This window comes from Oncorhynchus nerka, linkage group LG11 (genome assembly GCF_034236695.1).
Source record: "Oncorhynchus nerka isolate Pitt River linkage group LG11, Oner_Uvic_2.0, whole genome shotgun sequence".
In the NCBI taxonomy this organism is placed as follows: domain Eukaryota; kingdom Metazoa; phylum Chordata; class Actinopteri; order Salmoniformes; family Salmonidae; genus Oncorhynchus; species Oncorhynchus nerka.
This window is the reverse complement of record NC_088406.1, coordinates 12005028-12076420: the sequence shown is the minus strand read 5'-3', so window position 1 is coordinate 12076420 and position 71393 is coordinate 12005028. Positions and strand designations below refer to the sequence as shown.

Genomic DNA, 71393 nt, shown 5'->3' with positions numbered 1-71393 from the left:
CAGTGAGGCCCCGGAGGACCCGGTCTGGCTCTCGACCCCAAACCTGCCCCTCCGCCTGCCCTGCCGGAAGCTGTGTCAGCGGTTTGTGGGGCCATTTAAAGTTCTGAGGAGACTGAACGAGGTGAGTTACAGTTTACATCTTCCCCCCGATTACCATATTAACCCCTCGTATCATGTGTCTCTCCTCAGGATGGTGGTGACTGATTCACCATAGTGAAGGCGTAAACTCTGATTTTCTAGGTCTCTATGTTTTTAGTTAGATAGGTATCTCCATTTCTTCTGACGAAGAGGAGTTCGGAGGACCAATGCGCAGCGTAGTAAGTGTTCACAGTTTTTTAAATAAATAATGAACACTGAACAAAACAATAAATGTGAAGTAATCAAAACCGAAACAGTCCCGTGTGGCACAAACACTAACACGGAAAAATAAACACCCTCAAAAGTGAAACCAGGCTACCTAAGTATGATTCTCAATCAGGGACAACGATTGACAGCTGCCTCTGATTGAGAACCATACCAGGCCAAACACAGAAAATCCCTAATTATAGAAAAAAAGAATATTGACAACCCACCCATCTCACGCCCTGACCATACTAAAACAAAGACATAATAAAAACAAAGACATAATAAAATAACTAAGGTCAGAACGTGACAAGATCAAATATATTGTTTAGGTTTTCTATTGGTAAGTTTGCACCTTCACTATTACAGTGCAACATTTTGTCCAGGAGGGATTTAATTTGTTGTTGCCTCTTTGGTTTTGGTAGGTTTCTACACTACTTTCCTTCCTTCTACAGCATTTCTTAATATATTCAGTTCCTTGGGCTTTGATGCCTCATGATTGAGTATTGCTCTGTTCAAGTAGACTGTGATTTTGCTGTGATCTGATAGGGGTGTCAGTGGACTGACTGACAGAATGCTCTAAGATACACTGGGTTGAGGTCAGTGATAAAGTTGTCTACAGTGCTACTGCCAAGAGATGAGCTATAGGTGTACCTACCAAAGGAGTCCCCTTAAAGCCTACCATTGACAATGTACTTACCCACTGTCCAACAGAGCTGCAGGACTTTTTGTTGGCGTAGTTGTGTCTAGGGGGAAACATGTGTTAGGGAATACTGTCAACTCTGTCACGCCCTGACCTTAGAAGTCCTTTTATGTCTCTATTTTGGGTTTGGTCAGGGCGTGAGTTGGGGTGGACATTCATTCTATTGTGGGTTCTATGTTTTATTCTCTGTGTGTTTGGCCGGGTGTGGGTCTCAATCAGAGGCAGCTGTCTATCATTGTCTCTGATTGAGAACCATACTTAGGTAGCCTTTTCTTAGGTAGATTTAGGTAGACCATACTTAGGTAGACCATACTTAGGTAGACCACCAAGAATGGTGGTCCCAAGCTCCAGCGATGGGGGTGAGCCAGTTCTTTAAGGGTTTTACCGTGAGTAACGTCATCAGCAGGATTGTTTATGCTATCAACATACCTCCAGTCCTGGACTTCGGTTAGGTCTTGGATTTCCGCAATGCGAGTTCCGACAAAGACCGTATACCTGCAGGACTCCGACTTGTGTGGCCCTCGGAGTGTGGTGTCAGGAAAATAACCTCACACTCAACGTCAACAAAACTAAGGAGATGATTGTGAACTTCAGGAAACAGCAGAGGGAACACCCCCATATCCACATCGATAGAACAGTAGTGGAGAGGGTAGTAAGTTTTAAGTTCCTCGGCGTACACATCACAGACAAACTGAATTGGTCCACCCACACAGACAGCATCGTGAAGAAGAGGCTCAGGAGGCTGAAGAAATTCGGCTTGTCACCAAAAGCTCTCACAAACTTCTACAGATGCACAATCGAGAGACTCCTGTCGGGCTGTATCACCACATGGTACGGCAACTGCTCCGCCCACAACCGTAAGGCTCTCCAGAGGGTTGTGAGGTCTGCACAACGCATCACCGGGGGCAAACTACCTGCCCTCCAGGACACCTACACCACCCGATGTCACAGGAAGGCCATAAAGATCATCAAGGACAACAACCACCCGAGCCACTGCCTGTTCACCCCTCTATCATCCAGAAGGCGAGCTCAGTACAGGTGTATCAAAGCTGGGACCGAGAGACTGAAAAACAGCTTCTATCTCAATGCCATCAGACTGTTAAACAGCCACCACTAATATTGAGTGGCTGCTGCCAACACACTGACTCAACTCCAGCCACTTTAATAATGAGAATTGATGGGAAATTATGTAAAATATATCACTAGCCACTTTAAACAATGCTACCTAATATAATGTTTACATACCCTACATTATTCATCTCATATGTATACGTATATACTGTACTCTATATCATCTACTGCATCTTTATGTAATACATGTATCACTAGCCACTTTAACTATGCCACTTTGTTTACATACTCATCTCATATGTATATACTGTACTCAATACCATCTACTGTATCTTGCCTATGCCGCTCTCTACCATCACTCATTCATATATCTTTATGTACATATTCTTTATCCCCTTACACTTGTGTCTATAAGGTAGTAGTTTTGGAATTGTTAGCTAGATTACTTGTTGGTTATTACTGCATTGTCGGAACTAGAAGCACAAGCATTTCGCTACACTCGCATTAACATCTGCTAACCATGTGTATGTGACAAATAACATTTGATTGGATTTGATTTGACTTGAGCCAAGTCAATACAGTGGTCAAATCACTCCTGTAGATGACCCTTTGGATTGGCAAGGTGAGCTCGGCTCGCAAGGTAGAGGCCAACTGGGCTCCGGAAAGGGCGGCACTGAGTTCCAGCCTAGGCATTGACAACTGCTTCTTGGTTACGACCCTGGACCTGGCCATGACAAAGGAGACATGGGTGTGGCCTGCCTTATCCTCCACTCTTAGATAGGAAACCGCCCCATAAGCTCGCTCCGAAGCGTCACAGAACACATGCAGTTTGTTAGGGAAATTATGATTAAATGACTGAACAAATCATTTTAAATGGAACTGTAACTAAGGAAACTTATACTCTGTTTTATTATATTTACATTTAACATTTAAGTCATTTAGCAGACGCTCTTATCCAGAGCGACTTATCTGATTAACAATATGAATTCATAAGAAGGGATTGTGTGACATGGACAAGGAGTAATTAAAGTTAATGAACACCATTCCAACTAGGCAGAAACGAATGGGTTGTGGGTTAAGTAAGCAGATAAGGTAGTTAACCTATGGTTGAACTGACAAAACTTAGCTCTGGGGTGTTTTAGATAAGACAGTGAGTACATTCTTAGGTTTTCTGTTAATTAGAACTGTCAGCTAAGTGGTGATCGATAATGTTGAGGGGTCAAAAGTTAATTCAGTTGTGTTGTGTGTCCTGTGTATGTGCTAGGGGTCAGAATGAACTCAGAATGAACCTTTAAAACAGGTTTTAAAGTTCCCTTTGACCCGGTCTGGAGGAGGGGATTCTATTAAGCAATGAAATTACGTCATGTTATTGTATATAAACTGTTGCTCATGGTAACGTGGCAGCGAGCTCCGAGAATACATTCTGTTACCTATTATTGATAAGACTGGTCTCCGTCTATTTTATGCAAACAAGAATCTTACAAATTCTCATGAAATTTATTAAGGGAATTCAATTAATGAAAACACATTGGTATATTTAAATTACAGTAACAAGTTCCAGGCATGATCCCAGTTGGTCAGCACAGGGTGGTACATAACATCTTGGCATGTGGACTTCAGAGAGCTCCGACAATTCTGTTTCCCAACTGATCCATCATTCCACTAGGTCAGCCGGGTGGATCGGTTCATCCCAGTCCCTCTTGGTCTGCCACAGGTCCTGGACTAAGACTTTGGCCTGGGTTGTGTATGGCAGGATATACCCAAGGGGATTGTATTGACAGGCCAGGGTCTGATAGATGGTGCGCAGAGTGGGAGTTTCGGTACTCAGGGATGAGCGGTGCTTATACCCCAGGGTATCCGGTATGCAGCTCCACCTCAGTCCTAGAGTGGGCTCTTCTGGGTTAGCACCAGACTGCGATAGCCATAGTTCACTGCTACTGGACCTGGCTTGTGGCAGGAGCTGCTGGATAACCTCCGCTCTGTAACTCGCCCACTGTCGGACCTCAAATCCCCCTTTGGACAGGAGATTCCATACTTTATCAAGGAGTGCTTTCGCTTCAGCCGTGGATGGGATGCTCTGTAAGCAGTTATCCACATAGAAGGCATTTTCCACTAAATCCCATACCTCTGGGTCACTGTCCGGGTGCTCCAATGCGTGTCTCTGCAGAGCGTATATAGTATATATAGACAGTCATTCAGGCTTTGACCAGCAACTTGGAATGAACAGTTGAAGACAAGTCGGTACTTCCCACCGTGTTGCTGGCTAACATGGTGAGGGATATGCCAGGATTCACGGAGTGCGCTTCCCTCTTCATGAGCTGTCGCTTTAGTGACATAGCCTGCCTTCACAAGGTTATGAATCTCTAGGTTATGAACTTCTGCAAGCTCAGGATTCTTCACCAGGCGTCACTCCGTTCCACGCCGTAGTGGGAGTACAGCCCCTGTTGTGGTTGCCAGAGGAAGATGGTTGGGCACCCGTAGCAGTGGGTTCGCATACCTGTGAACGCCATCCATTTCAGTGGTGGTGGTGCTCTTCTCCAGGAGATCTAATGCATAGTAGTCATGTTTCGAGCGAGTGACCTCCTGTAGCTTCCAGTTTGAGAAGGTGTCCATCTTCCAGAGCATCTCAACATTCCGAAGGAGGTCTGTGGCTGCACAGGGGGATGGGATCTGGATTGCTTCTGGTGAAGAGGACTTGCTGTGACTGTACAGCTTGGGTGGAGAGAAGTAGATAGGCTGGACCTTGCACAGCCCAACCCAAGGATGTATGTAAAATAGTAAAAAATAGTAAAAATAGTAAAATAAAGGTAAAAAAAAAAATAAAAAAAAACATTTTTGCATCACGAAAATGACGACATATAGAAATGTCCCAGAGTCGTAAGACTAGGTGCATTGCGACCGTCTCGGCCCATAGAGACGGAACCCAACGTTTCTGTCCGATAGCTCATTCAAGGACCCCGTAGCAAGTCATGGAAAAAAGTGGATTTTCAGCACCAATTAGGGTTTTGCTCGGACACCAAATGACCTATCGAGCCGAAACTTGGGATTCGGGGTCGCCTCAGCTAGGCCTACACATAACATAAGAAATGGACCCGCAGCTAGAACGTAACTACGTGTTTTATGTTTTTTTTATGGTTTGAACCGAAGGCGTTGAGAATTTTGGGCCAGTTCTGAAGTATGTGATAGTTGGCTACTAAACGAGTTGGAAAAAGTGGGTTTGGTGTCAGTTTGTATCAGTTTGGTGTCAGAATGATATCTAATTGACTGATGGACGGTGACTTGCTGGTGACTCTTGTCCATTTGCAATATGTTTAAACAGTGAGGTACCATCACCAAAGTGACATTCTGAAATCAACCCTAACGAGCGATTGAGATGAACCAGAATCACTGCCCAGCCATCCCGAGTTCATCGGGCCAGTCAATTTCGCATTCCTGCAGGATTTTTATAGCATGACACATTCGTGATGGTAAATGCCCATTGAACCATATTGCAAATGCACAGTGACTTAGCAAAAGTGAGAAAACATAAACAAATGGACATAATGAAATCAACACAACGAGCGATGGAGAAGACTCACTATCAATGCCCGGCCATCCTGTGTTCATCAGGCCAGTCAATTTTGCATTTTTGAGCATGTCAAATTTCATATGGTAAATGCCCATTGAACCATATTGCAAATGCACGTGCACTTGCAATATGATTGTATAGTGAAAAAACATCACCAAATGGACATGATGAAATCAACACAACGAGTGATGGAAAGGTACAACTATCACTGCTCGGCCATCCTGTGTTCATCAGGCCAGTCAATTTTGCATTTTTGAGCATGTCAAATTTCATATGGTAAATGCCCATTGAACCATATTGCAAATGCACGTGCACTTGCAATATGATTCAACAGTGAAAAAACATCACAAAATGGACATGATGAAGTCAACACAACGAGCGATGGAAAGGAGCAACTATCACTGCCAGGCCATCCCGAGTTCATCGGTCCAGTCAATTTTGCATTTCTGCAGGATTTTTGAGCATGTCAAATTTCATATGGTAAATGCCAATTGAACCATATTGCAAATACACGTGCACTTGCAATATGATTGTATAGTGAAAAAACATCACCAAATGGACATGATGAAATCAACACAACGAGTGATGGAAAGGTACAACTATCACTGCTCGGCCATCCTGTGTTCATCAGGCCAGTCAATTTAGCATTTTTGAGCATGTCAAATTTCATATGGTAAATGCCCATTGAAACATATTGCAAATGCACGTGCATTTGCAATATGATTGTATAGTGAAAAAACATCACAAAATGGACATGATGAAGTCAACACAACGAGCGATGGAAAGGAGCAACTATCACTGCCCGGCCATCCCGAGTTCATCAGGCCAGTCAATTTTACATTTCTGCAGGATTTTTGAGCATGTCAAATTTCTTATGGCATTTGGCCCCCAAAAAAGTGACTTTTGACTTTGACTTTTGACTTCCTATGAAATCATATTGCAAATGGACAAAACATATGCCTTATGCACAAGTAAAAAAGAAAAAAAAATGATTATAATAAAATACGACTAAAGTATGTTGATACATTTCTTATACGTGTGTAATTGACACAAAATTTGAAATAATTTCGAAAAACGGTCCAGAAAGCACTTTTTCAAGGGTGTGTGAAGTTGATAAGTTTTTGACAAAAAAATAATTTTTTCAAAATTTTGCTTTTGGATGTTGACTTGGGTTACATTTCCAATATGAAACACCAAGGTGGAGCGCACTCGCCACCTGTTGGATTTTTAAAGTGTTTACAACTGGCATTTGCCATATGGCATTTGCAATCAACTTTGCATGAATCAATGCCGAATTGGGTGGTATTGGACATCGTGTATATGGTTTGTCCAATGCCAATGACTTCCCATTCATTTTTGTCCATTTCAGGGGGGTATTCCCTTACATAATTAGGGAAGTCAACAATCCAATTCATTAAGAAGTCAATAGTAATCATCCGTGAGTCATTTAGGCAAACAATGACGTTTCTCATTTCACCCTTTCCATTTTCTTCATGTGTACATGTAATCAATTTCATTACATATTAATAACCTCTTAGCGTCCCCTGAGACGTCTGCGTCCCACCCAGCCATCTGGAAAAGCAAATGCGCTACGCTAAATGCTAATAGCACTCGTTAAAACTCAAACGTTCATTAAAACACACATGCAGGGTAATGAATTAAAGCTACACTCGTTGTGAATCTAGCCAACAAGTCAGATTTTTAAAATGCTTTTCGGCGAAAGCATGAGAAGCTATTATCTGATAGCATGCAACACCCCGAAATACCTGAAGGGGACGTAAACAAAATAATTAGCATAGCTGGTGCTACACAAAATGCAGAAATAAAATATAAAACATTCATTACCTTTGACGAGCTTCTTTGTTGGCACTCCTATATGTCCCATAAACATCACTATTGGGTCTTTTTTTTCTTCGATTAAATCGGTCCATATATGCCCAAAATATCCATCTATGAAAAGTGTGTGATCCAGAAAAAAACACTGTTTTAAAACGCAACGTCATTTTTTTTTATTAAAAAAATTGCCTATAAACTTTCACAAAACACTTCAAAATGCTTTTGTAATCCAACTTTAGGTATTAGTAAACGTTAATAATCTATCAAATTGATCACGGGGCGATGTGTATTCAATAGCTCCACGTCTTCAAATCATGGTCGGAAATCTCTCTTCCAAAACATCCTGTCGGAGACCGGATGGAATGGGGTCGCTCTTCTTCGTTTGACAAAGAAACAACCCCCAGGCAATTGACAAGACTGGCGACGTCGTGTGGAAGCTGTAGGACTTGTAATCTCGGAGCCATGTATTTTGCTGTACCATAGACAATACATGCAAGTGGCGCATTGATATTTTTTCCACTTTTTGGTGATCAGTTTTCCTTGGGCTTTTCGACGAAACACACGTTCTGTTATAGTCACAGCTGTGATTTAACCGGTTTTAGAAACGTCAGAGTGTTTTCTATCCACACATACTAATCATATGCATATACTATATTCCTGGCATAAGTAGCAGGACGCTGAAATGTTGCGCGATTTTTAACAAAATGTTCGAAAAAGTAAGCCCTAAGCTTAAGTGGTTTCATAATTGTCCTATGAGGATCCGTAGGGCCGTGATCATTGACCATTCACATTACACAATATGTTTGAAGCGTGCACTCCAAGTCGCGCTCCACGGTAATAACTATAAACAATAACTGATGGCCCACTCTCCAGATCGAACAGATAGTTCAGATGAAAGGTAACAGAGTCGGTGGACTTACGTGGATTCATGGACGCACAGAACTTCTGGATCAGACGGAGTTAAAAACTTGTTATGCCAAGGAGTGCCCTAAAGGGAACACCCCCTCCCATTCAGCTGAAAAGGTGGCGCGGGAAATTCTCAAAATATTCTTTAGAAATATTTAACTTTCACACATTAACAAGTCCAATACAGCAAATGAAAGATAAACATCTTGTTAAACCTCTTAGGGATAGTGAGACGCTGGCGTCTCAAGTGGCCAATAGCCTCGGGAAATGCAGAGCGCCAAATTCAAATAAAACGCGTTAAAACTCAAACTTTCATTAAATCACACATGCAGGGTACTCAATTAAAGCTACACTCGTTGTGAATCCAGACAACGTGTCAGATTTTAAAAATGCTTTTCGGCGAAAGCATGAGAAGCTATTATCTGATAGCATGCACCCCTCCTGAACCACCTGAACGAGTTGTAAACAAAAGAATTAGCGTAGCCGGCGCTACACAAAACGCTGAAATAAAATATAAAACATGCATTACCTTTGACGAGCTTCTTTGTTGGCACTCCAATATGTCCCATAAACATCACAATTGGTCCTTTTTTTCGATTAATTCCGTCCATGTATACCCAAAACTTCCATTTATAAAGCAGGTTTGATCCGGAAAAAAACAGCTTTCCAAAACACAACGTCACTACAAAACATTTCAAAAGTTGCCTATAAACTTTGCCAAAATATTTCAAACTACTTTTGTAATACAACTTTAGGTATTTTTAAACGTTAATAATCGATCAAATTGTAGACGGGGCAATCTGTATTCGATAGAGAAAGTAATCAAAACATGCACCATTTTCCCTCTTGCATAACTATCAACAGTGTAACGTTGTTCCAGGATGTGCCTCTTCTTCGTTTCACCAATGATTAACTTCAACCTCATTCCAAAGACTGGTGACATCCTGTGGAAGTCGTAGGAACTGTAAAATGGCCGCTATCTAATTTCCTTTGGCAAAGACAACTGAGAGAACTGTCAGAGGAAAACATTTTTTTAAAATTCTGAACAGTTTTTCCTTGGGGTTTTGCCTGCTACATAAGTTCTGTTATAGTCACAGACATGATTGAACCAGTTTTAGAAACGTCAGAGTGTTTTCTATCCACACCTACTAATCATATGCATGTAATATATTCCTGGCATGAGTAGCAGAAAGTTGAAATTGTGCACGCTATTTATCCAAAAGTTAATCTACCCATCGTGTCCGATTTTTAAAATATTTTACAGCGAAAACATAACATATATTTATGTTAGATCACCACCAAATTCAAAAACACACACAGACATTTTTCACAGCCAAGGATAGAGTCACAAAAGCAGAAATATAGATAAAATGAATCACTAACCTTTGACACTCATAGGACATCATGTTAAACATGTATTGTGTGTTTTGTTCGATAATGTGAATATATATAAAAAATCTCAGTTTACATTGGCGCGTTACGTGCAGTAATGTTTTGTTTCCAAAACATCCGGTGGTTTTGCAGAAACACTCACATTAAACATTGATAAAAGATGCAAGTGTTATTCACAGAATTAAAGATAAACGTATCCTCTATGCAACCGCTGTGTCAGATTTTTAAAAAAGGAATAATCTGAGAACGACACTCAGTACCCAAAGAAATAGCCGACATTTTGGCGTCAGCAGAAGCTACAAAAATCACTATAAATATTCACTTACCTTTGAATATCTTCATCAGAAGGCAGTTCCAGGAATCCCAGTTCGACAATAAATGACTGATTTGTTCCATAAAGTTCCATAAAGGCAATAATTTAGCCACTTGTTGCTAGCTTGTTCAGCCCAGCATTCAACCCTTAAAAAGCACAAGCAATTCCTCCAGACAAAAACTCAAAAAGTTCCGTTACAGGTCGTAGAAACAAGTCAAATGATGTATGCAATCCATATTTAGGATGTTTTAAACATTAATCAGCAATAAGGTTCCAACCGGAGAATTTCATTGTCTGAAGAAACGCATTGGAACGGAAGAACACTCTCTCGTGACCTCGCACAATGAGACCGAGGCTTTCTGCCAGACCACCCACTCAAAGAGCTATTATGAGCCCCTCCTTTATAGTAGAATCATACAACCAGAATCTAAAGACGATGACATCTTGTGGAAGCCCTAGGAAGTGCATGCACATCCATATCTAAGCTGAACTTCAAATGGCACTGTTTTGAAAATCGAGTTCTCACTTCCTATTTGGATTTCTTATCAGGTTTTTGTCTACCATTTGAGTTCTGTTATACTCACAGACATAATTCAAACAGTTTTAGAAACCTCTGTGTGTTTTCTATCCACCAGTAATAATAATATGCATATATTCCCATCTGGGAAAGAGTAGGAGGCAGTTTACTCTGGGCAGGCCTTTCATCCAAAAGTGAAAATGTTGCCCCCTAACCCCAACAGGTTTTAAGGAAGAGAAAGCAGCGAGATCAGGCGATGGCAATTTCCTCCTTTTATGGAGTTGAGAGCTGTCGGACATTTCCGCCTGACCTAATTAAATCGCCCCTGGCCCAGCTGAATAAGTGGCAATGAATTAAAGGATTATTCCACCAACTCCATGGGCCTTTTCTACACAGGTAGTCATAGACGTAACCCCTTCCTGCTGCCTGGGGTTCGGCTGGGCTACCGTATCCTGGACAGCTGTAGTCAGCACCCCTGGAGCCTGCGAGGGGCACTGTCCCTGGTGTCAGGGGGGAACATCAGATGTGAAACTACAGAGATTTATAACCTCAAATGTGATTTTAACCACTAACCTCAACCTCATCTTTACCTAAAATTAAAATCTAATGAAATGTATTTGCCAAATAGCCAATAATATTGTGAAGACCCTACACTAAATGAATATCAAATATTGTAGTTCATGTACTTGGTATCATGTGGTTCTGATTAAACATCCATGTTATGGGTATTCTGTCCTGTCCAGCACGGCCATCTAGTGACTGCCCTGTTTCTCGGGTCATTGGTGATGCATCGTCCACTCAGACCATCATCCTGGCCAGGACCCTGGGGCCTCTCTCTGTGCCTGTGGTCAGTCTCTCTCCACACAACCAGAAAGTGCAATGGCTAGAACAATTGCCATAATACTTTAATTCATCATATTTCAGATAGTCTAGAATTTACTGAGATATTGTTTGAGGGTATTTGGTGTTTCATAAAAACATATTGATGTGATTGTGTCCTTAGTCTCTCTCTCAACAACCAGGTTATATACTGAGTAGACACAACTTTAGGAACACCTGCTCTTCTATGACATAGACTGACCCAGTGAATCCAAGTGAAAGCTAAGATCCCTTATTGATGTTACTTGTTAAATCCACTTCAATCAGTGTAGATGAAGGGGAGGAGACAAGTTAAAGAAGGATTTCAAATATGTTTTTTAAGCCTTGAGAAAATTGAGACATGGATTGTGTATATTGGCCATTCAGAGGGTGAATGTGCAAGACAAAAGATTGTGAACGTGGTATGGTAGTAGGTGCCAAGCACACAGGTTTGTGTCAAGAACTGCAATGCCGTGTGTACCAAGAATGATTCACCACATCCAGCCAACTTGAAACAACTGTGGGAAGCATTGGAGTCAACATGGACCAGCATCCCTATGGAACGCTTTCGACACCTTGTAGAGTCCATGCCCCAACGAATTGAGGCTCTTTTGAGGGCAAATGGGAGGGCAACTCAAGGTGTTCTTAATGTCTTGTACACTCAGCTAGAAAGATTGCGATAATGCTTTAATTAATTATAATTCATCTGGTCTGGTATTTAGTGAGAAATGATTGATTCAATGGTGTTGTCCTCAGATCAGTTACCAGGCCAGCTGTGGCTGTCTCAGTGACAGACATGAGTTCCCTAACTTCTTCAGGACCATCCCCAGTGATGTCTACCAGGCCCTCACCATGGCCTGGCTCACCTGGCTCTTGGGATGGACCTGGGTCGGGGCTATTGCTGTAGACAATGACTACGGTCGTCTGGCCATACAGGTGTTTCCTTTTTTTACTTCCAATTTTGTTTACCACTTTATAAATTCTTACTCAGTTTACAGAAAAAGAAATGCAGAATTGAATTTACATAATAAAACAATTGTATAGAAAACTGTATTTTGTTTATTTACATTATATGTAATACTGGATACTTAAAAAAAAATATTTTCATCAACTTAGTATCAGTATTGTGACAATTTGATCCCCAGGTGTTTGAGGAAGAGATTCGGGGGACGGGGGTGTGCCTGGCGTTCTTTGAGACCCTCAACCGGGCGAACCTGGTGAGTGATGTGGAGCGAGCAGCAGACACGGTCCAGGCCTCGACAGCACGGGTCATCCTAGTCTTCCTCTGGTACACTGACATGGGGGCGTTACTCCTGGTGCTGGGGAGGAGAAACGTGACGGACAGGCAGTTTCTGGCCAGTGAGGCATGGAGCACCAGCGGACAGCTCCTGAGAAACCCCGCCCTCTTTAAAGTCGCTCAGGGCGTCGTGGGTGTGGCTATCCGCAGTGCACCTATTCCTGGCTTTGAGGCCCACCTTCGAAGTCTCAACCCCTCTCGTCGTCCCGGAGATGTCCTGTTGAAGGAACTCTGGGAAACGGTGTTTGGGTGTAGCCCTGTGATAGAGGAAAATATGGTTGAAATGACTAATTATGTATACATTCCAATCAGAAACTGACTAGTCCAAATGCTATAATGTACGGTACATGTGAGTTTTCCCTCTTGCTCCCTTTCCCAATTGTATATAATGTAGTCAGGAGTTAGTAACCATATAGGTCTGTTCCTTAGTTCATTCAGTTGTACAAATCTCCAGGTGGTGGGAACGGGCCATCTCCAAATGGTCAGGAATGTTGATTTATGCTGACTGGCCTTGACTTCGTGCTGATAACGTGGAGGCTTGAGAGTTAAGAGGGGCCCTCTGTTTGTGAAACGGAACGTTTGGAAAACGCTGACATCATTTTCAGTTTATAACCTGTGGAAATGTGTGTAAGCATTCAGTACTCTCTCGTAATAAACACTCTTTACCTGGCTTTTAAGACTGGTCTCGATCTACTTCATGCATAATTAATGAACTTACAATTCATTAATGAATTAGAAATGAGTGCTAATTGATTTTGGCAATTAAAGCATAAAGGAATTTAGAATTCCTCTATCAATTTGGTCCTTCGAAGAGCCGGATCTAAAATTTCCCTCTCTGTGCCTGTAGGTAGTACGCTGGAAAATCGTGCACGGACGAGTTTTGACTCGTTTTACTAAAGACCTGACCTCTGAATTGAGGTTAAAATTGAAACAGGCCTGCGTATTATCACAGAGGACAGAGAGGGTGACTAGATTCAAACGAACAATGTTTTCCCAGCCGGCAGCAGGTAAAGTAGCCTTTATTCTTGATTTTGGGGGGATTTGAGTTCTTTAATTGATGTTCTGAGAATTCATCAATAGTGAGAACTTTGCTATCCCCACAAGGGTGTATGATCATCATACAATGGGTTTTGTAGAACCGATATACACGGAAGCAGAAAAACTTAAACGGAAACTTAAATCTAAAGAAATGAGATAAAAGCCATATTTGTAGACATGATGTTTCCAGGCGAGAGGGAAAATCTAACAATTAGTGGCGTGAGATAACGATTATTAGAGTTATTTACTGACACAACCGGAAAATAAGATTTTAACTAGGGCCTTACAAACCCTGGGCTTATAGTTGTTAGGTTAGACCTAAAAGTCTGATTCAAAAGTCAAAACTATTGGTAAGATTTCCATAAAAGAGCTAAACTTAATCATGAGAGATTAAGACAGAAAAGGAAGGATTGTTTAGCCGAATAAGGAGGAGAGTGTAACTTAAATCTAATGCGAGAGGGAAATCTAACAATTAGCGGCGTGAGATAACGATTATTAGAGTTCTTTACTGACACAACCGGAAAATAATATTGTAACTAGGGCCTTACAAACCCTGGGCTTATAGTTGTTAGGTTAGACCTAAAAGTCTGATTCAAAAGTCAAAACTATTGGTAAGATTTCCATAAAAGAGCTAAACTTAAATCATGAGAAACGCACCCGACCGAGATGGAAAATACATACTGATTATTTTTAAAGGGACACACACATAGGCAAGCAGAATAGTAACTAGAAGTAACTAAGTAACGGTAAATTACAAATTTATAGAACTGCACGCACATAGAATTTAAAATTATATAGAAAGGCATAGATAAGTGTTTAAAGACCATAGCTACTAGTAACGGTAAGGATTAAGAATGGGGAGAAATGCCTCGAAAGAGGCCCCAGAACTGACGGGAGATCGAGCGATGTATGTATGGGGGGGTCTTTCCCGGTTTTTAGTAGTAAAGATATAACTGAATGGATATTATGTGTTCTAGATAGAATTGATAAAAGAAGTCATTAAAAATAACGGCGAAACAATTTCAATGTAAAACGCTATTTCACCCAAAATGATCTGGTGGAATAATGTATTGAGATGGGAGTCGTAATTAAATAGATGTATCATAGAAGAGAGTTACCTAAAGTTAAATGGAGGGGATACCGGAGAGATACAATACAATTCCAGCCTGCCTGGGCGTTATGGCTATTTATGAATCAATTGACATGAGAAGTTAAACACAAAAACATGGTACGTTTAATGTTAGGGTATAGTAAATTGAGAAGTTCGGTTGGGTTTACTCTGATGATTAGAATTTAAGACTGAACTCAATCTGAATAGGGAATATATATTTTACAAAGGCGGGCAGATTTGTGTCTATAGCCAAGCAACGGAATTGCTAGACACTCAATGGGGCTATATAGTGCAACGCTTTGGACTATAAATTAGGTAAGAATAGTTGAATCGTAAGAAGTTGTGATTGTTTTTCTGATTATTGATTTTTGGTTAAGGTAACACCAGTGAATTTGAACAAAAAGTAACGTATTCTAAAAATGATCTGATTTCCGTTCTCGTTGCGGGGAACAAATGAAAAGTCTTATCTTAAAGGGACAGTGCACGGTAATCACAGTGGTTTGAGTTTATGACAGTGGAAAAAATATTGTGGGACGACAGTTCGAAGAGAGAAAAATAAGTTACATGATACATCAAGAGATTTAAAACGAACGACGTGAAGGGATCATAAGAATTATTGGGTGTCATTGTAGGAGTAAATGTTTGGGTTAAGGTGATTTCCCTGTTCCCAGAGACAAGGCATTTTTAAGGCGAGCACTCACTAATGCTGGTCTGAGTTGTAATTAGACAAGTGAATAATGTATTGGGAATAGAGTTGTAATTAAAATACTAAGTCAAAGACGAGACAGGTATTTAGAGCAAAATGGATTCTAAATGATAACAAAGAGACAATTATGGTTTATGCCCATCGAAAAGCTTTTATAAAATTGGCGAATTTAGAGATGTTGGTTGAGGTGGTAAATTATAATTCAGGATTAGAACAGATGTGATAAATTAGGTTTGGTTAATCGAACAAGAATTATTTACAATCTATTTGAAGTCGCTACGAATTGGCAGGTTGAGCGCTTGATGATGACGTCACTAGCGAGACACTTTTGTCACCAGAGACTGGGAATAACGGAGCAAACTGTATTTACATTTACATTTACATTTAAGTCATTTAGCAGACGCTCTTATCCAGAGCGACTTACAAATTGGTGCATTCACCTTATGACATCCAGTGGAACAGTAGTGCATCTAAATCTTTTAAGGGGGGGTGAGAGGGATTACTTTATCCTATCCTAGGTATTCCTTAAAGAGGTGGGGTTTCAGGTGTCTCCGGAAGGTGGTGATTGACTCCGCTGTCCTGGCGTCGTGAGGAGTTTGTTCCACCATTGGGGGCCAGAGCAGCGAACAGTTTTGACTGGGCTGAGCGGGAACTGTACTTCCTCAGTGGTAGGGAGGCGAGCAGGCCAGAGGTGGATGAACGCAGTGCCCTTGTTTGGGTGTAGGGCCTGATCAGAGCCTGGAGGTACTGAGGTGCCGTTCCCCTCACAGCTCCGTAGGCAAGCACCATGGTCTTGTAGCGGATGCGAGCTTCAACTGGAAGCCAGTGGAGAGAGCGGAGGAGCGGGGTGACGTGAGAGAACTTGGGAAGGTTGAACACCAGACGGGCTGCGGCGTTCTGGATGAGTTGTAGGGGTTTAATGGCACAGGCAGGGAGCCCGGCCAACAGCGAGTTGCAGTAATCCAGACGGGAGATGACAAGTGCCTGGATTAGGACCTGCGCCGCTTCCTGTGTGAGGCAGGGTCGTACTCTGCGGATGTTGTAGAGCATGAACCTACAGGAACGGGCCACCGCCTTGATGTTAGTTGAGAACGACAGGGTGTTGTCCAGGATCACGCCAAGGTTCTTAGCGCTCTGGGAGGAGGACACAGTGGAGTTGTCAACCGTGATGGTGAGATCATGGAACGGGCAGTCCTTCCCCGGGAGGAAGAGCAGCTCCGTCTTGCCGAGGTTCAGCTTGAGGTGGTGATCCGTCATCCACACTGATATGTCTGCCAGACATGCAGAGATGCGATTCGCCACCTGGTCATCAGAAGGGGGAAAGGAGAAGATTAATTGTGTGTCGTCTGCATAGTAATGATAGGAGAGACCATGTGAGGTTATGACAGAGCCAAGTGACTTGGTGTATAGCGAGAATAGGAGAGGGCCTAGAACAGAGCCCTGGGGGACACCAGTGGTGAGAGCACGTGGTGTGGAGACAGATTCTCGCCACGCCACCTGGTAGGAGCGACCCGTCAGGTAGGACGCAATCCAAGCGTGGGCCGCGCCGGAGATGCCCAACTCGGAGAGGGTGGAGAGGAGGATCTGATGGTTCACAGTATCGAAGGCAGCCGATAGGTCTAGAAGGATGAGAGCAGAGGAGAGAGAGTTAGCTTTAGCAGTGCGGAGCGCCTCCGTGATACAGAGAAGAGCAGTCTCAGTTGAATGACTAGTCTTGAAACCTGACTGATATGGATCAAGAAGGTCATTCTGAGCGAGATAGCGGGAGAGCTGGCCAAGGACGGCACGTTCAAGAGTTTTGGAGAGAAAAGAAAGAAGGGATACTGGTCTGTAGTTGTTGACATCGGAGGGATCGAGTGTAGGTTTTTTCAGAAGGGGTGCAACTCTCGCTCTCTTGAAGACGGAAGGGACGTAGCCAGCGGTCAGGGATGAGTTGATGAGCGAGGTGAGGTAAGGGAGAAGGTCTCCGGATATGGTCTGGAGAAGAGAGGAGGGATAGGGTCAAGCGGGCAGGTTGTTGGGCGGCCGGCCGTCACAAGACGCGAGATTTCATCTGGAGAGAGAGGGAGAAAGAGGTCAGAGCACAGGGTAGGGCAGTGTGAGCAGAACCAGCGGTGTCGTTTGACTTAGCAAACGAGGATCGGATGTCGTCGACCTTCTTTTCAAAATGGTTGACGAAGTCATCTGCAGAGAGGGAGGAGGGGGGGGAGGAGGATTCAGGAGGGAGGAGAAGGTGGCAAAGAGCTTCCTAGGGTTAGAGGCAGATGCTTGGAATTTAGAGTGGTAGAAAGTGGCTTTAGCAGCAGAGAGAGAAGAGGAGAATGTAGAGAGGAGGGAGTGAAAGGATGCCAGGTCCGCAGGGAGGCAAGTTTTCCTCCATTTCCGCTCGGCTGCCCGGAGCCCTGTTCTGTGAGCTCGCAATGAGTCGTCGAGCCACGGAGCGGGAGGGGAGGACCGAGCCGGCCTGGAGGATAGGGGACATAGAGAGTCAAAGGATGCAGAAAGGGAGGAGAGGAGGGTTGAGGAGGCAGAGTCAGGAGATAGGTTGGAGAAGGTTTGAGCAGAGGGAAGAGATGATAGGATGGAAGAGGAGAGAGTAGCGGGGGAGAGAGAGCGAAGGTTGGGACGACGCGATACCATCCGAGTAGGGGCAGTGTGGGAAGTGTTGGATGAGAGCGAGAGGGAAAAGGATACAAGGTAGTGGTCGGAGACTTGGAGGGGAGTTGCAATGAGGTTAGTGGAAGAACAGCATCTAGTAAAGATGAGGTCGAGCGTATTTCCTGCCTTGTGAGTAGGGGGAAGGTGAGAGGGTGAGGTCAAAAGAGGAGAGGAGTGGAAAGAAGGAGGCAGAGAGGAATGAGTCAAAGGTAGACGTGGGGAGGTTAAAGTCGCCCAGAACTGTGAGAGGTGAGCCGTCCTCAGGAAAGGAGCTTATCAAGGCATCAAGCTCATTGATGAACTCTCCGAGGGAACCTGGAGGGCGATAAATGATAAGGATGTTAAGCTTGAAAGGGCTGGTAACTGTGACAGCATGGAATTCAAAGGAGGCGATAGACAGATGGGTAAGGGGAGAAAGAGAGAATGACCACTTGGGAGAGATGAGGATCCCGGTGCCACCACCCCGCTGACCAGAAGCTCTCGGGGTGTGCGAGAACACGTGGGCACACGAAGAGAGAGCAGTAGGAGTAGCAGTGTTGTCTGTGGTGATCCATGTTTCCGTCAGTGCCAAGAAGTCGAGGGACTGGAGGGAGGCATAGGCTGAGATGAACTCTGCCTTGTTGGCCGCAGATCGGCACTTCCAGAGGCTACCGGAGACCTGGAACTCCACGTGGGTCGTGCGCGCTGGGACCACCAGATTAGGGTGGCCGCGGCCACGCGGTGTGGAGCGTTTGTATGGTCTGTGCAGAGAGGAGAGAACAGGGATAGACAGACACATAGTTGACAGGCTACACAAGAGGCTACGCTAATGCAAAGGAGATTGGAATGACAAGTGGACTACACGTCTCGAGTGTTCAGAAAGTTAAGCTTACGTAGCAAGAATCGTATTGACTAAATGGCTGTTAGTGTGTGTATCGAGGCTTCGAGTAACCTTTCAGAAGTTGTGTGTGTATCGAAGTTGTGTGTGTATCGAGGCTTCGAGTTGTGTGTGTATCGAGGCTTCGAGTAACCTTTCAGAAGTTGAGATAAAAGTGTTTTGTTTATTTGTTTATTGGTTATAGTAAATTTTAGGGTTTGATTTAACTTAGTTGAACAGTGTGTTCTGGCGGTTTTAGGTAGAACTCTTTGTTCCGGAACGGATGAAAGTTACCCATAAGTAAGTAAATTAAAGGAGCCATGAGGGAATGCAAATGCATATTTATTAAATATCGGGGATTAAATTACGGATTCCTTACACTGCGAAATGTACGACATTTGCGGCAGAGAGAAAAAGTTATGCATTGGATAATAATGTTATCGGGTTAATTGTATCTAAAGGTAGCATGGTCATTTAAGTAAACATATCCGTAGACGATGTTTAAAACTTATGATTAATGATTTGAGTCAAAGGGGAATTATCATTAGGTTTTAGTTATAGTTCACTTATTGAGTTTCTGATTCGAGGTAGCATTAGTGAATGATAGTTAGGGATGTGGTGGCTCACTTTTAGAGGCCTCCTGGGATTATAATTTTGGGGGAGAGTGCAGCTTTAAACGACCAAATTGAAAAAGGTCTGCAAATTATATATATATAAAACAACTGTTAGAACGATTTGTTTTAGTGCAAGGAGATTTTAAAGAGGCACGCTCACATATGGAACCTTATGAGATATTTTTTTTATGGGTTTGAATCATACAGGTGACTATTTCTATTGTAAGGATAAAGGGATCTTTATGTCTAATATGGTATGGCCTTTTGACCTTATCATGACTGGCTTCTGAGGTCTGATCAGCCTCAGGGGAGAGTCATTTGTATAATGAATGGAGTCATATTGAGTTACTAGTTTTAAGGTAAATTCATTAGAAATGAAGCAGTTTTGGTTGAGGGTTTAGAATTACTGTTTGAACCGCAAATGAGAAAGTGGTTCAGGATTCTGTCTTATAACATTAGCTGTGAATTATTATTATTTTTTTGAATGGGCTATAAGGGAGTTGGTATTGTAACAGAGAGAAAGTCATATTCATCATTGAGAATAAATAGGGGAAGATAACATATTTTGAGCCAACAGGGCAGGGAAGGAATTGAGGTATTTTTGTTTGATTTTAACACCCGTGTACAGGAGTGTCAAAAGACGGGGGACATTACCTGTGTAATGGGGGAGGGTGTCCGTATGGGGATTACATGATAACCAACTTGGGACAGTTCTGGGACTGGAGAAGAGGATATCCTTATGGCATAGGGAATCCCACAAAGGTGGATAGGTTTCCCATGATATGGGGGAAACCTGGGAGTACTGTTGAACTTTGTAAAGGTGATGAAATCCTACTAACCATCAAAACTGTTAAGCTCTCTGATGCAGGCACTTACACCCCCGGACTACAAAGGACCGGGACAGACATGGTGGGTGTGTTTTCTATTAAGGTACTGCCAAAAACAGAGGTCTCAGACGAGCCAGGGGGCCAGACACACTCCTCTACCACCCCTGGACCGAACCTGCCACCACTGTGTTAAAAATCCCACAATTAATGTTAGACTATTCAGCTATTGATCAATTAGGCACGGAGACTGGTTTTGATGGTAGGGACAAATTGTGGCTGTCTTATACAGAATAGACTTGCTTAGGGGATGCTTCTTGCTAGTCAGGGGGGAGTCTGCAAGATGTTCGGTGAACAATGTTGTACGTATATCCCTAATAACACCAGTCCAGATGGTAGTATATCTAAGGGCCTTAATGGGCTTGATGATCTGCTGAGATGAGGACCATGGCGGGGGTAGAAGAGTCTGACTGTCCTCTTGGTGGGGAGCCTGGTTTGGTAAGTATACTGGTATGGTGGTTACTGGATTTCTGACCCTAATTCTTGTATTATTTGTTATTGATGTGATGTGCTGCTTGCATCATACCGTGTTTTAAGAAGTCTGTTACAGATGTGGTGAAGGCTTCAGGCATGATGCCTTTGCTTGATGCTCCAGTTGGAGAGGCTGAGGTGAAGCATGCTTCGAGGGGAGGATAAGACTGACTGAGGATGACCCATGTATGTTTGTTCTCCCTGTCGTGAAGGGTGGCATGGTGCCCACCTGGTGCTGGATAAGAATAGCTGAGAGGACCAGATGGGTTATAAGAATGCTTTGTTCTGCTTTACTCTGTTTTACAGGACCAAAGTTTTATTCCACACTTTGCAACACATTAAATCCATGTTATTGTCAGATAGAATACTGAGGGTCCCCAAGGAGAGGGCTTGTTAGTGTAGGAAGGATTTTTAATATGGTTAGCATTTATTATATTATAAGTTTTTAAATAGTATTATATTTAACAGGAATATAGGACATCTATGAGGAGTTAGGATTATTGTTAGGATTAAGATAGATTGATTAAGGAATTTGGAGAAAAGCCGCTCATAGACATGTTTTTTTTTTCTAAAAGAGGGTCCATGGGTTTGGATGGAGCCAAACAGTGAGACATGTAGTTCAAATTTGGAAAACATGAGAAACATACAGAGGAGCCCTCCCCCGCACTGCAGAGACCTTGAAGGTTGGAGTGCAGAGAAGTTTTAGAAGGGGGGCCAGGACGAGCAAAGATAACATAGTGGGTAGATAAGTTACTGAGTGGAGACAAAAGTGAGAATTGGACATGTGGAAAATGAAAGGGACACTCCTAAATGGAATTTCAGACATAAGGATAATTCACTAAATCTTATCTAAGTCATTGTATAAGAATAAAGCAAGGTTGTTACCTGGGCAGAGCCAGGTAACAAAAGGGGGATGGGTAAATAGTGTTCTAGAATAGGATGTGACCTATGGGATAATTAACTAATAAAAAAATGTTTTGTTAATTGGTTTGACGAATAAGAAACTGTTTTATTAACCAAACCTGTATGTCCAAGAGTTTATGCACTACAGGTGAACTACAGGTGAAGACACTCAATCCAGTCCCGTGGGCCACCCGGATTCATATCGCACTGCGGGGGGGTAAGATACATATTTCACTGTCGAACAAATAAACAGTGTTCGGGAGGAGAACTGGAATTAACAGAATTCCGGGGGCCATCTCTCGAATGAAGTAACCCTCCCTGTCCTGTCACCCCTGTTTTTGTTCATAGAAGTGAAGATGTATCTGGCTCTTGCTAAGTGATGTGTTCTCGGGGAAAGGGTGGGGTTTCACATGGAAGCTGTTTGTCTGAGCTGTCTTATCGTGGGTGACGTATTCCTGATACAGCACGTCCTACTAGATATGCGGAGAGTGGTAATTTGACCCATGGTTTAGACAGTGAGGATTTTGTTCCAAAATAGAAGAGATATCAGTGCAGGTTCCCATATTGATCGTGGACACAGGTCATAGCTCACACTGAAAGGGATGGCTACGTAAACCCATACACTCAATTTGGGATCAGGTGGAGTATAGTAAGGGTTGGCGTTTTGGACTGTGTTCCCGAGCAAAGGAAGTATTGTATAAAGGTGCGAATTAACATTAAGGCGGTCAATACTCAGGACCTCGGGTTATGGTATGTGGGCTTCAACCAGTTAAGTTATAGAGGTGGAGACTGGGTTTGGGAAGTCCAACTTATGGTTGGAATGGATTCAATATACGGCCAGATCAGTGGCTAAAGAAGAATGTTATGCCTGTGTGAACGCTAAACCCCAGTTAACAACTATCCCTTTTCCACTGAACGGAATTAATTCCCCTAAGGGAATGGCATGTATGGTAAAGCTGTTCATGAAAGCAGGAATGCCAAATAATGACAGTTGGAACCAAGTTGGTACAGAGAATATGACCACTGACGAGACCATGTCTGAATTGACAGGCTGGTTGAACTCTGGGGACTTCAATAAAATAAAATGGGCCAGTGTCGACATCTGGTGGTTGTGCGGGGGAATGAGTTTGTGCAGTATTGCCGACTGATTGGACTGGTTAGGAATGCCTTTTACACTCATACAACACCAAGACATGAAGTTAGCCAAAACGAGAGAGAAGAGATGCTCCATCTAGGTCTTTTGGCGAAAGAGTATATATTGATAACATTGGGGTTCCACGAGGTGTGCCGGATGAGTTCAAGGCAAGAAATCAGATACTGGCAGGATTAGAGTGGTCTACTCTCAATAAGAATGTAGACTGGATTAATTATAGTTACCAGAAGGGTTATTAAAGGGTTTGTAGAACAGACTGAAGCAATCAGCTGGAAGACCTGACAGAATAGAATTGCATTAGATAAAAGGAGGAAGTGGGCGTGGTAATCAGGACCGTGTCTTACATCCCAGGTAGCACAGCTCCGGACGAATCAGTGCCCGAAGCCTCAGCTGGTTTGACCACCCTGGCTCACGGGTTGGCAGAAACTCTGGGGTGGATACTTCTCTGAACTAAATTGGGTTGACAGTATTTATGGAAAAATGTGGTGTTATGGGCCACCTTAACCGGTGTGACTGTGTTAGTCTTGTACGTACGTGGTTGATTGCGTGTATGTATGAAAGTTATTGTTTCCAGGACTCTGGAAAGATCAATGACACTACAGATGGTGCGTTATGGGCCGATTCCAGGTTCTGACCCATGGAGGACTGAAGGCATGTCTACAGAGGAAGTGGACGAATCTGGATCTGTCATTTGTGGGGAATTTATGTTTGATGAGAATAGTGTTGAGATGAAGGGGAATTAGATTGTAATTTGTTTCAATGATTAAACTGTTTTTTAATAAAGATTGTAAAAAGAAAAAAAATCCTGAAAGAGGAGTTATGATTCTGATGTAGGTTTAAAAACAGTTGGAGTTAAGGTTGGATTTGATTAATGATGGGTGAAGAGTCGGGTAAACATTTATAATAATATTTTTATTTTGTAGATTTGAATGTATAATATTTGATCAAAGGGAGGGTTGATAGAGGAAAATATGGTTGAAATTACTAATTATGTATACATTCCAATCAGAAACTGACTAGTCCAAATGCTATAATGTACGGTACATGTGAGTTTTCCCTCTTGCTCCCTTTCCCAATTGTATATAATGTAGTCAGGAGTTAGTAACAATATAGGTCTGTTCCTTAGTTCATTCAGTTGTACAAATCTCCAGGTGGTGGGAACAGGCCATCTCCAAATGGTCGGGAATGTTGATTTATGCTGACTGGCCTTGACTTCGTGCTGATAACGTGGAGGCCTGAGAGTTAAGAGGGGCCCTCTGTTTGTGAAACGGAACGTTTGGAAAACGCTGACGTCATTTTCAGTTTATAACCTGTGGAAATGTGTGTAAGCATTCAGTACTCTCTCGTAATAAACGCTCTTTACCTGGCTTTTAAGACTGGTCTCGATCTACTTCACGCATAATTAATGAACTTACAATTCATTAATGAATTAGAAATGAGTGCTAATTGATTTTGTCAATTAAAGCATAAAGGAATTTAGAATTCCTCTATCACCCTGAAGCAGCACATGGACACGGCACGTCTCTCTCCCCTTCCTCCAACCCCCTCTGTGTCACTACCACACACCCCTCCTCCCACCTCCAGTTCCCCTCATCCACGCCTGGCCTCCTGCAGTGGGGCAGAGACTCTGGAGGGGATACAGAGCCCCTTCACAGACACCTCCCAGCTGAGAATAACCTATAACGTGTACCTGGCTGTGTATGCTGCAGCCCACGCCCTCCACAGCCTGCTGTCCTGCCCCCAGAGAGACAGCCCTACCTGGGGCAGCAGCTTCACCTGCTCCCTTCCTTACAACATCAGCCCAGCGGAGGTACTCTCATCTACTGCCCGTGTTAATTAGACATGATTTGCAAACACAAATAAATCAGGGGGGAATTGGTCATGCCAATGTAATCATTTTTTGTTATTTAATATCAATAAATATTCATGTTCACTTAACAGTCACTATGGGGATATGTTTTGAGTTATTACATCATATTAACAGTGTAATGGTCATGTTTGTGTCTCCACTCCTCCAAGCTGTTGCAGCACCTGGACCAAGTTAACTTCACCACTCCACTTGGGGAGCCGTTCTACTTCCGGGGCGCGGACGTCCCTGCTGTGTACGACCTTGTATACTGGCAGGCCACGCCCCAGGGGTTGCTCAAACTAGTCACAATTGGCCGTGTAGACGGGTCCAATCTCCTCATCAACCAATCAGCCATCCAGTGGAACACAGGATCTAGTACGGTAAGAAAGACCATTTTTAAATCATGAAGTGAATGGTTTTGTTCAAATGAAATTATTTACATGTCATGTACAGGTGCCTGTGTCAGTGTGCAGTGACAGCTGTCCCCCAGGCACCCGTGTAGCCAGGAGGAAGGGGGAGCCTGTCTGCTGCTTCGACTGCATCTCCTGTTCTGAGGGAGAGGTCAGCAACACCATAGTTCAGTGAACTGAATATCAGTCTTCTCACATCACTGAGGTGGGTGGTTATTCCCACAGGCCCGGTGCTGGGCAGCTGATGAGGTGTTTTGGACCCGTTCAGCAGAGAGGGAGTGTCTTCCTCTTTACCAGTGTTCAGGTGAGCGCTTTAACATTAAAATAACTTCAAAGTCACCTAACTGAATTAATCAGTCATTTATAAGATATTTAAATTGTGTTTGTAAACGTAGGTGATCATCTGTGCCGTGTGGCTGTCCATGAGCCCTCCCCTGCCTTACCGTGATCTAGGCCTCAAGGGGTCAAAGGTCATCCTGGAGTGTGAAGTGGGCTCTGTGGTTGGCTTCTCTCTGGTGCTGGACTACATTGGCCTTCTGGCCTCCCTCTGTCTCCTCTTAGCCTTCCTGGCTAGGAAACTACCAGACAACTTCAACGAGGCCAAGCTCATCACCTTCAGCATGCTGATCTTCTGTGCTGTGTGGATTTCATTCGTCCCTGCCTACATCAGCTCTCCTATTATTATATATTCGCCATCTTAGCTTCCAGCTTTGGGTTACTGCTCTGCATCTTTGCTCCGGAGTGTTACATCATCCTCCTGAGACCAGAGAGAAACACCAAGAAACACATGATGTCCAAATAGAAACCACCAAGAAACACATGATGTCCAATTAGAAACAACCAAGAAGCACATGATGTCCAATTAGAAACCACCAAGAAACACATGATGTCCAATTAGAAACCACCAAGAAACACATGATGTCCAATTAGAAACCACCAAGAAACACATGATGTCCAAATAGAAACCACCAAGAAATACATGATGTTCAATTAGAAACAACCAAGAAACACATGATGTCCAATTAGAAACCACCAAGAAACACATGATGTCCAATTAGAATCCACCAAGAAACACATGATGTCCAATTAGAAACAACCAAGAAACACATGATGTCCAATTAGAAACCACCAAGAAACACATGATGTCCAATTAGAAACCACCAAGAAACACATGATGTCCAATTAGAAACCACCAAGAAACACATGATGTCCAATTAGAAACCACCAAGAAATACATGATGTCCAATTAGAAAACACCAAGAAATATATGATGTCCAATTAGAAAACACCAAGAAATATATGATGTCCAATTAGAAACAACCAAGAAACACATGATGTCCAATTAGAAACCACCAAGAAACACATGATGTCCAATTAGAAACCACCAAGAAATACATGATGTCCAATTAGAAAACACCAAGAAATATATGATGTCCAAATATAGTCTTCATTGTGTTTAGTTAATCACACCATCTCACTGTTGTTTTGTATGGTAAAACCTTAAAGAATGACATGATACATTGTATAATACTTACCAGCAAGTTACATATTTAACAGACAATACCTAAAGTTGATGGACACAAATGAACAGGACTTTTCTACCCTGCTGGTAGTGTATGTTTCTAATGATTCAACAGTGTCTCATGGTTGAGTCAACAGTGAATCAATAGTTAGTCAATAGTGAATCAACACTTAGTAAGTCTTCCTCTGAATCACAATATGACTCTTCTTTTCAATAGACTTTAATGATATCCATTTCTCCCCTGAATGTCAGTTCTGAAAACAAATCAGTTCAATTAGATATGGTTAATGAAAAATGTTGTTTTATCCTTTCACATTTTATGAGGTGTGTAATTCTCTATTCCAATATGACACAGTTTCCTCATTTCTTCATAAAATATATCGCTAAATTTCAACTGTTCAATAAAAACACATTCTGCAACTCCTTTCAAGTCAAACTGTTTTATTAAATGAAAATGTGCATTAATGAATAATTCATTCATTGGTGAATAAGTGTGGCAGCATAATCATTGAGAAGGAACAGGGAAGTTAAGCTGTTCCACACAATGTGATGATTAAATTGAAAGCTTTTCGATGCAGAAACCCACTCATCGGGGATAACCTATCCCATAGAAGATTAAAGCCACGCACACAGACAAATTAAATACATTCAAAGCCTACTTAACAGGCCAAGGAAATAATATTTAGTCACAGAACATCATAATTATAATCAATAACATGCTACTACACATCACTAGAGTGCTAACAAAACAATACATCTCTTTGATTTCATTTATTGCAATCAAACTAAAAACAGAAGTGGAAACAAAAAGGAGCTACTTCAAACTATTTGAGACCATCAAACTCTGTTACTATACATTTCTCCTTTCCTTTCTTTGCATGAAAGAGTGTGAAGCAAATCCCTAGCAGGCATAGTACCTCCACCTAGTGTTCATATTTCAGATCAGCACAGAGGACATGAAGAAGACGAGGAGAGGAATCCACTGTAAACTGCTGTTACGGTATTGAGCCTATGGGAGAATCTCAATTACATTTCCGTGATTCCTTGTGTCCTCTCTCCTCTGTCTCCGTTTCAAAACCCAATGAACGAGAGGTTAGATATCCCGCCCCTCCTGACCTTCTAATCTAATTGGTTTTGAGATGAAAGCGAGGAGAGAGGACGTGAGAAATCAAGGAAATGGAACGAAGATTCTCCCTATGTCTTGGTTGAGGCCCGGCCCATCAGAGCCTTCTTGGTGTTCCTCTCTGGCCTCAGCAGGATGATGTAACACTTTGGGCCGAACAGTGCCACCAGGATGCCAAAGCTGGAAGCTAAGATGGCGAATATCTCCACAGCATCTGCATACTTCCCAGGAGAGCTGATGTAGGCAGGGACAAAGGAGATCCAAACAGCACAGAAAATCAGCATGCTGAAGGTGATGAACTTGGCCTCGTTGAAGTTGTCTGGAAGATTCCTAGCCAGGAAAGCCAAGAGGAAGCTAAGGGACGCCAGCAGGCCGATGTAGCCTAACAACGCTCCGAACCCTGCTACCGACCCCACCACACACTCATATACAATCTTATCATTATGGTAGCGCATGTTTTTGTGTGGAGTTGGAGAGGCTGAAACCAGCCAGGCTGTGCAGATAGCAGCCTGGAATGAGGTGAGAACCAGGACTGTTCCTCTCTGCTGCCCAGCACCAAACCACTTCAGGCTTGCCGTCCCCCCAGGCTTAGAGGTCCTGAACACAGCCAGCACCACCAGAGTCTTCACCAGTATACAGGAGACACAGAGAACAAAGCTGATACCAAATGCTGCATGCCTCAGCTGACACGTCCACAGCCGGGGCCGGCCAATGAACAGCAGCGAGCACAGGAAGCAGAGTTTGAGTGACAGAAGAAGCAGGAAGCTGAGCTCAGAGTTGTTGGCCTTGACAACAGGCGTGTTCCGGTAGTGGGTGAAGATTCCGAGGACCACTGCACAGATGAGGGCTCCTAACAACGAGGCGGTCATCAAGGAGATGCCCAGGGATTCCTGGTAGGAGAGGAACTCAACCCCCTTAGGGATGCAGATATCACGCTCCGGGCTGGACCAGAAGTCCTCTGGACATTTCAAGCACTCGGCCGAGTCTGACAGAAAGACAGACAAAGAAAATGTGGGCAACCTTTTCATCAGCCCCAAACCACCCTCAAATACTTTAAATTGTATTAATTTCACTGACCTGTGGTGTTGCTGACCTCTCCCTCAGCACAGGAGATGCAGTCGAAGCAGCAGACAGGCTCCCCCTTCTTCCTGGCTACACGGGTGCCTGGGGGACAGCTCTCACTGCACACTGATCGTGGAGGCTATAAGGACGAAGGACGAGGGGTCATTTAACCTTTATTTAAATAGGCAAAAAGAACAAATTCTTATTTACAATGTCGTTCTAGGAGGGAGAATGTAAGACTTTTATACGCCCATATTTACACACCCATATTTACACACCCATATTTAATGCTTCTTTGCCCTCCACTGATAATGAGTTTACACTGTTTCTGTTGCAGTAGTGAAATATGCTCTGTAGCTATATAACTTTACAAATAACCTTTCTTGACTCAAAATTCCAGAAAATTCTGTCCTCGTCCAGTGTGAGCTCTTGTCCTGTGGGGGCTGATTCGTCGATCACACCCACAGTCTCCACCTCTATGCTCCCGTCCTGGAGCCACACCCAGTTCAGGATGTCATAGATGGCCAAGGCGTCCCCGTTGTCATCGAAAGAAACGCGATCGCCAAACCCTGTGGTGAAGTTAACCCTCTCCAGGTAATGGACCAGCTGGTCAGAGGAGGGGGATGGAGGGAACAGAGGGAAGAGAGGAAAGAGGAGGAGATTATGTAGACAAAAGACAGTATGAAGTCAGGGGGCTTGACTTAGAAAACAGTGTTTGTGTGCTTGAGTATGAATATATTCCACCTGCCAGTGCTCCAGTCTCTGTAGGCTGGCACAGCGGTTCCCACTGAAAGGTCCTCTCCCTGGCACACACTGCACTAGGTCATGCAGGGCATGGGCCAGGGCGTACACTGCCTTATACACGTTATACTCCGGCCTGAGCTCAGACACGTCACCACAGTTGGTCTCCACATCCCTCAGGTCCTCCTGACCTGTACATACATCACCCCCAGCCTCCACCCAACCTGCTGGGGGCTCCAACCTGCACCCAAACACAGCCTCCCAGAACTGTCTCACCTTATCAGAACAGAGAAGGAAATGTTTTAGAGGAACACTAGTTTTTTTCTTCTGTATTGTAGAATTTATAGGCAAAGTAGCCCTTTAAATGTTTTAAACATAATGTATGTAGTAATTAAATGCTTGGAGTTAAAAGACAACTACTTCACCATGTTGTTTCCAGGGTTATTGTCAGGATGGTCGTTGGGGCGGATGCTAAGCAGGAAGTCCCTGAGGCCGGGTATCTCTCCACGACGGATGGCGATACCCAGGGTACCCCCCAGGTAGGGCATGAGACGGGGGGTGTGAAACACAGAGGAGGTGGTCCAGGCTTCACTGGCGATCCACTGGAGACCCTTCACATTCTGCACCACCACCTTGTAAAACAAGCTTTATATTTAATAATCTTGGCATCAAGAACAACACAGTGGTAATACGCTGTAACACTTTTATACACTGTTGTTTGTGAGAGTAACATCCTACAGCTGTTATGGCTGTTATGGCTGTAATAATGTCTGTAGAATGCATTTGATGATAAAACATACTTACTAATACCGTGATGTGTGGTTGTACCCCCCTAGATATCTTAATAAGATGGACACACTAACTGTCCAGGGACACCGATATGTAAAATATATGCACACATCACTGACTGTCAGTGTCTTTGGATAAAAGCATCTGCTAAATGGTATTACTAATATTATTATTATGAAGTGTAAATCTCTCTGGATTAGAGCCTCTGATACTAAAATGTGAATCTATTGTAAGAGTTATTGTAAATCAACTGTCAAGATAAAATCATCTCTGAACCTCATCCACCAGAGGGAGCAGGTAGGCCTCGTTGGAGAACACCACCACCACACGAGCAGAGGAGCTCTTGATCTCTCCCACGATCCTCTGCAGCTCAGTGGGGCGGTTGTCTTTGGGCAGGACCTGGGAATAGGCCACACAGCCCCCTGACTCGGCCAGGCTTGAGTGGAAGGACCGGGCAGCATGAACTCCGTAGTCATCATCACTGAACAGCAGTCCTACCCAGGTCCAACCCAACCGACGTAGGATCTGGATCATGGCTCGCACCTGAGATCACATCAACAGAGATTAGACATTACTGATGTTATTACAGAGACTGGAGAGTATAGAGAGATCAACATAAACTACATTCATATATTTTTGTCACCTTTTATTTAACCTTATCTAAGATGTTTTATTTTTTTTAACCTCTTATTTAACTGTAATACCGTTACACAGTATAAAGTGTATAGTGAGTATACATGGGAGCTGACGGTTCACTGTGTAATCATGTCATTGTAGCCTTCTTAGAGACAGACCTGGAAGGCGTCACTGGGGATGGTTCTGAAGAAGGATGGGTATTTTCCCCGGTCGCTCAGACAGGAACACGTGGCGTAATGACTCACCTGAGGGAGAGAAATATACAATGATTAATTTGTTATTCTTCAATGAATTAATATAATCTAAAGGTTTCATACCTAGACACATTTAAGACCTAAACATGCTGTTTCTCACTCAAAGTGGGGTTTTGGAATACAAGAAGGACATTTCCAATAATGATGCCATCTTTCTATTCTTTCTGATTTACCATGGGAACCCGGAACAGCCCTAGGACACTGGAGATGGCGATGGAGTTTGTGGACCCTGGGTCTCCCACAATCCCTAGCACCGGGGGTGACCCAGAACAATTCTCATCCAATAAGAACTCTTTCTCTTTCCCACTGGCCAATGACATGGCAGCACGGAGCGATACTCCCAACTTCTGGCAGTCATCATAGAGCTGGTATCCGAGCGTGATGTTTGGCAGAAGGTCAGGGTCTCTGTTGATCTCATGTACAGCAAACGCCATAGTCTGGGCCTGCTGGAAACCACAACTGGTAAAACTGAAAAGGAACATTCAATCAATTTGTAAATGTTTTAAATCGCTCTAGAGGTGTTGAACCCTGTGCACCTCTTAAGTGGTGTGTGTGAGAGTGTTGTCAAGGGGTTGAGAGGAAAAAACAAGTTACTTTTGTCAAGGATAGATAATAAAATAGCTTTATCTTAAAGGTACATTTGCTTAGAAAACAGGAATAATGATAGAAAACAATTGAATACACACAATTTATTCACAGATATTTTGAAACCGCAATGTACTATTCACCAATGTAACAAGAACCCAGTAGGTCTCCGGCACCAGGGTTGGTTAACACTGATCATAGTGAGGCTTCTTATAGTAGGGATGTCTATCTGTCCTTTTTAGGAGAGGTGCAGACACACATCCAGTCCAGTCCAGTAGATGAATACTCACCCCTCACAGTAGAGCTGCTGGGGTTCTGATGTGAAAGATAGCTCAGGGAACACAGTGAAGTAGTGGACCTCAAACAGACCTCCCAGAATCACATCACCCTTCTGGTACATCCCATTCAGACTGAACTGCTCCCGCAGACGACAGGACGAGGAAGTGGACGAGGCAGAGGAGTAGTTCAATAGAAGGCTCAGAGATGAGGAGTTCAGCATCATGACTATAGATAAGTAAAGGTTAATATATTGCCTGAACCTCATAGCTGTACTCTGTCTCTCCCCCTCTCTCTCTTTCTTACTCTCTTTACCTCTCTTTTATAGTGTCATTGGAGGTTGACACTATATGGCAGGGAGAGAAGTGGCAGGGGGTGGCAGGGGGAGGGAGTTGGGTGAGGTGGCGGGGGAATGCGGGGTGGAGGGATTGCAGGGGTAGGGGAGGCAGGGGGAGGGTTGTTTGGGGGGGGGGGAGGGGTCAGAGTCGCAGGTAGGAGATGAGACGTGGGAGTGTCAGAGAAAGAACGGGAAACCAGTGAAGAACAAATACCATTCTAAATACATATTCATGTTGATTTATTTTCCCTTTTGTACTTTAACTATTAGCACATCGTTACAACACCGTATATAGACATAATATGACGTATGAAATGTCTCTGTTCCTTTGAAAAGTTTGTGAGTTTAATGTCAGATTTTTTTTCTCACTTTTGTTTATACTCAATTTCATTTGCATTGGCAGTGTGGTCATATGATTCCAATGCCAATAAAACCCTTTGAATTTAATTGAAAGATTTATTACACACCAAGTTGTTCCACCATGAGTCCTGTAGGGGAGCTGTTTTTCTCCCTCTTTCGCTTCATCTCCCTCTCCCTCTCCCTCTCCCTCTCTTCCCCTCCCTCTCTCCATCTTTCTCTCTCTCTAACTCCCTTTCTCTCCCTCCCTCTCCCTCTCTCTCCCTCTCTCCCCCTCTCTCCGTCCTTCACAGATGTACCAGTTTATTGCTTGGTGTCTGTTAAGGGTTCTCTAGCTCCAAGCTAATAATGAGGCTGTGATGAATTGAGAGACACACAAACACAAATCAAAATAAAATCTAATTTAATTGGTTGCATACAGATATTTTGCTAAATGTTATTGTGGGTATAATGAAATGCTTATATTCCAACAGGGCAGTAATAGATAACAATACAAAACAATTAATGCAACAACAACAACAACAACAAGGAATTAAGAAATATACAAATATTAGATCAAGCAATGTCAAAAATAGTGTGAATGAAATGTGTGTTTGAATATTATGGACAATATATTAATACAAAATGTTGTACAGGCCTCCTGAGTGGTCTGAGGTGCTGCATTTCAGTGCTTGTGGCGTCACTACAGATCCGTGTTCGATCCTAGGCTGTGTCACAACGGGCTGTAACTGGGAGTCTCATCGGGCAAGGCACAATTGGCCCTGCGTCTACCGTGTTAGAGGATTTTTTGGCCTGGGGGGGGTCTTAACTTGGCTCATCGCGGGCCGGTTGATTGTAGGCTGACTTAGGACATCAGTTGAATGGTGTTTCATCCCGCACATTGGTGCAGCTGGCTGAAGCGGGAGAGTGAATATGCATTTCCTTGCAACAGGCAGATAGATTTGGTTATGTCCTTTTAGGTGAAAATTGAAAAGAAAGAGTACGATTCTTAAGAGGGTAAGATTCTTACTCTCTACAAGATGGGTGCCCCTAAACCGGGACTGTTGTTGCTAACGTGCGCTAATGTAACTTGAATGACGTTGTATATAACAGCCAACTTTCCGGGACATAGACATGTCTTATATGGGCAGAAAGCTTAAAATCTTGTTAATCTAACAGTAGTGTACAATTTACAGTAGCAATTACAGTGAGAAAATACCATGTTATTGTTTGAGGAGAGTGCACAACAACAAAACACTTTTATCATAGAAACTGGTTTGATACATTCACCTCTGAAGGTAAATAATGTACTTACATTCAGTAATCTCTGAGGGTCCCAGAGATAAAATGTAGCATCATTTTGTTTGAAAAAAATCTATTTTTATGTTCAAATGTAGGAACTGGGTTCTACAGTTTGACCCCACTTCTGTCTCTGGCTCCACTCCCACCCCGCCCGGCCATCTAGATTTGTGAAAGTTAGTGTATATGCTAATGATCCGTCATGTATGACATTTCTGGGAGTGTGTAAACTAAAAAATATATATTACCATAGCATTTTTGTATGTTATCTATAGTTAAGTACTTGAACAAATATCAATTGACCAATTCGGCAGATTTTGGCAAGTATGGCCTTTCTCTTGCATTTCAAAGATGCATGTTTTTCATTGTAATCTATTTTACCAGATCTAATGTGTTATATTCTCTGACATTAATTTCACATTTCCACAAACTTCAAAGTGTTTCCTTACAAATAGTAACACAAATATTATTATGCATATTTAAGAAGTGTGGTTTGGCATGTCATTTTTTGGAAGTGTGTGTGTATGTGTCAGTGTGTGTATGTGTGAGTGTGTGTGTTTGTGTGAGTGTGTGTGTGTGTGTTGTTGGCCTGCCTCCATATCCCTTTAGTGTGTCAATGAAAGGTGTTTGATCTGGTCTGTATTATGTATTTCCCAGTGATGCTTTTCCCTGTGGGGTGTAAACTGTGATAATCTTCCCTGTGGGTTGTAAACTGTGACACTGTGGGGTTTAAACTGTGATGCTGTGGGGTGTAAACGGTGATGCTGTGGGGTGTAAACGGTGATGCTGTGGGGTGTAAACTGTGATGCTGTGGGGTGTAAATGGTGATGCTGTGGGGTGTAAACGGTGATGCTGTGGGGTGTAAACTGTGATGCTGTGGGGTGTAAACGGTGTTGCTGTGGGGTGTAAACGGTGATGCTGTGGGGTGTAAACGGTGATGCTGTGGGGTGTAAACTGTGATGCTGTGGGGTGTAAACGGTGATGCTGTGGGGTGTAAACGGTGATGCTGTGGGGTGTACCTGTGATGCTGTGGGGTGTACCTGTGATGCTGTGGGATGTAAACAGTGATGCTGTGGGGTTTAAACTGTGATGCTGTGGGGTGTAAACCATGATTCTGTGGGGTGTAAACTGTGATGCTGTGGGGTGTAAACTGTGATGCTGTGTGGTGTAAACCATGATTCTGTGGGGTGTAAACGGTGACACTGTGGAGTGTAAACTGTCACTTTGATGGACACTCCCATTTACTTCCCATGCTGTTGTCACTGTGCGTTTGTTTCTGTGCATGTGTTTCCATCCTCTTTCCCCATTCTACTCTATGCCTCTTCCCCCATTCTACTCTCTGCATCTTTCCCCATTCTACTCTAAGCCTCTTCCCCCATTCTACTCTCTGCATCTTCCCCATTCTACCCTATGCCTCTTCCCCCATTCTACTCTATGCATCTTTCCCCATTCTACTCTCTGCATCTTTCCCCATTCTACTCTCTGCATCTTTCCCCATTCTACTCTCTGCATCTTTCCCCATTCTACTCTATGCCTCTTTCCCCATTCTACTCTAAGCCTCTTCCCCCATTCTACTCTCTTCATCTTTCCCCATTCTACTCTCTGCATCTTTCCCCATTCTACTCTCTGCATCTTTCCCCATTCTACTCTATGCATCTTTCCCCATTCTACCCTATGCCTCTTCCCCCATTCTACTCTCTGCCTCTTTCCCCATTCTACTCTATGCTTCTTCCCCCATTCTACTCTATGCATCTTTCCCCATTCTACCCTATGCATCTTCCCCCATTCTACTCTATGCATCTTTCCCCATTCTACTACCTGCATCTTTCCCCATTCTACCCTATGCCTCTTTCCCCATTCTACTCCCTGCCTCTTTCCCCATTCTACCCTATGCCTCTTCCCCCATTCTACTCTGCATCTTTCCCCATTCTACCCTATGCCTCTTTCCCCATTCTACTCCCTGCCTCTTTCCCCATTCTACCCTATGCCTCTTCCCCCATTCTACTCTGCATCTTTCCCCATTCTACTCAATGCCTCTTTCCCCATTCTACTCTCTGCATCTTTCCCCATTCTACCCTATGCCTCTTTCCCCATTCTACCCTCTGCCTCTTCCCCCATTCTACTCTGCATCTTTCCCCATTCTACTCTATGCCTCTTCCCCCATTCTACTCTCTGCATCTTTCCCCATTCTACTCTATGCCTCTTTCCCCATTCTACTCTCTGCATCTTTCCCCATTCTACCCTATGCGTCTTCCCCCATTCTACTCTATGCCTCTTTCCCCATTCTACTCTATGCCTCTTTCTCCATAGCTACCAAAGTAGCTAATTGGATTAAATAACTGACATTTTCGAACAAATCAAGCATTTATTGTGGACCTGGGATTCCTAGGACTGCATTCTGATGAAGTTCACCAAAGGTAAGCAAACATTTATCATGTATTTTCTGGTTTCTGTTGACTCCAACATGGAGGCTAATTTGGCTACTGTTCTGTGCTCCGTCTCAGATTATTGCATGGGTTGCTTTTTCCGTAAACTTTTTTGAAATCTGACACAGCGGTTGCATTAAGGAGAGGTATTTTTATAATTCCATGTGTATAACTTGTATTATCATCTACATTTATGATGAGTATTTCTGTTGAAACGATGTGGCTATGGAAAATCACTTGATGTTTTTGGAAGTAGTGAATATAATACGCCAATGTAAACTCACTTTTTTGATATAAATATGAACTTTATCAAACAAAACATGCATGTATTGTGTAACATGAAGTCCTATGAGTATCATCTGATGAAGATAATTCAAGGTTAGTGATTAATTTTATCTCTATTTCTGCTTTTTGTGAATGCTATATTTCGCTGGAAAATGGCTGTGCTTATTAAGGTTTGGTGGAGACCTAACATAATCGTTTGTAATGCTTTTGCTGAAAAGCATATTTGAAATTGGACACTTTGGTGGGATTAACAACAAGATTAATTTTAAAATTCTATAAAACACATGTATGTTTTAGGAATTGTAATTATGAGATTTCTGTGGTTTGAATTTGGCGCCCTCTATTTTCACTGGTAGTTGTCATATCGATTCCGTTAGCGGGATTGGAGCCATAACAAGTTAACTCAAAAAGCGTTGAGGCCTTGATGCCATCTTGTTTCTGGGATAAAAGCCCATTTGGCCAAACCTGTGCTCACCGAGTTTCGTCTAAAAACTAAAACAAACTAAAACTAAATGTCCAAGAGACTTTATTGGATGACTCCTGGAAGATCCGGAACTGGGGCACAACCTGAGTCCATCGGCCTATTTTAATAACACTCGCGGACGTCTAGTAATGGACCTTAGATTTGCAAAATGGAGATCCTCATCAACCATACGGGTAATACCATCGGTGTCCCTTATGTAGGAAATGTACGAGTCTGCTGTTTATGCTAATGCACAGGATTGACCCAACGTTGCTGTTGACGCATATCCCAAGGTCGTTATCCTCTCTGGGGTAGGGGGCAGTATTTTTACATCCGGATGAAAAGCGTTCCAAAAGTAAACTGCCTGTTAATTAATCAGGCCCAGAAGCAAGGATATGCATTTAATTGGTCGATTTTGATAGAAAAAACTCTAAAGTTTCCAAAAATATTAAAACAATGTCTGTGAGTCTAACAAACCGATTTGGCAGGCGAATACCTGACAAAACTCCATCCAGGAAGTGGGATTTTTTTATGTCTGTAGTTTTCCATTGACTCCCTATACCGTTTCCAATGACTTAGGACTCAGATTGCACTTCCTATGGCTTCCACTGGCTGTCAACAGTCTTCAAAAATGGTTTCAGGCTTGTATTCTGAAAAACAAGGGAGTAAGACCACTCTGAGTAAGTGGACCCTGGGAAGTCACAAAGAAGTTTGCTGCGCACTACCGAGAGCACGCCATTCTTGTTTTTCTTTTATATTGACGAAGCTATTGTCCGGTTGCAATATTATCGGTTATTGTGACAAAAAAAACCTGAGGATTGATTATAAACTTCGTTTGACATGTTTCTACAAAGTTTACTGATACTTTTTGGATTTTTCTTCTGCCTGTTGTGACTGCCTTTGCGCAAATGGATTACTGGATATAAAGAAGGACTTTATCGAACAAAACAAACATTTATTGTGTAACTGGGAGTCTTGTGAGTGCAACCATATGAAGATCATCAAAGGTAAGTGATTAATTTTTTCGCTATTTCTGACTTTTGTTATTCCTCTACTTGGCTGGTAACTGTTTGTAATGTTTTGTGCGCTGGGCACTGTCCTCAGATAATAACATGGTATGCTTTCGCCGTAAAGCCTTTTTGAAATCTGCACAACGGCTGGATTAACAAGAAGTTAATCTTTATGCTGATGCACAACACTTGTATGTTTTATGTATTTTTATTATGAGTATTTCTGTTTTTGAATTTGGCGCTCTTCAGTTTCACCGGATGTTGGCCAGGTGGGATGGTAGCATCCCACATACCCTAGAGAGTTTATTGGAGTCGAATTTGTCTCCACTTTTCTGGATTGGGGTGATCAGTCCTTGGTTCCAAATATTGGGGAATTTTCCCGAGCAGAGGATGAGGTTAAAGAGTTTAAGTATAGCCAATTGGAATTTGTGGTTTGTATATTTTATCATTTAATTTAGGATACCATTAACCCCGCAGGCCTTTTTGGATTGTTATTGATTGTATTTTGTCCTGTAGTTCATTTAATGTAATTGGAGAATCCAGTTGGTTCTGGTAGTCTTTAATAGCTGAATCTAAGATTTGTATTTGAGTCAAAAGTTTGGACACACCTACTCATTCAAGGGTTTTTGTTTCTTTTTGCTATTTTTCTATATTATGGAATAATAGTGAAGACATCAACACTACATTATTATTTATCTTTATTTAACTAGGCAAGTCAGTTAAGAACAAATTCTTATTTTCAATGACGGCCTAGGAACAGTGGGTTAACTGCCTGTTCAGGGGCAGAACGACAGTACCTTTTCAGCTTGGGGATTTGAACTTGCAACCTTCCGGTTACTAGTCAAACGCTCTAACCACTAGGCTACCCTGCCACCCAAAATATATTTTATATTTGAGATTCTTCAAAGTAGCCACTCTTTGCACACTCCCCCAAATTAGCATACCCCCTTAGTCTCTTCCACGTTTCACACTTGGGAGTTTGGTGGATGGGTCTACTAGCTCTCTGTAACCTAGAGGGCAACCAGTGGTTCGGTCTCCTTTAAACCATGTTTCTTGTAGGATGACAATGTCTGGTTCCTTCTCTTTGACCCGACCTTGTATATTCCAGGATGAGACAGTATAAGCTTTGTGTTCCATAGTGCTGTTTTTGTGGTTAAGGTCCGAACCATCACAGTAGGTGTGAGCAAAGAATGTTGAGCATCGGATACATACTTCTTAGGTTGCAGGATGGGGCTTGGACTGGTGTAATAGTGGGGGTTGGGTCTGTCTGGTCTGTCTGGGCATATGTCTGCTGTCATGTTGAGATCCTTGCCTCAGGGGCAGGGGGCATGGGGTGGGTAGAAGGGGCATAGGTATGATGTTGGGGGGCCTATATAGGGTGTGGCCAGGGTTTGCTTGGGGTGGTCTTAGCTGGTTGGGGTGTGGCTGGTGATGCTGTGGTCTGGGTGTAGGTCCTCTTGGTGTGGGTTCTCTCGCTGCAGGTCCTTCAGGAGGGGGTCTTGCAGGTCTGGGAGGGTGTCTCGCTGGTCTGGGCGGGGTGTCCGTTTCTCTGTTGCTCCTGTATGAGGAGCAGGGACTACGGTTTAGGGTTATGTCCTTCAGGGTTGTGGCAAAAGTTGGGATTGCTGCCTTGTAGAGATGTACCTGGTCGTAAAGGCTGTTCAAGTCCAGGGTGGAGTGGTGGGCAATTAGTCATAGATGTAACCCCTTCCTACTAACAGGGGTCCGGCTGGGCTACCGTATCCTGGACAGCTGTAGTCAGCACCCCTGGAGCCTGTGAGGGACACTGTACCTGGTGTCAGATGTGAAACTACAGAGATTTATAACCTCAAATGTAATTTTAACCACTAACCTCAACCTCATCTTTACCTAAAATTAAAATGTATTGAAATGTATTTGCCAAAGAGCCAATAATATTGTGGAGATCCTACACTAAATTAATATCAAATATTGTAGTTCATGTACTTGGTATCATGTAGTTCTGATTAAACAACCATGTTATGGGTATTCTGTCCTGTCCAGCACGGCCATCTAGTGACTTCCCTGTTTGTCTGATCATCGGTGATGCATCGTCCACTCAGACCATCTGTAGCGGGGTGTGTAATTTGCGGCAGAGAAGTCAGGCGCAGGAGAGCAGAACTGGGTAATAACCGGAGATTTATTAAGCAAATCTAATGGAATTGAAACCAGATTTGTGGAAAAACAAGACAAAAAAATGGAAAATGAAAAGTGGATCAACGATGGTTAGAAGACCGGTGATGCCGACCACCGTGCGCCGCCCGAACAAGGAGAAGGCCCGACCTCAGACTCCTGGAGCGGGCCAAACACCACCGGCCTGAGGAGAGACACATGGAATGAGGGGTTAATACGGTGATCGGGGGGAAGCTGTAACCTGTAACTCACCTCGTTCAGTCTCCTCAGGACTTTAAATGACTCCACAAACCGTGGACCCAGCTTCCGGCAGGGCAGGCAGAGGAGCAGGTTTCGTGTCGAGAGCCAGACCCAGACCCGGTGCGAACACCGGGGCCTCACTGTGGTGACGGTCTGCGCTGGCTTTCTGGCGCAGCACGGCCTGCTGGAGGTGAACATGGGCTGCATCCCATGTCTTCTCCGCACGCCTGAACCAGTCGTCCACCGCAGGAACCTCGGTCTGACTCTGATGCCAAGGCACCAGAACCGGCTGGTACCCCAATACGCACTGGAAGGTGGAGAGGTTAGTGGAGGAGTGGCAGAGCGAGTTATGAGCCCACTGACCCGGCTGATCCTGGCAATACGACCGCAGATACCTTCCCACATCCTGGTTCACTCTCTCCACCTGCCCATTACTCTCAAGATGAACCCCAGAGGAAAGGCTGATCGAGACCCCCAGAAGTTCCATGAATGCCTTCCAGACCCTGGAAGTGAACTGGGGACCTCGATCAGACAATATATCTTCAGACACCCTGTAGTGCCGAAAGACATGCTTAAACAAGGCCTCCGCAGTCTGTAGGGCCGTAGGGAGACCGGGCAGAGGGAGGAGACGGCAGGACTTAGAGAACCGATCCACAACAACCAGGATCGTGGTCTTTCCCTGTGAGGGGGAGATCCACCGACAGGTGCGACCAAGGCCTCTGTGGAACGGGTAAGGGGTGTAGCTTCCCTCTGGGCAGGTGCACGTAATGGCCAGGAGTATGGGAGTGGGATCCATGGGCCACTCCTCTGTATCATACAGCTGGGACAGTGAGTCTGCCTTCACGTTCTGGGAACCTGGTCTGTTGGAAAGGGAAAAAACAAAATGGGTGAAAAACATGACCCACCTTGCCTGGCGAGGGTTCAATCTCCTCGCTGCCTGGATATACTCCAGATTGCGGTGGTACGTCCAGATGAGAAAAGTGTGTTTAGCCCCCTCAATGTCTCCACTCCTTCAGAAGGAACAGGGGCGGAGCTTCGGTGGTGTACCCGAGCGCTGAGAGAGCACAGCTCCTATCCCAGCCTCGGACGCGTCCACCTCCACTATGAATGCCAAAGAGGGATCCGTAAGGGCCACCATGGGAGCCGAGGTAAACAGAGCCCTCAGGTAACCAAAAGCTCTGTCCGCCTCAGCCGACCACTGCACACGTACCGGACCCCCCTTCAGCAGTGAGGTAATGGGAGCCGCAACCTGACCAAAACCCTGGATAAACCACCGGTAGTAATTCGCAAACCCTAGGAACCGCTGCACTTCTTTTACCGTAGTGGGAGTCGGCCAATTACACACGGCTGAAATGCGGTCACTCTCCATCTCCACCCCCGAGGTGGAAATGTGATACCCTAGGAAGGAGACGGACTGCTGGAAGAACAGGCATTTCTCAGCTTTGACGTACAGTTCATGCTCCAAAAGTCAACCAAGCACCCTGAGCACCAGGAACACATGCTCAGCGTGTGTAGCGGAGTATAGAATGTCATCAATATACACCACTACACCCTGCCCGTGCAGGTCCCTGAAAATCTCGTCTACAAAGGCTTGGAAGACTGATGGAGCATTCATCAACCTGTACAGCATGACGAGGTACTCATAATGCCCTGAGGTCGTACTGAACGCCGTCTTCCACTCGTCTCCCTCCCTGATACGCACCAGGTTGTAAGCACTCCTGATATCTACTTTGGTGAAGAAACGCACCCCGTGCATTGACTCCGTGCATTGACTCAATCACCTCATCGTGATCTGTTTTAGACCTCGGTAGTCAATACACGGGCACAGACCTCCCTCCTTCTTCTTCACAAAAAATAAACTTGAGGAGGCTGGTGAAGTGGAGGACCGAATGTACCCGTGACGCAGCGATTCGGAGACATATGTTTTCATAGTCGCCGTCTCCCCCTGTGACAGGGGATACACATGACTCCTGGGAAGTGTAGCGTCTACCAGGAGATTTATCGCACAATAGCCCCGACGATGGGGTGGTAACTTAGTCGCCTTCTTTTTGGAGACGGCGAGAGCCTAATCGGCATATTCAGGGGGAATGCGCACGGTGGAGACCTTGTCTGGTCTTTCCACCATAGTAGCACCTACGGAAATCCCTAACACCTCCCCCAGCACTCCCGTGACCACCCCGTGAGAGGACTCTATTGCCGTAAAACAGTGGGGTCATGACAAGCTAACCAGGGTAGGCCTAGCACCATGGGAAACACAGAAGAGTCAATGAGGAAGAGACTGATTCTCTCCATGTGACCCCCCTGCGCCACCATACCCAGAGGAGCGGTGGCCTCCCTAATCAACCCTGACCCTAATGGTTGACTGTCTAAAGCGTGAACGGGGAAGGGCACAGCCACGGGAACAATGGGGATCCCTAAACTAAGGGCGAACGATCTGTCTATAAAATTCCCAGCCGCACCTGAATCGACGAGTGTTTAATGCTGGGAATGTGGGGAAAACTCTGGAAAAGTAACGTACAAAAACATGTGAGCAACAGAGGGCTCTGGGTGAGAATAGTGCCGGCTCACCTGGGATGACGCCAGAGTGCCCTGCCTAATGCCTCGATTCCCAGAGGAACCAACCCGGCACCGACCGGCAGTGTGACCTCTGCAACCACAGACGGTTCACAAGACAGAACCTTCTCCTGTCTCCCTACGCACAGCACCTCCCAGCTCCCTGGGCACAGAAGCGGTGGTGCTGGGGGATGGAACCGACAGAACTGGACGTCTGCGGGTAGCCAGCAGGTTATCCAGCCGATTGGACAGGTCCACCAGCTGGTTGAAGGTGAGGGTGGTGTCCCTGCAGGTCAACTCCCAGCCGACGTCCTCGTGCAAACTGCAGCGATAGTGGTCGACCAGGGCCGTATCGTTCCATCCCGCGCCGGGGGCCAGGGTTCGAAAATCCATGGCGAACTCCTGGGCGCTCCTCGTCCCCTGCCTCAGATGGAAGAGACGTTACCCTCCGCTCTACTCTCCTAGAAATGGTCCAGCGCCGCATCTCCTGCTCCCCACATGGCGTTGGCCCAATACAAGGCTTTCCCAGAGAGGCACGAGACGAGGAAGGACACCTTCGTCTCGCCCTTCCCCCGGACACCTTCGTCTCGCCCTTCCCCCTTCGCCTCACCCTTCGCCCTTCCGTCTTCCCCGGCCTGAATGAGCCGAGTGGATGGTTGCCAGGTAGAGGTCGAGCTGCAACAGGAAACCCTGGCAGCGTGCAGCCGTCCCATCATACTCCCTGTGAAGGGTGAGACGAATCCCACTGGGACCGGGTGAAGGGGGAGCAAGTAGTGGAGACCCCGGTTGTGCTGGTGGAGGTGCTGGAGGAACTCCCTCTCTCTCCCAGCGGTCCATGGTTTGGACAACCCGGTCCATGGCGCCGCCAAAATGGTGGAGCATCGCCGCATGCCCCCTTTTCCAGGGGCACCTGCTCCTGCTGACTCATATGTTGAGGTGTGGGATTCTGTAGCGGGGTGAGTAATTTTCGGCAGAGAAGTCAGGTGCAGGAGAGCAGAACTGGGTAATAACCAGAGATTTATTAAGCAAAACCAACTGCATCCAGAACAACAAAGATTACTGGGCACAAAATAACCCGTTGTGCGCTCCCGGGGAAGGTGCACAAGCACAATAAACAATCCCACACAAAGACATGGGGGGAACAGAGGGTTAAATCCACAACAAGTAAATGAGGGAATTGAAACCAGGTGTGTGGAAAAACAAGACAAAACAAATGGAAAATAAAAAGTGGATCGACGTTGGCTAGAAGACCGGCGACGCCGACCGCCGTGCGCCGCCCGAACAAAGAGAGGACCCGAATTCGGCAGAAGTCGTGACACCATCATTCTGGCCAGGACCCTGGGGCCAGCCACTCTGTGCCTGTGGTCAGTCTTTCTCCACACAACCTGGAAGTGCAATGGCTAAAACAATTGCCATAAAACTTTAATTTATCATATTTCAGATAGTCTAGTATTTACTGAGACAATTTTTGAGGTTATTTAGTACTTCATAAGAAACATATTGATGTCATTGTGTCCTTAGTCTTTCTCTCAACAACCAGGTTATATACTGAGTGGACAAAACTTTAGGAACAGCTGCTCTTCCCATGACATAGACTGACCAAGTGAATCCAAGTGAAAGCTAAGATCTGTTCTTGATGGCACTTAAATCAGTGTAGATGAAGGGGATGACACTGGTTAGAAGGATAAAAAAATAAGCCTTGAGAAAATTGATACATGGATTGTGTATATTGGCCATTCAGAGGGTGAATGTGCAAAACAAAAGATTGTGAACGTGGTATGATAGTAGGTGCCAGGAACACCGGTTTGTGTCAAGAACTGCAGTGCTGCTGGGGTTTTCACGCTCAATAGTTACCCATGTGTATCAAGAATGATCCACCACCCAAAGGACATCCAGCCAACTTGAACAACTGTGGGAATCATTGTAGTCAACATGGACCAGCATCCCTGTGGAATGCTTTCGACACCTTGTAGAGTCCATGCCCCAACGAACTGAGGCTGTTTTGAGGGCAAAAGGGGGTCCAACTTAAAGTGTTCCTAATATTTTGTACACTCATGGACCTGTGTCGGGGCTATCGCTGTAGACAATGACTACAATCGTCTGGCCATAAAAGTATTTTTTAGTTTTACTTCGAATTTTAACTTTATAAATTCTTGCTCAGTTTACAAAAAAAGAATTTACAGTCGTGTCCAAAAGTTTTGAGAATGACACAAAGATGAATTTTCACGAAGTCTGCTGCCCACCTTCGAATTCTCCACCCCTCTTATCGTCTCGGAGATGTCCTGTTGAAGGAACTCTGGGAAACGGAGTTCGGGTGTAGCCCTGGAGCAGAACATACCCTTGCACTTCTCTGCTCCCCTCTCCCCTTCCTCCAACCCCCTCTGTGTCACTACCACACACCCCTCCTCCCACCTCCAGTTCCCCTCGTCCATGCCTGGCCTCCTGCAGTGGGGCAGAGGGGCATACGGTCTGATGATGTGATGATGTGATGTTCCGGCGCCGACAGAGATGGCCGCCTCGCTTTGCGTTCCTAGGAAACTATGCAAACATCTTTCTGGTAAGAAGAGGGGCGGGGGCGTATGCTTTATGGTTAACGTGACGTGGTGTGGCCAAAACAACATACAGGAACTCAAGTCCTTCTGTTCACCTGATTTAGAATTCCTCACAATCAAATGTAGACCGCATTATGTACCAAGGGAATTCTCTTCGATTATAATCACAGCCGTATACATTCCCCCCCAATCAGACACATCGATGGCTCTGAACGAACTTTATTTGACTCTTTGCAAACTGGAATCCATATATCCGGAGGCTGCATTCATTGTAGCTGGGGATTTTAACAAGGCTAATCTGAAAACAAGACTCCCTAAATTTTATCAGCATATCGATTGCGCAACCAGGGCTGGAAAAACCTTGGATCATTGCTATTCCAAATTCCGCGACGCATATAAGGCCCTGCCCCGCCCTCCTTTCGGAAAAGCTGACCACGACTCCATTTTGTTGATCCCTGCCTACAGACAGAAACTAAAACAAGAAGCTCCCGCGCTGAGGTCTGCTCAACGCTGGTCCGACCATTCTGATTCCACACTCCAAGACTGCTTCCATCACGTGGACTGGGATATGTTCCGTATTGCGTCAGACGACAACATTGACGAATACGCTGATTCGGTGTGCGAGTTCATTAGAACGTGCGTTGAAGATGTCGTTCCCATAGCAACGATTAAAACATTCCCAAACCAGAAACCGTGGATTGATGGCAGCATTCGCGTGAAACTGAAAGCGCAAACCACTGCTTTTAATCAGGGCAAGGTGACTGGAAACATGACCGAATACAAACAGTGTAAGGATTCCCTCCGCAAGGCAATCAAACAAGCTAAGCGTCAGTATAGAGACAAAGTAGAATCTCAATTCAACGGCTCAGACACAAGAGGTATGTGGCAGGGTCTACAGTCAATCACGGATTACAAAAAGAAAACCAGCACCGTCACGGACCAGGATGTCTTGCTTCCAGGCAGACTAAATAACTTTTTTGCCCGCTTTGAGGACAATACAGTGCCACTGACACTGCCCGCAACTAAAACATGCGGACTCTCCTTCACTGCAGCCGACGTGAGGAAAACATTTAAACGTGTCAACCCTCGCAAGGCTGCAGGCCCAGACGGCATCCCCAGCCGCGCCCTCAGGGCATGCGCAGACCAGCTGGCTGGTGTGTTTACGGACATATTCAATCAATCCCTATCCCAGTCTGTTGTTCCCACATGCTTCAAGAGGGCCACCATTGTTCCTGTTCCCAAGAAAGCTAAGGTAACTGAGCTAAACGACTACCGCCCCATAGCACTCACTTCCGTCATCATGAAGTGCTTTGAGAGACTAGTCAAGGACCATATCACCTCCACCCTACCTGACACCCTAGATCCACTCCAATTTGCTTACCGCCCAAATAGGTCCACAGACGATGCAATCTCAACCACACTGCACACTGCCCTAACCCATCTGGACAAGAGGAATACCTACGTGAGAATGCTGTTCATCGACTACAGCTCTGCATTTAACACCATTGTGCCCTCCAAACTCGTCATAAAGCTCGAGACCCTGGGTCTCGACCCCGCCCTGTGCAACTGGGTACTGGACTTCCTGACGGGCCTCCCCCAGGTGGTGAGGGTAGGCAACAACATCTCCACCCCGCTGATCCTCAACACTGGGGCCCCACAAGGTTGCATTCTGAGCCCTCTCCTGTACTCCCTGTTCACCCACGACTGCGTGGCCACGCACGCCTCCAACTCAATCATCAAGTTTGCGGACGACACAACAGTGGTAGGCTTGATTACCAACAACAACGAGACGGCCTACAGGGAGGAGGTGAGGGCCCTCGGAGTGTGGTGTCAGGAAAATAACCTCACACTCAACGTCAACAAAACTAAGGAGATGATTGTGGACTTCAGGAAACAGCAGAGGGAACACCTCCCTATCCACATCGATGGAACAGTAGTGGAGAGGGTAGTAAGTTTTAAGTTCCTCGGCGTATACATCACAGACAAACTGAATTGGTCCACCCACACAGACAGCATCGTGAAGAAGGCGCAGCAGCGCCTCTTCAACCTCAGGAGGCTGAAGAAATTCGGCTTGTCACCAAAAGCACTCACAAACTTCTACAGATGCACAATCGAGAGCATCCTGTCGGGCTGTATCACTGCCTGGTACGGCAACTGCTCCGCCCACAACCGTACGGCTCTCCAGAGGGTAGTGAGGTCTGCACAACGCATCACCGGGGGAAAACTACCTGCCCTCCAGGACACCTACACCACCCGATGTCACAGGAAGGCCATAAAGATCATCAAGGACAACAACCACCCGAGCCACTGCCTGTTCACCCCGCTATCATCCAGAAGGCGAGGTCAGTACAGGTGCATCAAAGCTGGGACCGAGAGACTGAAAAACAGCTTCTATCTCAAGGCCATCAGACTGTTAAACAGCCACCACTAACATTGAGTGGCTGCTGCCAACACACTGACTCAACTCCAGCCACTTTAATAATGGGAATTGATGGGAAATGATGTAAAATATGTCACTAGCCACTTTAAACAATGCTACCTAATATAATGTTTACATACCCTACATTATTCATCTCATATGTATACGTATATACTGTACTCTATATCATCTACTGCATCCTTATGTAATACATGTATCACTAGCCACTTTAACTATGCCACTTTGTTTACATACTCATCTCATATTTATATACTGCACTCAATACCATCTGCTGTATCTTGCCTATGCCGCTCAGTACCATCACTCATTCATATATCTTTATGTACATATTCTTTATCCCCTTACACTTGTGTCTATAAGGTAGTAGTTTTGGAATTGTTAGCTAGATTACTTGTTGGTTATTACTGCATTGTCGGAACTAGAAGCACAAGCATTTCGCTACACTCGCACTAACATCTGCTAACCATGTGTATGTGACAAATAAAATTTGATTTGATTTGATTTTGACTCTGGAGGGGATACAGAGCCCCTTCACAGACATTTCCCAGCTGAGAATAACCTATAACGTGTACCTGGCTGTGTATGCTGCATTGAATTCGTCATGCCAATGTAACCCTTTTTGTTATTTAATATCATAAAAAATGCATGTCCACTTAACTTCTTGCGTCGAGCCATCCCGGATCCGGTATCGTGACTACAGCCTCAAAAGCTCATTACCATAACGCAACGTTAACTATTCATGAAAATCGCAAATGAAATGAAATTAATCTATTTGCTCTCAAGCTTAGCCTTTTGTTAACAACACTGTCATCTCAGATTTTAAAATATGCTTCTCAACCATTGCAAAACAAGCATTTGTGTAACAGTATTGATGGCTAACGTAGCATTTAGCGTTAGCATTCAGCATGCAACATTTTCCACAAAAACCATAAAAGCATTCAAATAAAATCATTTACCTTTGAAGAACTTCAGATGTTTTCAATGAGGAGACTCTCAGATAGCAAATGTTCAGTTTTTCCTGAAAGATGATTTGTTTAGGACAAATCACTCCGTTTTCTGCGTCACGTTTAGCTACGAAAAAAACCCTGTATCCAGGATTGTGTAAATCTATCAGCAAACTCATTAGCATAACACAACATTAACTATTCATGAAAATCGCAAATTAAATGAAATTAATCTATTTGCTCTCAAGCTTAGCCTTTTGTTAACAACACTGTCATCTCAGATTTTCAAAATATGCTTCTCAACCATTGCAAAACAAGCATTTGTGTAACAGTATTGATGGCTAACGTACCATTTAGCATTAGCATTCAGCATGCAACATTTTCCACAAAAACCATAAAAGCATTCAAATAAAATCATTTACCTTTGAAGAACTTCAGATGTTTTCAATGAGGAGACTCTGTTAGATAGCAAATGTTCCGTTTTTACAAAAAATATTATTTGTGTCGACTAATCGCTCCGTTTTGTTCATCGCGTTTGGGTAAGGAAAATAAATAAATAATAAGTCATTAAAACGCGAACTTTTTTCCAAATGAACTCCATAATATCGATAGAAACATGGCAAACGATGTTTAGAATCAATCCTCAAGGTGTTTTTCACATATCTATCGACGATAAAATCCATCGTGGCAGTTTACTTTCAATTCTGAAGAAATGGAACGCGCATGAACCTACAGATTACGCACACAGGACACCGGGCGTGACACCAGGTAAATGTAGTCTCTTATGGTCAATCTTCCAATGATATGCCTACAAACACGTCACAATGCTGCAGACACCTCGGGGAATAGACAGAAAGCGCAGGCTCATTCCTGGCGCATTCACAGCCATATAAGGAGACATTGGAACACAGCGCCTTCAGAATCCGGGGCATTTCCTGTATGAAACTTCATCTTGGTTTCGCCTGTTGCATTAGTTCTGGGGCACGCACAGATAATATCTTTGCAGTTTTGGAGACGTCAGAGTTGTGTCTTTCCAAGGCTGTCAATTCCATGCATAGTCGAGCATCTTTTCATGACAAAATATTGCGCTTAAAACGGGCACGTCTTTTTATCCAATAATGACACAGCGCCCCCATAGGTTCAACAGGTTAATAGTCACTATGGGGATATGTTTTGAGTTATTACATCATATTAACAGTGTAATGGTCATGTTTGTGTCTCCACTCCTCCAAGCTGTTGCAGCACCTGAACCAAGTTAACTTCACCACTCCACTTGGGGAGCCGTTCTACTTCCGGGGCGCGGACGTCCCTGCTGTGTAAGACCATGTGAACTGGCAGGCCACGCCCCAGGGGTTGCTCAAACTAGTCACAATTGGCCGTGTAGACGGGTCCAATCTCCTCATCAACCAATCAGCCATCCAGTGGAACACAGGATCTAGTACGGTAAGAAAGACCATTTTTAAAACATGAAGTGAATGGTTTTGTTCAAATGAAATTATTTACATGGCATGTACAGGTGCCTGTGTCAGTGTGCAGTGACAGCTGTCCCCCAGCCACCCGTGTAGCCAGGAGGAAGGGGGAGCCTGTCTGCTGCTTCTACTGCATCTCCTGTGCTGAGGGAGAGGTCAGCAACACCACAGGTCAGTGTAGTGAATATCGGCCATCTCACATCACTGAGGTGTGTGGTTATTCCCACAGTCTGTTGTGTGTTAATGATTACTTAAAACTTCTTGATGCAACCATCCCGTTAGCGGGATCATTTACGTCAACATCAGCTGGATTGCAGCGCGCCAAATTAAAATGTAATTACTAAAAATAGTTCATTTTCATGAACTCACAAGTGCAATATAGCAAAACACAGCTTAACTTGTTGTTAATCCACCTGGCGTGTCAGATTTCAATAAAGCTTTACGGCGAAAGCTATCCAAGCGTTTATGTAAGAACATCTCTCTCAGTAGACAAAATATTACAAAATGCTAGCCGCCAAGTAAATTTGTCACAAATGTCAGAAAAGCAATAAATTAAATCGCTTACCTTTGATGATCTTCGGATGTTTGCACTCACAATAAATGTTCATTTTGTACCATAAAGATTATTATTATATCCAAAATACTTCCATTTGTTTGGCGCGTTATGTTCAGAAATCCATAGGCTCGAGCGGTCACAACATCGCAGACGAAAATTCCAAATAGTATCCGTAATGTCCACAGAATCATGTCAAACATTTTTTATAATCAATCCTCAGGTTGTTTTTTCAATATTTCATCGATAGTATATCAACAGAGACACAATGGCTGCTCCAAACTGTTGCGCAAGCAAAATTCTGGTGACACCCAGCTATACACTGACGCGATGTGATCTTTCTCGCTAATTTTTACAAATAAAAGCCTGAAACTATGTCTAAAGACTGTTCACAACATGGGGAAGCCATAGGAAAAGGAATCTGGTTGATATCCCTTTAAATGGAGGGAAGGCATTCAATGGAACATGGAGCATTCCAAATAGAGGCCACTTCCTGGTTGAATGTTCCTCAGGTTTTGTTCTGTTATCAGTTCTATTATCAGTGCTGTTATACTCAATATACTCAATACAGACAATATTTTGACCATTTTGGAAACTTTAGAGTCTTTTCTACCCTAATCTGAATTATATGCATATTTTAGATTCTGGGCCTGAGAAATAGGCAGTTAAATTTGGGTACGTTTTTCATCCAAAAATCAAAATACTGCCCCCTACACTCAGCAGGTTAAGACTTATTAGACTGAATGAGTAATGATGCTTTTCAATCATTATAGTAATGAGTTAAATCTCATAGGCTCTATGCAATGTGAGCACTGTCCTCTGGAGTTCTGGTCCAACAGCCATCGGACCGCCTGCGTCCTTCGTCAGCTCGAGTTCCTCTCCTTCAACGACGTCATGGGCGTCACCCTGACCACTGTTGCCGTGTGCGGCGCTGTGGCAACAGTGGCTGTGTTTATGTTCTTTGAAGTGTTAAATGGGATCATATTGAGTATTCTTATACGGTACCATGTATGTGTAACCCTTCCAGGTGCGGGCAAACAACTCGGAGCTGAGCTTCCTGTTTCTAACTAATCAATAACTTATAAGATAAGTAAATTGTGTTTGTAATTGTGTTTGTAAACACAGGTGATCATTTGTGCAGTGTGGCTGTCCGTGAGCCCTCCCCTGCCTTACCGTGACCTAGGCGTCAAGGGGTCAAAAGTTATCCTCGAGTGTGAGGTTGGCTCTGTGGTCAGTTTCTCTCTGGTGCTGGGCTACATCGGCCTGCTGGCCTCCCTCTGTCTCCTCTTAGCCTTCCTGGCCAAGAAACTCCCAGACAACTTCAACGAGGACAAGCTCATCAACTTCAGCATGCTGATCTTCTGTGGTGTGTGGATTTCATTCGTCCCTGACTACGTCAGCTCTCCTGGTAGATACTTAGACGCTGTGGCGATATTCGACATCTTAGCTTCCAGCTTTGGGTTACTGCTCTGCAACTTCGCTCCGAAGTGTTACATCATCTTCCTGAGACCAGAGAGACACCAAGAAACACATGATGTCCAAATAGGAACCACCAAGAAACACATGATGTCCAAATAGGAACCACCAAGAAACACATGATGTCCAATTAGAAACAACCAAGAAATACATGATGTCCAATTAGAAACCACCAAGAAAAACATGATGTCCAATTAGAAACCACCAAGAAATACATGATGTCCAATTAGAAACCACCAAGAAACACATGATGTCCAATTAGAAACCACCAAGAAACACATGATGTCCAAATATTGTCATCTTTGTGTTTAGTTAATCACACCATCTCACTATTGTTCTGTATGGATAAACTTAACGAAGAATGACATGATACACTGTATAATACTTACCAGCAAGTTACATATTTAACAGACAATACCTAAAGTCGATGGACACAAATGAACAGGACTTTCCTACCCTGCTGGTTGCGTATGTTTCTAATGATTCAATAGTGAGTCAGCAGTGACGCACGGTTGAGTCATCAGTGATTCAATAGTGAGTCAACAGTGAGTCTACAGTGAATCAACAGTGAGTCAACAGAACAGAACGTCTTCCTCTGAATCACAACATGACTTTTCTTTACCATCATCAATAGACTTTAATGACATCCATTTCTCCCCTGAAAGTCAGTTCTGAAAACCAATCAATTAAATTAGATATGGTTAATTAAACATTTTGTTCATTCTTTTCACATTTTATAAGGTGTGTAATTCTCTTTTCCCATATGACACAGTTTCCTGATATTTTAATAAAGTATCTTTGTACATTTCAACGGTTCAATAAAAACACATTCAAGCAACTCCTTTCAAGTCAAACTGTTTTATTAAATGAAAATGTGCATTAATGAATAATTCATTCATTGGTGAATAAGTGTGGCAGCATAATCCTTTAGAAGGAACAGGGAAGTTAAGCTGTTCCACGCTATGTGATGATACGATCGAAAGCCTTTCGATGCAGAAACCCACTCATCTGGGATTACCTATCCCAAATCCCAAATCCTTCTTAACTGCCCAGGGAAATAAATCATTTATTATGTGATTAATATTTACTCACAGAAGGTTCAATTATAATTAATAACATGCTACTACACATAACTAGGGTACTAACAGAATGATAAAAACTATTTGATTTGATTTGATTTATTGCCATCAAACTACAAACAGAAGTGGAAACTAAAAGGAGCTACTTAAAACTATTTGAGACCATCGAACTCTGTTACTTTTCATGTCTCCTTTCCTTTCTTTGCATGAAAGAGTGTGAAGCAAATCGCTAGCAGGTATAGTACCTCCACCTAGTGTTCATATTTCAGATCAGCGCAGAGGACGTCTTGTTATGCTATTGAGCCTATGGGAGAATCTCAATTTAATTTCTGTGATTCCTCGTGTCCTCTCTCCTCGGTCTCCAATTCAAAACCCAATGAATGAGAAGGTTAGATGTCCCGCTCCACCTAATCTTCACATCCAATGGGTTTTGAAAAGAAGGTGAGGAGAGAGGACATGAGAAATCAAGGAAATTAAATTGAGATTCTCCCTATGTCTTGGTTGTGGCCCGGCCCATCAGAGCCTTCTTGGTGTTCCTCTCTGGCCTCAGCAGGATGATGTAACACTTTGGGCCGAACAGAGCCACCAGAAGGCCAAAGCTGGAAGCTAAGATGGCGAATATCTCCACAGCGTCTGCGTACATCCCAGGAGAGCTGATATAGGCAGGGACGAAGGAGATCCACACAGCACAGAAGATCAGCATGCTGAAGGTGATGAACTTGGCCTCGTTGAAGTTGTCTGGAAGATTCCTGGCCAGGAAAGCCAAGAGGAAGCTAAGGAACGCCAGGAGGCCGATGTAGCCTAACAACGCTCCGAACCCTGCTACCGACCCCACCACACACTCATATACAATCTTATCATTACGGTAGCGCGTGTTTTTGTGTGGAGTTGGAGAGGCTGAAACCAGCCAGGCTGTGCAGATAGCAGCCTGGAATGAGGTGAGAATCAGGACTGTTCCTCTCTGCTGCCCTGCACCAAACCACTTCAGGCTGGCATTGCCCCCGGGCTTAGATGTCCTAAACACAGCCAGCACCACCATTGTCTTCACCAGTATACAGGAGACACAGAGAACAAAGCTGATACCAAATGCTGCATGCCTCAGCTGACACGTCCACAGCCGGGGCCGGCCAATGAACAGCAGCGAGCACAGGAAGCAGAGTTTGAGTGACAGCAGAAGCAGGAAGCTGAGCTCAGAGTTGTTGGCCTTGACAACAGGCGTGTTCCGGTAGCGGGTGAAGATTCCGAGGACCACTGCACAGATGAGGGCTCCTAACAACGAGGCGGTCATCAAGGAGAGTCCCAGGGATTCCTGGTAGGAGAGGAACTCAACCCCCTTAGGGATGCAGAGGTCACGCTCCGGGCTGGACCAGAAGTCCTCTGGACATCTCGAGCACTCGGCAGAGTCTGACAGAAAGACAGACAAAGCAAATGTGGAAAACCTTTTCTACAGCCCCAAACCACCCTCAAAATCTTTAAATGATATTAATTTCACTGACCTGTGGTGTTGCTGACCTCTCCCTCAGCACAGAAGATGCAGTTGAAGCAGCAGACAGGCTCCCCCTTCTTCCTGGCTACACGGGTGCCTGGGGGACAGCTCTCACTGCACACTGATCGTGGAGGCTATAAGGACGAAGGGGGGGGGGGGGGAATTTAACCTTTATTTAACTAGGCAAGTCAGTTAAAGAACAAATTCTTATTTACAATGACATCCTAGGAGGGAGAACATCAGACTTTTATACGCCCATGTTTATACTCCCATATTTATACTCCCATATTTAATGCTTCTTTGCCCTCCACTGATAATGAGTTTACACTGTTTCTGTTGCAGTAGTGAAATATGCTCTGTAGCTATATAACTTTACAAATAACCTTTTTTGACTCAAAATTCCAGAAAATTCTGTCCTCGTCCAGTGTGAGCTCTTGTCCTGTGGGGGCTGATTCGTCAATCACACCCACAGTCTCCACCTCTATGCTCCCGTCCTGGAGCCACACCCAGTTCAGGATGTCATAGATGGCCAAGGCGTCCCCGTTGTCATCGAAAGAAACGCGATCGCCAAACCCTGTGGTGAAGTTAACCCTCTGCAGGTAATGGACCAGCTGGTCAGAGGAGGGGGATGGAGGGAACAGAGGGAGGAGATGAATGAGGAGGAGATTATGTAGACAAAACACAGTATGATGTAAGGGAACCTTGACTTAGAAAACAGTGTTTGTGTGCTTGAGTAGGAATATATCCCACCTGCCAGTGCTCTAGTCTCTGTAGGCTGGCACAGCGGTTCCCACTGAAAGGTCCTCTCCCTGGCACACACTGCAGTAGGTCATGCAGGGCATGGGCCAGGGCGTACACTGCCTTATACACGTTATACTCCGGCCTGAGCTCAGATAAATCCCCACAGTTGGTCTCCACATCCCTCAGGTCCTCCTGACCTGTACATACATCACCCCCAGCCTCCACCCAACCTGCTGGGGGCTCCAACCTGCACCCAAACACAGCCTCCCAGAACTGTCTCACCTTATCAGAACAGAGAAGGAAATGTTAAAGAGGAACACTAGTTTTTATCTTCTGTAATGTAGTATTTATAGGCAAAGTAGCCTTATAAATGTTTTAAATATAATGTATGTAGTAATTAAATTGTTGGAGTTAAAGACAACAAAATACTTCACCATGTTGTTTCCAGGGTTATTGTCAGGTTGGTCGTCGGGGCGGATGCTAAGCAGGAAGTCCCTGAGGCCGGGTATCTCTCCACGACGGATGGCGATACCCAGGGTACCCCCCAGGTAGGGCATGAGACGGGGGGTGTGAAACACAGAGGAAGTGCTCCAGGCTTCACTGGCGATCCACTGGAGACCCTTCACATTCTGCACCACCACCTTGTAAAAACAGCTTTATATTTAATAATCTTGGCATCAAGAACAACACAGTGGTAATACGCTGTAACACTTTTATACACTGTTGTTTGTGAGAGTAACATCCTACAGCTGTTATGGCTGTTATGGCTGTAATAATGTCTGTAGAATGCATTTGATGATAAAACATACTTACTAATACCGTGATGTGTGGTTGTCCCCCTAGATATCTTAATAAGATGGACACACTAACTGTCCAGGGACACCGATATGTAAAATATATGCACACATCACTGACTGTAAGTGTCTTTGGATAAAAGCATCTGCTAAATGGCATAACTAATATTATTATTATTAAGTGTAAATCTCTCTGGATTAGAGCCTCTGAAACTAAAATGTGAATGTATTGTAAGAGTTATTTTAGATCAACTGTCAAGATAAAATCATCTCTGAACCTCATCCACCAGAGGGAGCAGGTAGGCCTCGTTGGAGAACACCACCACCACACGAGCAGAGGAGCTCTTGATCTCTCCCACGATCCTCTGCAGCTCAGTGGGGCGGTTGTCTTTGGGCAGGACCTGGGAATAGGCCACACAGCCCCCTGACTCGGCCAGGCTTGAGTGGAAGGACCGGGCAGCATGAACTCCGTAGTCATCATCACTGAACACCAGTCCCACCCAGGTCCAACCCAACCGACGTAGGATCTGGATCATGGCTCGCACCTGAGATCACATCAACAGAGATTAGAGATTACTGGTGTTATTACAGAGACTGGAGAGTATAGAGAGATCAGCATAAATTACATACATTATTTGTGTCACCTTTTATTTTGCCTTATCTAAGCTTTTTTTCCATTTATTGAACCTTTTATTTACCTGTGATGCCATTACACAGTATAAAGTGTATAGTGAGTATACATGGGAGCTGACGGTTCACTGTGTAATCATGTCATTGTAGCCTTCTAGAGACAGACCTGGAAGGCGTCACTGGGGATGGTTCTGAAGAAGGATGGGTACTTTCCCCGGTTGCTCAGACAGGAACATGTGGAGTAGTGACTCACCTGATGGAGAGAAATATAAAATGATTAATTATAATTTCTTCAATTAATTAATGAAAAAGAAAGGTTTCATGCCTAGACACATTTAAGACCAATACAAGAAGGACATTTCCAATAGTGTTATCATCTTTCTATTCTTTCTGATTTACCATGGGGACCCGGAACAGCCCTAGGACACTGGAGATGGCGATGGAGTGTGTGGACCCTGGGTCTCCCACAATCCCTAGCACCGGGGGTGACCCAGAACAAGTCTCATACAATAGGAACTCTTCCTCGGTCCCACTGGCCAATGACATGGCAGCACGGAGCGCTACTCCCAGCTTCAGGCAGTTGTCATAGAGCTGGTATCCGAGCTTGATGTTTGGCAGAAGGTCAGGGTTTCTGTTGATTTCATCTACTGCAAACGCCATAGTCTGGGCCTGCTGGAAACCACAACTGGTAAAACTGAAAAGGAACATTCAATCAATTTGTAAATGTTTTAAATCGCTCTAGAGGTGTTGAACCCTGTGCACCTTTTAAGGGGTGTGTGAGAGAGAGCTGTCTTAATGGATTGAGAGGAAAAAACAAGTTACTTTTGTCAAGGATAGATAATAAAATAGCTTTATCTTAAAGGTACATTTGCTTAGAAAACAGGAATAATGATAGAAAACAATGGAATACACACAATTTATTCACATATATTTTGAAACTGCAATGTACTATTCACCAATGTAACAAGAACCCAGTAGGTCTCCGGCACCAGGGTTGGTTAACACTGATCATAGTGAGGCTTCTTATAGTAGGGATGTCTATCTGTCCTTTTTAGGAGAGGTGCAGACACACATCCAGTCCAGTCCAGTCCAGTAGATGAATACTCACCCCTCACAGTAGAGCTGCTGGGGTTCTGATGTGAAAGATAGCTCAGGGAACACAGTGAAGTAGTGGACCTCAAACAGACCTCCCAGAATCACATCACCCTTCTGGTACATCCCATTCAGACTGAAATGCTCCCGCAGACGACAGGACGAGGAAGTGGACGAGGCAGAGGAGTAGTTCAATTGAAGGCTCAGAGATGAGGAGTTCAGCATCATGACTATAGATAAGTAAAGGTTAATATATTGCTTGACCCTCATAGCTGTACTCATAGCTGTACTCTCCCCCTCTCTCTCTTGCTTACTCTCTTTCCCTCTCTTTTATAGTGTCATTGGAGGTTGACACTATATGGCGTTTAGTGGAGTTGCCGGGGTAGGGGAGGCAGGGGGAGGGTTGTTAGGTGGAGGGGAGTCGGGGGGGGGGGGGTCAGAGTTGCAGGTAGGAGTTGAGACGTGGGAGTGTCAGAGAAAGACGATATGTGAACTGTTGCCACACGAAAAGTGCAACCAGGGAAGAACAAATACCATTCTAAATACAACACATAGTCATGTTTATTTATTTTCTCTTTTGTGCTTTAAATATTGGCACATCGTTACAACACTGTATAGAGACATAATATGACATTTGAAATGTCTCTGTTCCTTTGAAACTTTTGCGAGTTTAATGTCAGATTTTTTATTTAACTTTTGTTTATTATATATTTCACTTGCTTTGGCAATGTGGTCATATGATCCCAATGCCAATAAAACCTTTTGAATTTAATTGAAAGAACTATTACACAACTCCAAGTTATTCTACCATGTGTCCTGTAGGTGAGCTGTTTTTCTCCCTCTCCCCCTCTCAATCTCCCCCTCTCTCCCTCTCTCTCTGCCTCTAACTTCCTCTCCCTCTCCCTCTCCCTGCCTCTCTCCCCCTCTCTTCCTCCCCCCGTCTCCCCCTCTCCCCCTCTCCCTCCCTCCCTCCCTCACTCCCTTCCTTCCTCCCTCCCTCCCTCCCTCCCTCACCCCCTCCCTCCTTCACAGATGTTCCAGTTTATTGCTTGGTGTCTGTTAAAAGGGTTCATTAGCTCCAGGTTAATAATGAGGTTGTGATGAATCAAGAGACACACACACACACACACACAAATCCAAATAAAATCTAATTTGATTGGTTGCGTACACATATTTTGCTAAATGTTATTGTAGATGTAATGAAATGCTTATGTTCCAACAGTGCAGTAATAGATAACAATACACACAACATCAATAACATGGAAATAAGACATATACAAATATTAGAACATGCAATGTCAAAAATATTGTGCATGAAATGTGTGTTTGGATGTTTACGTACAATATATGAATAAAAAAAGGTGTGTACAGGCCTCCTGAGTGGTGCAGTGGTCTAAGGCACTGGATTGCAGTGCTTGTGGCATTACTACGGTCCCGGATTTGATCCCTGGCTGTGTCAAGACGGGCAGTGACTGGGAATCCCATAGGGCAGGGAAAATTGGTCCTGCATCGCCCGTGTTAGGGGACTGTTTGGCCCGGGTGGGTCTTTACTTGGCTCATTGTGCTGGAGCGACTCGTTGTGGTTCCCCGGGTACTGCAGGCTGGCAACGACATCAGGTGAATGGTGTTTCTTCCTGCACATTGGTGCTACCGGCTTAAGCAGGCGAGTGAATATGCAGATCAATAATTTACATATCCTTGCATCAGGTCCTGAACTACAGGCAGATAGAGTTGGGTATGCCATTATAGGAGAAATTTTAAAAAAGCGTACAATAAGAGTTTAAATATTCATATTCTTGTTACCATTTGAAAGGAAACACTTTTAAGTTTGTGGAAAAATGAAATGAATTTAGGAGAATATAACACATTAGATCTGGTAAAATATATTACAAAGAAAAACATACATATTTGAAATGCAAGAGAAAGGCCATACTTTCAGATAGTGGTATAGGTGTACTTTAGATGATGGCCACCAGATGGCACCAGTGTGTGTACAAAGTTTCAGACGAATCCAGTGAAGAATTACATTACTGCACAATATGTTGTAGTAAGTCTGCCTGGTGTTTGCCAAAATCTGCCTAATTGGTCAATTGATACTTGTTAAAGTATTTAACTATAGAGAACATACAAATTGCTATGGTAATATATATTTTTTAGTTTACACACTCCCAGAAATGTCATACATGACGGATCAGTAGTTTATACACTAACTTTCACACATCTAGATGGCCGGGCGGGGTGGGTGTGGAGCCAGAGACAGCAGTGAGGTCAAACTGTAGAACCCAGACCCTTCTTTTGAACATAAAAATTGATTTGAATAAATAAAAGGATGCTACATTGTATCTCTGGGACCCTCAGGATGACAAGTCAGAACAAGATTACTGAATGTAAGTACATTATTTACCTTCAGAGGTGAATGTATCAAACCAGTTTCTATGATAAAAGTGTTTTGTTGTTGTGCACTCTCCTCAAACAATAACATGGTATTTTCTCACTGTAATAGCTACTGTAAATTGTACACTACTGTTAGATTAACACGAATTTAAGCTTTCTGCCCATGTCAGATATGTCTATGTCCTGGAAAGTTGTCTGTTATATACAATGTTATTCTAGTTACATTAGCGCACATTAGCAACAACAGTCCAGGATTAGGGGCACCCATCCTGTAGAGATTTTTGGTTTGGCTTGTCATTTTTTGGAGGTGTGTGTGTGTTTGCTTGCTGTTGGCCTGCCTCCATAACCCTTTAGTGTGTCAATGAAAGCTGTTAGATCTGGTTTGTATTAGGTATTTCCCTGTGATGTTCTTCCGTGTGGGGTGTAAACTGTGATGTTCTTCCCTATGGGTGTAAACTGTGATGTTCTCCCCTGAGGGGTGTAAACTGTGATGTTCTCCCCTCTGGGTGCAAACTGTGATGCTGTGGGGTGTAAACGGTGATACCCTTCTGTTAAGAGAATTATGTTCTCAATGTTCATAAACCAATTCAATCAAACTAGAGGCTAAAATAGTCAATAAGGTTTATTCACGGGAACATTGTAAAGTCAAGAATACAAAACAATTCATTTTATGCAACCATACGCACACATATTCACACTAACATTAGCACACAATGTCCTGCTACGCACACACATTCACACTAACAGAAGGTATCCTACGCACATAGTGTCTCACTACCCAGCCGACAGAGATTAGACCTTGAGACGTACTCCCCGTTCTCTCCCAAATCTCTAGGCAGGTCAGCGCCGAATTTTGCTCAAACAGTCTGTCTTTTTCGGCGAAAGCATAACAAGTATTTATGTAAGGACATCTCTCTCCGCAGACAAAACATTACAAACAGCTAGCAGCCAAGTAGATTGGTCACGGATGAATTGCTTACCTTTCATGATCTTCGGATGTTTGCACTCACGGGACTCCCAGTTACACAATAAATGTTCCTTTTGTTCCATAAATATAATTTTTATATCCAAAATACCCTCATTCCGTTGGCCCGTTATGTTCAGAAATCCACAGGCTCGAGCGGTCACGACCGGTCAGATGAAAATTCCAAATAGTATACGTAAAGTTCGTAGAAACATGTCAAACGTTTTTTATAATCAATCATCAGGTTGTTTTTAGAATATATATTCGATAATATTTCAACCGCACTGTACCTTCTTCAATAGGAGAGAGAGAGAGAAAATGTTTGCTCCAAGCTGTTGCGCATGCAAAACGCTGCTGGTACCCAGCCATACAATGACGCGATGTGATCTTTCTCGCTCATTGTTCAAAATAAAAGCCTGAAACTATGTCTAAAGACTGTTCACACCATGTGGAAGCCATGGGAAAAGGAATCTGGTTGATATCCCGTTAAATGGAGCGAAGGCAGGCAATGGAACAGAGAGCTTTCAGGAATAACAGCACTTCCGGGTTGGATTTTCCTCAGGTTTTCGCCTGCAATATCAGTTCTCTTATACTCACAGACAATATTTTGACAGTTTTGGAAACTTTAGAGTGTTTTCTATCCTAATCTGATAATTATATGCATATTCTAGATTCTGTGCCTGAGAAATAGGCAGTTTCATTTGGGTACATTTTTCATTCAAACATCAAAATACTGCCCCCTACACTCAACAGGTTAAAGCAGAAAGCACCAGTGACCCGGTCTATAAAAAAGTGGTCAGATGAAACAGATGCTAAACTACAGGACTGTTTTGCTATCACAGACTGGAATATGTTCAGGGATTCTTCCGATGGCATTGAGCAATACATCACATCAGTCACTGGCTTTATCAATAAGTGCATCCAGGACATCGTGCCCACAGTGACTGTACGTACCTACCCCAACCAGAAGCCATGGATTACAGGCTACATTCGCACTGAGCTAAAGGGTAGGGCTGCCGCTTTCAAGGTGCAGGACTCTAAATCGGAAGCTTACAAAAATTCCTGCTATACCCTCCAACGAACCATCAAACAGGCAGTGTCAATACAGGGCTAAGATTGAATCACATTACACCGGCTCTAACACTCGTCTTATGTGGCAGGGCTTGCAAACTGTAACTACAAAGGGAAGCACAACTGCGAGCTACCCAGTGACACGAGCCTACCAGACGAGCTAAATCACGTCTATGTTCGCGTCGAGGCAAGCAACACTGAGGCATGCATTAGAGCATCAGCTTTTCCGGATGACTGTGTGATCACACTGTCCGTAGCTGACGTGAGTAAAAACTTTAAACAGGTCAACATACACAAGGCTGCGGGGCCAGACGGATTACCAGGACGTGTGCTCCAGGCATCTGCTGACCAACCGGCAGGTGTCTTCACTGACATTTTCAGCATGTCCCTGATTGAGTCTGTAATACCAACATGTTTCACAAGCAGACCACCATAGTCCCTGTGCCCAAGAACACAAAGGCAACCTGCCTAAATTACTACAGACCCGTTGCACTCACGTCCGTAGCCATGAAGTGGTTTGAAAGGCTGGTAATGGCTCACATCAACACCATTATCCCAGAAACCCTAGACCCACTCCAATTTGCATACCGCCCAAACAGATCCACAGATGATGCAATCTCTATTGCACTCCACACTACCCTTTCCCACCTGGACAAAAGGAACACTTATGTGAGAATGTTATTCGTTGACTACAGCTCAGCGTTCAACACCTTTGTACCCTCAAAGCTCATCACTAAGCTAAGGATCCTGGGACTAAAATCCTCGCTCTGCAACTGGATCCTGGACTTCCTGACGGGCCGCCCCCATGTGGTGAGGGTAGGTAGCAACACTTCTGCCACGCTGATCCTCAACACTGGAGCTCCACATGGGTGCGTGCTCAGTCCCTTCCTGTACTCCCTGTTCACCCAAGACTGCATGGCCAGGCATGACTCCAACACCATCGTTAAGTTTGCAGATGACACAACAGTGGTAGGCCTGATTACCGACAACGATGAGACAGTCTATAGGGAGGTGGTCAGAGACCTGGCCGGGTGGTGCCATAACAACAACTTATCCCTCAACGTAACCAAGACAAAGGAGATGATTGTGGACTACAGGAAAAGGAGGACTGAGCACGCCCCCATTCTCATCGATAGGGCTGTAGTGGAGCAGGTTGAGAGCTTCAAGTTCCTTGGTGTCCACATCAACAACAACCTAGAATGGTCCAAACACACAGTCCGGAAGAGGGCACGACAAGGCCTGTTCCCCCTCAGGAAAAAAAATATATTTGGCATGGATCCTGAGTTCCTCAAAAGGTTCTACAGCTGCAACATCGAGAGCATCCTGACTGGTATGGCAATTGCTCGGCCTCCAACCGCAAGGCACTACAGAAGGAAGTGCGTACGGCCCAGAACATCACTGGGGCTAACCTGCCTGCCATCCAGGACCTCTACACCAGGCGGTAACAGAGGAAGGCCATAAAAATTGTCAAAGACCCCAGCCACCCCAGTCATTGACTGTTCTCTCTACTAGCGCATGGCAAGTGGTACCGGAGTGCCGAGTATAGGACAAAAAGGCTTCTCAACAGTTTTACCCCAAAGCCACTCCTTTAACAGGTAATCAAATGGCTACCCGGACTATTTGCATTGTGTAACCCCCCCCCAACCCCTCTTTTACGCTGCTGTTATCATGTATGCATAGTCACATTAACTATACATTCATGTACATACTACCTCAGTTGGCCCGACCAACCAGTGCCCCCGCACATTGGCCAACCGGGCTATCTGCATTGTACCCGGCCACCTACCACCCGCCAACCCCTCTTTTACGCTACTGCTACTCTCTGTTCATCATATATGCATAGTCACTATAACCATATCTACATGTACATACTACCTCAATTAGCCTGACTAACCGGTGTCTGTATGTAGCCTCGCTACTTTTATAACCTCGCTACTGTATATAGCCTCGCTACTGTATATAGCCTCTCTACTGATAATAGCCTCGCTACTTTTATTTTTCACTGCCTTTTTACTGTTGTTTTATTTCTTTACTTACCTATTGCTCACCTAATACCTTTTTTGTACTGTTGGTTAGAGCCTGTAAGTAAGCATTTCACAGTAAGATCTACACCTGTTGTATTCGGCGCACGTGACAAATAAACTTGGATTTGATTTGATTGCAGGCTCTGTGTAAGCCTCATACTTTGTCACTCCCTATTGACTGTGTGTGTGTATGTGTGTGAGTTCATAAAATCACATAAAATCACAGAAATCATGTTGAGCTCCAAAATCTGCCTTAACGGATTCGTCTGAACACGCTGCAGGTGTGTCTATAACTTTTTTGGAAAAAAATAAAATAAATCTTTAACCATCAATCAACGGACATTGAATTATTTCATTTCATCATTACATTAGATAAATGGTTGGTTATTTTTTTCCTTACACCATAGGTTCATGACCATTAACTTCTTGTGGGTCGGTGGCAGTATTCAGTATTTCGGATGACTGACGTGCCCAAAGTAAACTGCCTGTTACTCAGCCCGGAAGCTAGGATATGCATATAATTGGATAGAAACAGTTTCCAAAACTGTTAAAATAATGTCTGTGAGTATAACAGAACTGATATAGCAAGTGAAAACCCAACGAGAATCCATCCGGGAATTTTTGTTGTTGTTGAGCTCACCACTAATTAAATTGGCTGTCTATAGGAATATCAAAGGAATACCTCCCAGATTGCAGTTCCTAGGGCTTTCAGTAGATGTCAAAAGTCTTTAGAAAGAGTTTAATGCTTATTTTTTGAAAAATGAGCTAGAATTTGTAGTTTTTCTAAGTGGCTCCCATTTTGGCTGTAGTGTTGTGGCGCTCGTTGGTGAGGGCGCGAAGTTCGTTATTTATCTCCGGTAATGAACATACTATTCTCCGTCTTAAATTTGATCGTTTATTTACATATAAGGGTACCTGAGGATTGACTAGAAATGTTGTTTGACTTGTTTGGACAAAGTTTATTGGTAACCTTTGTGATTCATTTGTATGCATTTTGAATGAGGGAAACCGGTGGATTACTGAATCAAGAGTGCCAACTATACTGACTTTTTTGGGATATAAAGAAGGACTTTATCGAACAAAATGACCATTTGTTATGTAGCTGGGTAAGTTATTTATTTTATCACTATTTCTGACTTCCATGACGCCTCCACTTGATTGGAGAATGTTTGTAATGCTTTTGTATGCGGGGCGCTGTCCTCAGATAATTGCGTGGTATGCTTTCGCTGTAAAGCCTTTTTGAAATCTGACAAAGCGGCTGGATTAACGAGAAGTTAAGCTTTTAAACAATGTAAGGGAAGACCCCCCTGTATTGGACAAAAATGAATGGGAAGTCATTGGCATCGGACAAACCATATACACATTGTCCAATACCACCCAATTCAGCGTTGATTCATGCAAAGTGTATTGCAAATGCCATATGGCAATTGCCAGTTGTAACACTTTAAAAATTCAACAGGTGGCGAATGCGTTCCACCATGGTTTTTCATATTGGAAATGTAACCCAAGTCAACGTCCAAAAGCTTATCACCCCTTAAAATAGTGCTTTCTGGACCGTTTTTCGAAATTCTTTCGATTTTTTTGTCAATTACACATGTGTAAGAACTGTATGAATATACTTTTGTCCAATTTTATTATCATATTTTTTTTTTTTACATGCGCATAAGTAATATGTTTTGTCCATTTTCAATATGATTTCATAGGAAGTCAAAAGTCAAAAATGTCAAAATTTTGTAAAAAACTTCACACACCCTTAACCTCATAGTCCGCCCAAACCCGTATGCGGTAGCGTAACTACAGCCTCAAGCTCATTAGCATAACGCAACGTTAGCGATTTCTAAAAATCGCAAATGAAATGAAATAAATATGCCTGCTCTCAAGCTTATCCTTTTCTTAACAATCCTGTCGTCTCAGATTTTCAAAATATGCTTTAGAACCAGAGAAAATCAATAATTTGTGTAAGAGTGGTGATAGCTAGCTTAGCATTTAGCGTTAGCATTTAGCACGCAACATATTCACAAAAACCAGCCAAGGAATCAAATAAAATAATTTACCTTTGAAGAACTTCAGATGTTTCAATGAGGAGACTCAGTTACATAGCAGATGTCCAGTTTTTCCTGAAAGATTCTTGTGTAGGACACATCGTTCCCTTTTGTTACTATGCATTTGGCTACCGAAACTAACCGAAAATTCAGTCACCTACATGTCGAACTTTTTTCCGAATTAACTCCATAATATCGACTGAAACATGGAAAACGTTGTTTGAATCAATCCTGAAGGTGGTTTGTCATATATCTCTCCATTGAAAGCACCGTCCTTGTAGCCTGGTTTGTTCTGAGATTCGAATGGAAAAATACTGGGAGCTGAGTTTTGCGCACCAAATGCCATGCAGACACCAAGAGGGACACTTGGCAATTGTAGTCTCTTATGGTCAATCTTCCAATGATATGCCTACAAATACGTCACAATGCTGCAGAGACCTTGGGGAAACAAGATAAAGAGTCCGTTCATTCCTGTCGCATTCACAGCCATATAAGGCGATCATGGAAAACGTAGCCTCAGAAATCCTGTGCATTTCCTGGTCGGTCATACATCTTGGTTTTGCCCGAAGCATTTGTTCTAAGGGACTCACAGTGAAAATCTTTGCATTTCTGGAAACGTAAGACTGTCTTCTTTCCAAAACTATCAATTCCAAGCATATTTGAGCATCTTTTCGTGACAAAATATTGCGCTTAAAACGGGCACGTCTTTTTATCCAAAAATGAAATACTGCCCCTAGAGTACTAACAGGTTAAAAAAGTGCTTTCTGGACCGTTTTTCGAAATTCTTTAAAATGTTGTGTCAATTACACACATATAAGAACTGTATCAACATACTTTAGTTGTATTTTATTATCATATTTTTTTATATTTTTTTACTTGTGCATAAGGAATATGATTTGTCCATTTACAATACGATTTCATAGGAAGTCAAAATTCAAAGTCAAAAGTCACTTTTTTGGGGGCCAAATGCCATAAGAAATTTGACATGCTCAAAAATCCTGCAGAAATGTAAAATTGACTGGCCTGATGAACTCGGGATGGCCGGGCAGTGATAGTTGCTCCTTTCCATCGCTCGTTGTGTTGACTTCATCATGTCCATTTTGTGATGTTTTTTCACTATACAATCATATTGCAAATGCACGTGCATTTGCAATATGTTTCAATGGGCATTTACCATATGAAATTTGACATGCTCAAAAATGCTAAATTGACTGGCCTGATGAACACAGGATGGCCGAGCAGTGATAGTTGTACCTTTCCATCACTCGTTGTGTTGATTTCATCATGTCCATTTGGTGATGTTTTTTCACTATACAATCATATTGCAAGTGCACGTGTATTTGCAATATGGTTCAATTGGCATTTACCATATGAAATTTGACATGCTCAAAAATCCTGCAGAAATGCAAAATTGACTGGACCGATGAACTCGGGATGGCCTGGCAGTGATAGTTGCTCCTTTCCATCGCTCGTTGTGTTGACTTCATCATGTCCATTTTGTGATGTTTTTTCACTGTTGAATCATATTGCAAGTGCACGTGCATTTGCAATATGGTTCAATGGGCATTTACCATATGAAATTTGACATGCTCAAAAATGCAAAATTGACTGGCCTGATGAACACAGGATGGCCGAGCAGTGATAGTTGTACCTTTCCATCACTCGTTGTGTTGATTTCATCATGTCCATTTGGTGATGTTTTTTCACTATACAATCATATTGCAAGTGCACGTGCATTTGCAATATGGTTCAATGGGCATTTACCATATGAAATTTGACATGCTCAAAAATGCAAAATTGACTGGCCTGATGAACACAGGATGGCCGAGCAGTGATAGTTGTACCTTTCCATCACTCGTTGTGTTGATTTCATTATGTCCATTTGTTTATGTTTTCTCAGTTTTGCAAAGTCACTGTGCATTTGCAATATGGTTCAATGGGCAGGTACCATCACAAATTTGTCATGCTATAAAAATCCTGCAGGAATGTGAAATTGACTGGCCCGATGAACTCGGGATGGCTGGGCAGTGATTCTGGTTCATCTCATTGGCTCGTTAGGGTTGATTTCAGAATGTCACTTTGGTGATGGTACCTCACTGTTTAAACATATTGCAAATGGACAAGAGTCACCAGCAAGTCACTGTCCATCAGTCAATTAGATATCATTCTGACACCAAACTGATACAAACTGACACTAAACCCACTTTTTCCAACTCGTTTAGTAGCCAACTATCACATACTTCAGAGCTGGCCCAAAATTCACAACGCCTTCGGTTCAAACCATAAAAAAACATAAAACACGTAGTTACGTTCTAGCTGCGGGTCTATTTCTTATGTTACTTGTAGGCCTAGCTGAGGCGACCCCGAATCCTAAGTTTCGGCTCGATCGGTCATTTGGTGTCCGAGCAAAATCATAATTGGTGCTGAAAATCCACTTTTTTCCATGACTTGCTACGGGGTCCTTGAATGAGCTATCGGACAGAAACGTTGGGGTCTGTCTATATGGGCCGAGACCGTCGCAATGCACCTAGTCTTGCGACTCTGGGACATTTCTAAATGTCGCCATTTTCGTGATGCAAAAATGAATTGAAGTCATTGCAAATGTACGAAGCTGTTTCTCGGTCCGAGAACCGTCTAGAGCCACGTAACTCACCACGCACTATCGACCTGAGGTATAGAACAGGATTCTAAAGTTTCGGAACTCTAGGTCTGACGGTTCTTTAAAAGTTCCAACAAGGTTAACTAATGCAGGCAGTATATGTCTCTACGCACCCCAATGGGTCCCTACTTCCAAGCTGTGTGTGTGTGTGATTTAGTTTTCCTTTGAAAATTTATGGGAAAAATGACTGATTTACAGTTTATGGGGGTTGCCTAATCACATATATGAAGTTTTGGAAAGATCTGACTTTTTTAACCCCTCAAAACAGCCCAAGAGACACCAATTATGGCACTTCCGGTTGGCACAGGAAGCTATAAGTCAACACATATCCTTACTGGGGTATGCTTTTACAGAATCCTGAGTTTTAAGTCCTTACGTTAAGAATTGAGTGATTTACACAGGGTTGAATGCACTATGTCTATCAAACTGCAGGCAGGGTGTGGATAAACACTTTTAGGGTGATTTTAACCACTTCCGGTTGGTCCAGGAAGCTTAGAATCAACACAGGTAGACCTCGTAGTGGCCTGATGGACTGTCATCGAAGACAGGTTCATACGACATTCATAACCCACATAGGCTTCAGGTTGAATTTAGGGGTGCAGGCAATGTATTCCTATGGGGAGAGAAGTCAATGCAAACTCTTTGACGTAAACACCTTCTTTTAACTATTAAGGGTTAATGCCACACGGTCAACGTTAGGCTTGCACGGATCGGGAGGACCTTAGGAACGTACCTGAGGTCGAATTGTGCTTCTCACCCTAACGGTTCTCTCACTGTCACCCAAAAGCAAATGACATTGAGGGCCAGGCTTCATTTTGGTTCTGCTTTTTTTCAAGGTCACTGCACTCAGAGCGAGCTACGGTCAAGCGGGGCGTCTCGTTGAACTCGGCACAGTCTGGAGACTATGGTGATGCCATTTTTTGTGTTGATTTCAGAATACCATTTTGGTGATGGTCCCTCTCCGTTTAACCTGATGCTTCTACTCGGGACGCTTGCGTCCCAACTAGAGCTCTGGAAATGCAAATGCACTACGCTAAATGCTAATAGTATTAGTTAAAACTCAAAAAACTCAAATCCCGAGTTTCGGCTCGATAGGTCCTTCGGTGCCCGAGCAAGACCTTAACTGGTGCTGAAAATCCACTTTTTTCCATGCCTTGCTATGGGGTCCTTGAATGAGCTATCGGACAGGACCATTACGGTCCGTCTCTATGGGCCGAGCCGGTTTCAATGCACCTAGTCTTGCGTCTCTGAGACTTTTCTAAATGTCGTCATTTTCGTAATGGTCAAAAAGAATCGGAGTCATTGCAAATGTACGAGGCTGTTTCTCGGTCCGAGAACCTTCTAGAGCCAAGTAACTGCCACGCACTGTAGACCTGAGGTCTAGAACAGGTTTCTAAAGTTTCAGAACTGTAGGTCTGACGGTTCTTTTTTAGCTCGAT

General features: G+C 43.8%; 3 protein-coding genes across 3 annotated transcripts; 1 reads left to right on the top strand and 2 right to left on the bottom strand.

The window, feature by feature from the left end:
• The first annotated feature begins 11025 nt into the window (after positions 1-11025).
• On the top strand, positions 11026-53080 carry LOC115137729 (vomeronasal type-2 receptor 1-like). Its single transcript, XM_065024972.1, has 11 exons — positions 11026-11173; positions 11392-11495; positions 12263-12442; positions 12652-13062; positions 13651-13721; positions 24782-25007; positions 25217-25426; positions 25500-25607; positions 51105-51120; positions 52296-52444; positions 52628-53080. Exons 1-11 carry the CDS (start codon positions 11026-11028, stop codon positions 53078-53080), a joined length of 2076 nt encoding a protein of 691 aa, XP_064881044.1.
• LOC115136578 (extracellular calcium-sensing receptor-like) lies at positions 27443-32042 on the bottom strand. Its single transcript, XM_029672118.2, has 8 exons — positions 31757-32042; positions 31488-31574; positions 30970-31236; positions 30330-30536; positions 29908-30180; positions 29542-29769; positions 29179-29302; positions 27443-29086 (listed from the first exon to the last, which is right to left on the bottom strand). Exons 1-8 carry the CDS (start codon positions 32015-32017, stop codon positions 28173-28175), a joined length of 2361 nt encoding a protein of 786 aa, XP_029527978.2. The 5' UTR covers positions 32018-32042; the 3' UTR covers positions 27443-28172.
• Positions 53081-53831: 751 nt separating the features above from the next.
• LOC115136579 (extracellular calcium-sensing receptor-like) lies at positions 53832-59116 on the bottom strand. The gene is made up of 9 exons (XM_029672119.2): positions 58817-59116; positions 58108-58402; positions 57875-57961; positions 57357-57623; positions 56719-56925; positions 56294-56566; positions 55927-56154; positions 55554-55677; positions 53832-55461 (listed from the first exon to the last, which is right to left on the bottom strand). The coding sequence occupies exons 1-9, from the start codon at positions 59080-59082 to the stop codon at positions 54548-54550; spliced, it is 2661 nt and encodes an 886-aa protein (XP_029527979.2). The 5' UTR covers positions 59083-59116; the 3' UTR covers positions 53832-54547.
• Positions 59117-71393: the final 12277 nt, after the last annotated feature.

Coding starts and splice junctions, on each gene's coding strand:
- LOC115136578 (XM_029672118.2), bottom strand. CDS start 32,017: ATGGCGTTTGCTGTACATGAGATCAACAGAGACCCTGACCTTCTGCCA. Junction 31,237..31,487: donor TCCCCAGTGACGCCTTCCAG/GTCTGTCTCTAA, acceptor ATGTGATCTCAG/GTGCGAGCCATGATCCAGAT. Junction 30,537..30,969: donor TGCTCCCTCTGGTGGATGAG/GTTCAGAGATGA, acceptor TTGTTTTACAAG/GTGGTGGTGCAGAATGTGAA.
- LOC115137729 (XM_065024972.1), top strand. CDS start 11,026: ATGGGCCTTTTCTACACAGGTAGTCATAGACGTAACCCCTTCCTGCTG. Junction 11,496..12,262: donor GGCCTCTCTCTGTGCCTGTG/GTCAGTCTCTCT, acceptor TGTTGTCCTCAG/ATCAGTTACCAGGCCAGCTG. Junction 25,008..25,216: donor ACAACATCAGCCCAGCGGAG/GTACTCTCATCT, acceptor CACTCCTCCAAG/CTGTTGCAGCACCTGGACCA.
- LOC115136579 (XM_029672119.2), bottom strand. CDS start 59,082: ATGAGTACAGCTATGAGGGTCAAGCAATATATTAACCTTTACTTATCT. Junction 58,403..58,816: donor CAGCAGCTCTACTGTGAGGG/GTGAGTATTCAT, acceptor GTTCCTTTTCAG/TTTTACCAGTTGTGGTTTCC. Junction 57,962..58,107: donor GGCTGTTCCGGGTCCCCATG/GTAAATCAGAAA, acceptor TCTCTCCATCAG/GTGAGTCACTACTCCACATG.